This window comes from Lactuca serriola, chromosome 7, assembly GCF_051521515.1.
Source record: "Lactuca serriola cultivar US96UC23 chromosome 7, Lser_US96UC23_V15, whole genome shotgun sequence".
Lineage (NCBI taxonomy): Eukaryota > Viridiplantae > Streptophyta > Magnoliopsida > Asterales > Asteraceae > Lactuca > Lactuca serriola.
Window position 1 is genome coordinate 126,161,313 of NC_136414.1, and position 72,089 is coordinate 126,233,401.

A 72,089-nucleotide genomic window follows, 5' to 3' on the forward strand; every position below is an offset into this window, starting at 1 on the left:
CGAAAATGACCCGTTTATTTATATACAAGTTTTTTGAATTATTTAAATAAACTAGAAAGATATAAAACCAAAACTATAAGTAAAAGAAAACCTTCGAATTGAATTGTTTTGTAATATTGAAATGACTTAGCCGTCTAGATCAAGACTTTATTTCAGTTTTTCTATTTTCTTCCAAACTACCCAGTCTTTTTCACCACTCTCACATCCTCATGACCTTGTCATCCGCCTCCCCAGCTCCCATTCTTTTAATTTTGTAATCTAAACTTGCTCATTTATTCTGCTCCAAACAATTAGTTTTTCATTTCCGCCTATCAAACTCCTACTCTTTCAACATGCTCAATCTTTTAACATCACATGACACAACATATTTCAAGGTATAGCCCTAACCCGAAACCCGACACGAACTCGACACGAAAATAAACGGGTTGACATGACACGACACGTTAATTAAATGGGTCGGGTTAGGGTCAAACACTTTCAACCCGTTTAGTGTTTCGACACGACACGAACCCGACACGATACGACACGATTGCCACCTGTAATTTTACCGAATGAGCAAGTCATTTATGTGGCTTAGTACATTAAGATAATGTCTCTTTATGTACAAATATAACCCGCACAAGGTACAACACCTTGATGCATAATGATGTCCACTTTATTCATATAACTTAATACTTCCACTTATGAGTTATTTTCCACTCTAAATCACCCTAAACGACTTAATCCGTTATGTTGTGGACTTAATTCCATTATCCAAGAACTTACTAAGTTAGGTTTACCAGCAACCCTTTTAATCCACCAACAAAATCATATATACACATAGTAATGGGTTCATTAGAGCTATTACAACACTCAAAATTGTGAATTCATTCTAAATTTTTGGTATTGTACTTAGGGTTTAACCATATCTTCCAGTTTCACAAGACACAACATAACTAAGATGAATAATTAAAGGTAACTTATGTTGATTAAAGGAAATTAAGGGTTAAACCTAGTAATCTCCTTCCTCTAAGCTTCCATTAGATGTTAGTAGATGAAATCGCACATCATCTGTGTTTTTGAGAGCGAAGGATGGAAATGACCAACTTAAGGTAGTTTCTTAATTTTAATCTATTTTTGCGTACGCGTTGCATACCACTCTTCTAAGCATTGCGTTCAATGTTTATTCGCAACACTTTTCACTTTTGTTTCTAATAATCGCACTAATAGTTAGTACCAATCTACTTTCATACGCATAGTGCAAATAAGGTCGACGAGCTACGCTTAACCAAAGTACGTTGTTGCCACTATTTATTCTATGCAACTCAATCCTTGCCTCAAGTACCATAGCGTTCCTATGCTATACTTGCCACGTAATGCGCCAAGACTTGTACTCTTTCATTCCAACTTATTATTTCCATTCCATAATCAAATTGTAACATCAAAATAGCTTTTTAACAAAAGAACTTGCATTTAGAACATATATATATATATATATATATATATATATATATATATATATATATACCAACTTATTATTTCCATTCCATAATCAAATTGTAACATCAAAATAGGTTTTTACTAAAAGAACTTGCATTTAGAACATACTAATACACACACACACACGTATATATATATATATATATATATATATATATATATATATATATATATATATGAGTAAATTACACGAATGGTCCCTATGGTTATTGTATTTTGCGCGTTTGGTCTCTAACTTATTTTTTTAACTCGGAAGGTCCCTACTGTTTGTTTTTGTTACATGCTTGGTCCCTGTCTTAACTAAAAAGACTATTTTACCTTTGATTTTTTAATTTATTTTAATAAACACACCCCAACCCCACCCCCTCACCTTACCTTACCTTACCTACTCCACCAATTTTCCCTATTTAAATAATAGTATTTTTTAGGTAAGACAGGGACCAAACGCGTAATAAAAACAAACTGTAGGGACCTAGCGTGTAACAAAAGAAAATAGTAGGGACCTTCCGAGTTAAAAAAATAAGTTAGGGACCAAACGCGCAAATGACACCAAACCATAGGGACCATTTGTGTAATTTACTCAATCTATAACTATGAACATCAAAAGAAAACCCAAAGAAGACTAGGCTATTTTCGGAAATACCAAATGTAGGGTTAAGGATTAGATACCTTGATTGTTATTGTAGAAAATAACAAAGAAACCTTTTTTTTATCCTTTGGAAGGAAGCACCACAATTGTCGTGCCTCTAATGGAATCACACCCAACACAAGCGAGAGTATGAGAGGAGAGTGGATAAGATTTTCTTCCAAAGATTCTAATGAGGAGGAGTGCCGAATTTGTGAAGGGCTATGACCCTTTATATAACTGAGGTAGTTTGGTGCTAAAGCTAGGGTTTAAGGAGGAAACCCTAAAGCCCTTTGCTTGGTAACCAAGCAGCTCATTTCCCTCATTCAAGGGGCTTGGACGAAAACTCCTTTAGCTTGCCCAAGTGATTTTCGTCCACATCATCCAATGAGGTCCTTGGGCTTCTTTCCTCAACTTTCAATAAATAACCAAATAGTCCATGTACTTTTAATTAATCCAATTATCCCAAAATTAATTCTAATTAATTTCTGATTAATTATTTAATTAAACAATATTATTTCTAATTAATATATTATTTTCATAATATATTAATAAATCAATTATTAAATTTATTACTTAAATAATAAATCAACCTATCTCTCTCTCTCTCTCTCTCCAAAATCATCATATCCAGCTGCTAGGTTTGAGGGCAACCTAAAAAAACTATGCTATTATCAATTCATGTATATACCAATTATAGTTATAGGCTTAGACACATAATCCAATAGTCTCCCACTTGGATAAGTCTAATAACTATAGTTTTTAGTATAACTTCTAAACTGATCAGCAAATTGTAGCTTCCAAAAGCCGTTGTCGAACTCTGACCTAGTCAGTATATACCAATTCGAACATGAGACATGGAACAAAATCAATCTCATTGTCCAATACTTTGTTTCTCGATTTCAAATTTGTAATGAAATGAAACTTCTAATCGAACACATCAATTAAGTCCTAGTCGGGCCTGACACTATATGTCAACACCAAATCACCGGGGTGCCCAAAGATGTCGCTTTTCCTGTTAAGGCAAAAGGAACGAATAAACTTTGACTTATATTCTTGCACCATTTACTCATAAAATCATGCACAATAATATGTTTTATTACATCAAGTTACTGATGCATTTTTGTATCATCAACGTACAACTGATTTGTAAACCACAACTCATATATCTCCGTTTCAGATTATAAGATATTATCATCTCAGAATTACTCGTGATAAATTCCATGAAGTAATTCTATGAGCATGGGTTAATCCAATACTTAAATCTATATTTCAAAGTACACATGAACATTGTAGCAATGTCATTGCTGTGTCTAAAACTCTTTAGACAATCTACAATCTAACTCATGAAAATCTTAATTCACTACTTACTTCCAAAAGTATGAACGACTGTGGAGTTTGAATAATCGAATTATTTGGGAAATAAAACATGCAAAATGAAACATAATAATAAACAATTGACAAAGGTAGTAAACAAACTCATAAATAATTCTCTATTATTTAATCACCAAAAGTCAATTACATTTACTTTGTTACAAGTTCGAAATTAACCATCTAACTACTAAAACTAATATCATCTTTCAGACCAATGCTCGTGGTAGGGATGAGCAACAGAACTGACCCGGTTGGAACCGGGCAAAACTGGACCCGGCCCGAGAACCAGAGTTGGTCGAAATTAAGAACTGAACCGGACCATCGGTTTTATCGGTCCCGGTTTTTGTCGGGTCTTCGATGTTGGAACCGGTTCTCGAGAAATAGCAATGCATATGTGCCTAATTATGAACATGATTAACGCAACTTTTGCTTCTTTTTGTTTGCAAAACAATTTAAATTTATGTTGTTGGATAACATGTTCGATGCGATAATAACTTCAAATAAAGGCACTGTTCAACTTATTGGTATAATCAGCTTTACTAAAGTTGACGAGAAGACGGAATAAGGTCAAAATGGTCTACGCATGTCACTGTTGATGAACTATTTATATCTTCAACTAAGTTTTTTTGAGAAACTATCTTCATAAACTTCTTTAGCTTTTTGGTTTCGAATAGGTAAGAAGCCTAAGTACATAACTAAAGTGAGATACTGCGTCTAATATTTATTTTTCAAATGCAAACTTTGGCTGGTGGTTATTTGGTGCAAACGGAAGGTTTCCATTGAAGTTTAAACGTGAAATAGAGAAGTCCTCAGTTCTCTCAGATATTTCATCGAATACCTGTAGTGTACTACGCATCTCCTTCCTTTTTAACCAATTTATTTGGATCTATCCAAATATGTTCTTGACATTGCTTATTGATGGTTGAGATTTGAGAAGACATGAGTTTTTTAAATCTAGTCCGATTCAGTTCCCAGTTTTGGGCCGGTTCCAATGACCGGTTCCCAGTTCCAAAATCGATAATGATAGATTCTCCATCCCGGCCTAATCAATTTCATCGGTTTCCAGTTCCGGTATTGGTTCTAGCCGGTTCCCCGGTCCATATGCTCATCCCTAGCTCCTGGCATGTTGAATGTGTTTGACCCCAATTAGACCCTTTTGTGAGTGGATCTGCATGATTCTTTTCTAATGATACCTTCTTTACTACGAGGTGACCTTATTCTATTCTATGTCTGATGAAATGGTATTTTCTATCTATATGTCTTGATCTGCCATGATCTCTTGGTTCCTTTGTCAATGAAACCGCTTCTTCGTTATCATATAAAATTTCCATTGGCTCCTTGATGGCTGGAACAAATCCAAAGTCTCCAATGAATTTCTTCAATCAAATTGCCCCCTTTGATGCTTCACTCGCTGCTATGTACTTTGATTCACAGGCAGAATCAGCCACCATCTCTTGTCTGGAACTTTTCTAGGTTACTGCTCCTCCATTTAAGGTAAACACCCAGCCAGATTGAGAACGAAAGTCATCTCCGTCTGTTTGAAAGTTGGCTTCACTATACCCAGTTACTCTCAATATATCACTGCCACCAAGTATTGGGACCCATTCCTTAGTTCTTCGGATATACTTGAGAATATTCTTAACTGCTATCCAATGAGCTCTACGTGGATTTCCCTGATAACGACTGACCATGCTCAAAGAAAAGGCTGCATCAGGGAGAGTACATGTCATAGCATAAATGATAGATCCAATGACGGAAGCACAGGGAACTCTACTCATTTCTGCTATCTCTGCATCGATACTCGAGCTCTGAGTCTTACTCAGTTTGGTACTACTGATGTGTGTAAAACCAACTCGTTTTATTCCTACTCTAAAAATATAAATTAATCACACAAAGGCAGTAAACCTGTCTTTTAGTGGTATAGGTGAATAAGTAGGGTGTCGAACTCGAGGAACGAAAATTAACCTAATAACTAATTTTAACCAACAAGTAATAAAAGTAAAAGGGGTTTCTCTAGTTTTACAAGACTAGAAACTTGGACACGCTAACTAACACGCAATTAACTAATCAACTAAAACCAAGTAAAAACTCACCAAATTTAATAAAAGGTTTCTGCTTAGGTTCAACTCATTCACTCCTATAGTTACTTTTATGGCAAAGCAATAGATTAATTGTTATTGGTTACCAATATTATCAATTAAAGTGATTAGATTCACATTCGCTATTACCAATCATTAGAGTATCAATTAATTTAAACAGTGATCAAGTGTTTAAGCTAATTAATTCCGTAGTTCAATTATTCAGATTAAATAAGACTTGTAATTGGTTAATCAAATTACTAATTCAATTAGCCTCTTGTTGTTGGTTTATCAACAAGCTCACACATTAATTTACCCATTCTCTAATTAATCCTAGTTTCATATTCACTAGTTCTGGGCACATAAAAAAGTGTTCACATAAATCATATGAGGTAAACAATTAAGATATGTTCATGCAACCTAATTGCCTTCCTATTAACAGAGAATAGTTATGGTTAATGCATAAGGATCTTTAACAAGCTTAATTTAACAAAATCACCAATAAACAATTAATCAAACCATAAAATTAATCCATAAGAGTAAAATTGTCTTCCCTAAACAGAAACTAGTAAATTTAGCTCATGATTACATTAGTCAAAAAGCTAAAAAGGAAGGTAATCAACTCAAACATTGTTCAATTCAAAGATAAAGTGGAAAATTAAACCTAAGTCGCCTTGAATCTTCTAAGAATGAGAGATTATGGTTCTTCTCACGTTCTTCAGGTCTCTAAGGGTCCCCTTAGTGACAAAGTATCTTCCAAAAAAGCTAGAAAAGATAGTGGATTCGGAATTTGACCTCTATTTATAAGATCCTCAAAATAGGGGCAACTCGTCGAGTAGGCACCCAACTTGTCGAGTTTCTTTGTAAAATCCGTGTACGGCAAGGACTTTACGTATTGCTTCACAAACATTCGTGGAAACTCATTGAGTATACACTTGGACTCGCAGAGTAGCTTCAGGTTTGTATTTCTTCCTTCATTCTCCAGCTTCTAATTGCTTCTCCTTCCCCCTTTTTGCTCCCGAGCATGACTTCTGGACTGAAAATACAATTTAAACAATATTAAGTACCTTTTGTCCATAATATGCAAATAATTAGCTAATAATTGATAAAAAATCTATACTAAATATATGGCTAAATATGCACATATCAATTATTCTGTATAGGCAGTTCTCCTTTCTTGGAATTTCCCATACTTAAACGCTTTAACACTTTTTCCAAGTATGTTCTTTGACTAAGTCCAATTAGCCTTTTACTCCTGTCTCTCAAAATTCTTATCCCCAGAATATAAGCAGCCTCTCCTAGATCCTTCATAGCGAAACACTTTCCAAGCTAAGACTTAACCTCTTGCAAAGTTGGAATGTCGTTTCCTATAAGAAGTATGTCCTCAAGATACAATATCAGGAAGGTTATTATACCCCCACTAGGTTTGACATATACACAAGACTCATCTTCGCTTCTTGACAATCCAAATTCCTTATCCTTCTCGTCAAAGAAAAAATTCCATCTGTGAGAAGCTTGTTTCAATCCATAGATTGATTTCTCAAGCTTACACATTCTATTGGGAAACTTTACATCAGCAAAACCCTCTGGATGACTCATGTAAACATCCTGAACCAAATTCCCATTAAGGATAGCAGTTTTGACATCCATCTGCCAAATTTCATAGTCATGATTGAAACTATGGCGAGCATTATCCTAATAGATTTTATCATAGCCACTGGTGAAAAGGTATCATCATAGTCAGCCCCTGGGGTTTGAGTAAAGCCCTTCACAACCAGTCTATCCTTGAAAGTGTGTACCTTTCCATCCATTTCATACTTCTTCTTGAAGATCCATTTGCACCCAACTGTCTTACTACCTAGTACATTATCAAGAAATTTCCAAACTTGTTTGTCATACATGGAATTGATTTTGATGTCCATTTCCTCTTTCCATTTGACTGTATCAGGGCCTGCCACTACATCCTTCTAGTTAGTCGGCTCTTCCAAATTTACCAGTGTATTGTCACTGATAAGCGTGTCAGCATTTGCAGTTATATGGAAATCATATAACTCAAGTTCTATTCTAACTCTAGTGAAACACCTAAGAGGTAGTGACTCGTCAACTGGTTCGACTAAAATTTCTTCCTCAGGTTGAACCCTAGCATCTTCAGAGGTTCCTTCATCGTTTGATTCTTGGATTTCTTTTGAATTATACTCCCACCGCCCTCTTTGCATATGAGTTCTCTCTCTTCAAAGACTCATCTTCATGCTACAAACACCACGTTTTCACTTGGTCTGTAGAAAAAATATCCAAAGGACTTCTGTGGATAGCCGATGAAAATACATCTCTCACATCAAGGTTCAAGCTTGTCGTGAGTCTCTCGTCTAATGAAAGCTTCACAACCCCAAACCTTAATATGTGCTAACGAGGGAACCTTCACTATCTACATCTCGTGAGGTGTTTTGGCAACCTTCTTAGTTAGGACGAGATTAAAAATATGGGTGGAAGTCTCTAAGGCATACCCCTAGAAATAAATTGGAACTTAAGCTTGAATCATCATGGAACAAACCATGTCCAACAAGGTTTGATTGCGCCTCTCAGCCATACCATTAAGTTGTGGTATCCTAGGAGGTGTTAGTTGTGAAACTATTCCACATTCCTTAAGGTAGTCGTGGAACCCGCTACTAAGATACTCACCGACTCTATTAGATCTAAGAATTTTTATCTTCCTGCCCAGTTGATTCTCGACTTCATGTTTAAAATCCTTGAAATTTTCAAAGGTTTCTGACTTATGCTTGATTAAGTAGATATAACCATATCTACTATAATCATTAGTAAAAGTCAGATATAATCGATTATTATCCTTTATGGTGGATCTGAAGGGTCCACACACATATGTGTGAATGAGGTCCAACAAACCTTAACCTCTTTCACAAGAACCAGTGAAAGGTGGTTTTGTCATTTTACCCAAAGGACAAGATTTGTATTCGTCATCTAACCTTATGTCAAATGATTCCAACACTCCATCATTTTGGAGTTGGGCGATACGTTTCTTGTTAATGTGTCCAAGACGATAATGCCACAAGCATACTTTGTCTATACCATTAGACGAATCAATTTGAAATACACTATTGCCTAAATTGTCTACACACATCACAGTTTCATACACACCATCACTAGGTAAAGATTAAAAAAATACCATTTTTAAGTGGAAATAGAACCATTCTCATCATTAAAAGAATATCTAAAACCTTGTTTAAACAATGCATGAAAAGAAATAATGTTTTTTGTCATTTCTGACTTGTGGTAGTAATTTATTAAATCTAAACTAACTCCATGACTAAGCACTAGACTATAAAATCCAATATTGGTGACAGGTGAAGATTGCCTATTCCCCATGATCACGTTTATTCTACCATGCTCCATGTCCTCACTTGTCACATCCCCAAACCAGAACGACGGAAACGTTCGGGGGTGGATGACTTCATGTATAGTATCATAACAATGTAAAATAGTAAACAAGCAATAACATCATCCATTGCATTAATAGTATAGTTTAATACATATGTGTTCTTTCATAGTATTATGAACTAAACAGGATAATCAAAATAAAAGACGAGTCTTGACATAAGCTTCGTCTTCTCGAAACCTGGCATCGGTATCTGTCTACTGACGACCTGAGAATACAAGTTATTTTGAAAGCGTAGGTCAGCATTGAAGCTGGTGAGTTCATAAGTATTTAATGTCATTGTTTGCATAAGTGTAAAGAAAATGTTTGAAATTGTTCAATGTAATTTGTTTGTATAAAACCGAATAGAATGGTTTGGATATATTTGAAAGTTCCTAGAAAATCCCATATTTTCTACTAGTATAAAAGTAGCCTTCTACCAAGACCCGAATATTTTAAATGTTTACTTCTAGAAATCCGATGTTTTTCCGTAAGTGGGTGGCAGTTTAAAAGTTCCAAAACTGTAACACAACGATGTTTTTCATACCTAAATAGTAGATTTATGTATGTATAAAATTACTAAAGCATTTGATGACCTCGTAAATCAACGTGTGTTTTTAATACTCTATGTGAGTTTTATAACCATACTAATGACTCAGGCTGCCTGTCACAACATTCTTCAGGAGTTGGAATGTTATGACGTTTGTCACCCCAGAGCTACCGGTCTAGCTGTAGCTAACAACTTAGGTGAGAGATTGTCAATCCCATATAGATCTATACACAAGTATCACGCTCTCACTCCAAGAGATTATGGTATATAATACAAGACTTTAACTGCATACTTAAAAGTACGTGAAGTTGAATGTATCACAAAACTTAGTATCAAATAGATTTACGTATGAAAAGTCCATTTGTTCTTGTATATGAAAGTATTTCCTTGATGTAGTACTTATAGTATGTAAAATCTCACGATCACCTTGTAAACTATACCTATTATAGTTTTTCCAAAAGTGTGTTTAGTTTGAATAGTAAGCCCTAGTGTAGTGTCGGCTTTGTATGTATAGTATAACATTTGAAATAACATTATCGAACATTTATATTCAAAATATAAATAAAGTGTTTGATATTTATATAAAACATGTTTTATTCCCAAAAGGACAAGACGTTATCGTGACATGTTTTACATTCTATTATAGTATTCTCTGTTATAATATTTGTATATGATAGTATTTCTCCTAAACTATACCTATAATAGCTTACTAGTAATATATGTAATTTGAATGAAAGTATACCTTTACTACCCAAAGGTATTGAACTGATTGAATAGTACTTTTATATCTACATATGTACACATAATATATAAGTTTAAAAGGAAGTTTTGTAAAACATTTAAAGAGTTTAATAATAAATATTGATGACTTGATGTCAATGTATAAAATGATTTAAAAAGTAGTTTGTTTGATAAGACAGTGTAAAGTAAAAGAGACCTTTGCTCTAAACACAATTATAAAGTATATGAAATCATTTTCTTGAAACACAGTTATAAATCACATATGATTAATTATATAATAAAAAGTATAACAAAAGATTTATGTCTTTCACACGAGGATAACCGTGTGTTTACTTGTATTCCCCCCCCCTTAAAAGTGTATAAAAAGCATTTATAAAGCATTTGAAAGTGTAGTTTATAGGGGTATGAACTCACTTGATAGACTGAAGAAGGTGAGACGAAAGTCGAGTAGAACTTCGACTGGAAAGAAGTCAATTTCTCGGATATCTTGGGACTTCGGGACTTGCGTCGTGTGTTGGAGGTGTTACCAAGGCTTCGGGGTAGTCTCGGGTTGCTTGACACAGAGTAAAAGTAGCAAGGAAGGTAGAATTGAACACCCAAAACCTAAGACCTTCGGTTTCTATTTATAGGGCTGAATTTCCCCCTCGCCACGTCGTGGCACCTTTTCCCATGTCGTGGTGGCTGGTCGTCACTACATGCGTCATCGCAAGTGGTTCTGACAGGCTCTAGAGCACCTGCCACATCATGGCACTATTACCACGTCGTGGTGTCTGACGCAACTTTGGGGTTCGCGCCCCGAACTTCAGAAATTCGTAACTTTCGCATACAAACTCCGTTTTCGACGTTCTTTATATCGACGCGTAAGTGAGATTATGCTCTACAACTCTTGTTTAGACTCCGTTGGCTAATTATGATTTTTTAATATATTATTAATATATTATTACTAGTAGGCCGGGACACGAAAACTCCGTCGTAAATCCATAACTTCTTCATCCGACGTCCGTTTTCGTCAGACTTTTTACCGTTGCGCTACTATTGTTGAGACCTTCTATTCTCATTTAGGTTGTTTCTGCCAAAAGTCTCTCGATCTCTATTTCGAGTTTTTAGCTGTCTACTGCTATATCCGGATCTTGGAAAAATCATAACTTCCTAATACGAAGTCAGATTTGGACGTTGTTTTTACGCACGTTTACAGTTTAATGATGTTTACAACTTTCATTTAGATACCTAAGGCTAAAAATTATTGTATTGAAACTTTGCGTTTTACGTCTATCAGTGTTGCCGATTTTTGCTGCGAATCTTAGATTGGTCATAACTTCTTCGTTATAACTCGGATTTTAGTGTTCTTTATATGTACGAAAACCGTGATACGATTTCTACCACTTTATTTAACCCAAATAAGATTTTAGGAAATATAAATTTTGACCTAAATTTGACTGGTGTTACATTACATTGTCTCGAAATATCGGGTTGTCACATCACTTTTCTTAGCCCTTGCAAATCAGAATGAATGTGAATACCACATCCGGTATCACAAAACCAAGAACGAGAAGATAAATTTTTTTAGATAAGACATTGTATATACCTCTAGAAGTCGACTTTACCTTGCCGTATTTGATGTCTTGTAGATATTTAGGAGAACTTCGTGTCCAATGCCCTTTGTCAGTGCAGTAGAAGCAAGTGGCCTCTGTGGGATCAAAGACAAGGGACCACCTGAACTGGATTTTCCTTTGGGTCCATTGATTGATGACCCAACTTGAGACTTTCCCTTCTAGTTTTTCTTAGGATAACCTTTCCTCTTTTTCCCCTTCCCTTGACCAATGGCCAGAACGAGAGAACTAGGAGGACTAGATGCAACACTTTTTCCCTTTATCCCTGCTTTAGCTTTTCATTGGAGGTTGTGAAGTTGAGACAAAGTGGTCTCATTTTTGTTCAGATGATAAGTCAAGATGAACTGATCATAACAACTTCGTAAGGAGATCAAGACTATGTCGATAGCCAACTCCTCATCAAAATTCACATTAAGCTTAACAAGATTGTCCACGTATCGTTGCATTCTTTGCACGTGGCTGCTAATAGATTCTCCCTCTTTCATCTTGCTTGCTATGAGGAACTTTACAACCTCATACTTTTCCTGACGAGCTCACTTATGGTACTTCTCTATAAGGTCCTTGTTCATCTCGTATGACCAATAATCCTAATAGTATCTCTACAATTCAGGAGTCATTATGGCCACCATGATGCAAACAACTTTCGTTGCATCATTGTAATGTTTCTTGTAGGCGACCATTTCTTCAGGAGTGGCCTTCTCTTCGTCAATCTCATCTAATGGTTTCTCAAGAACATACTCCTTGTCTCCGAAATGAAGGTCCATATTTATGTTGCGTATCTAGTCATTGTAGTTGGTGCCATCCACTATCACCTTGAAGCAGATGTTCATCATGTCAAAGTTATGGTCGGAGGAGGAGGAGGAACCAGAAGCATCATTTGGAGTAGACAACTGTAAAAGAAAGGTAGTTTTAGTTAGATAAGAACAATCCTTAATATAACAACCCAAAAATGAAATATTAAGGCTAGGATCCAACTATAAAATTCACAACTTAGAAAGGGATGGTGTAATCTAATTGTAAATTTTATAAAGGTAGGTAAACGACGATTTAACAATTCCACCATTAAAAAACAAAATTTGAATGAAATTTAGTTTAGTGAAATTCCTAGATCTTTTGAGACTCATTGAAACTATTCAATGACATGTTTAATCTCAGATTATGCCCAACCATTTGTGATTGGGATTTCGAGGATCACAAAAAAGATGTGAATTATTATGCAAATTAGCTTGTTACTCTTGATGTCATTTATCATCTCATTTTAATGTGTCGGTTAACCACACATGCTCCATTAGTCAACGATAATTTTGATAGGTTTTGTACAAACAATCCTATGTGTGCATGCAATCATAGAATTGGATCTATGTTTTCACTATTAGATACACAGCATTATGAACACATAAAGAAACACTAATATGCCCTAGTATTTTCTAAATACACATAGAAGATTAGATCACATACCTCTTGTTGTTATATTGCAATAACAACTGAAATCTTCAAACCCTAAGTCTTGAAAGCAAGTACCACAAGTGTAGTACCTCTAATGGCTACACCAAGAGCAAATGGAAAGACAAGAGAGAGAGGGAGGAGGTATGAAATCGGCCCTAAGAACCATTTGGAAGGCATGGATGAATTGATGTGCCAAAAAGGTGTTTATATAGGTGTAGAGATTAGGGTTTCAGTCCTTATCCTTATCTAGTTGCTTGCCTACCAAATAACAATAAGATAAGCCTTGAAAACCCTTTATCCTTTATCCTTGGGCCGATTTCAATGATATCTTATCCCTTGAATTCGTCCAACCTATGTAACACCGTGAATTTCAAAATAATTTTTCGCATAATATAAAAACGTTTTCATTTAATTTTCATAAAACATCAAGTTTAAAACTCCAATCCATATCATACAAAATCCCAAGATCACATATCATAAAAATCCCATGCGTGTGTACAGATCAAGCCGGCGCCTTCCCACAGTCATCACTAGTACCTGAAACAAACAACACTAACACTGTAAGCGCAAAGCTTAGTGAGTTCCCCAAAATACCACACATAACACATATTAGCCACTCGAGGCTATAACTCTGTGGGTCCGTAGACCCTACTCTGTGAACCCACTGGTTCTAACTCTGGGAACCTTCCGGTTCCAACTCTGTAAACATGCACAACATAAATCACATAGAAATAATGCAGTACAACACATAACATACATATAGCATACAAATACTCTGTCACATAACTCTGATTGCCTACTCAAGGTAAAGTATAGTGAGAAGACTCACCTCGCGTATCTCGATAACTCGCAAATCCCGGAAATCACTCGCGCTTGATCCTCCGAGCTATAATCCTCCTATAACACAATATACCTCTAATTAACATTTTCTCAACTAAGGTTGACTACCCCCATCAAGTCAACACTGGTCAACTCTGGTCAACGGTCAACGGTCAACTTTGACCGGACTCGGCGCGTGCACTAGAGCGACTCGGCGAGTCTATACGTGTTCACTGACTCCCTAGGATCCTCTTTTGACACGTCGAGTACTCCACTGACTCGACAAGTTCCACCTGGCATGAATCGCGGGGCCACCACGACTCAACTCGCCGAGTCTCAAGAACAACTTGGTGAGTTCCAGCTCGACTCAGTCCACCTGTCAACCCTCTCTAACTCTCCCTGACTCACTGAGTCAACCCTTAACTCAGCAAGACCACTCGCTGAGTGGTTAAGGACAATCTTCATGCTACTCGCCGAGTCTGTTCTTCGGACTCGGCGAGTCTATGCCATGCATCAACTCAATCTCGCTTCTGAGGTCAGATCCGCTCCAACAACTCATAGATCTGGCCCTCCCAAGCACATTCATCACGTAAAGTCACAGTCTTGGCTACCATGCAACGCCTACAAGGCTTCTTTTGAAGAAATGACCTCTAAAATGGCAACCTAAGTCTCCAACTAAAAAGGAAAGGCATAAAGCATGGCATTTGGGACTCTCTGGACCTACTAAGGTCCAGATCTAGGTACCATATCCCCATGGGACCTCTCACACTCCAAATACAAGGCAAACAAGGCATGAAGAAACCCTAGATTTGAGCATATCAAGAAAAACGCGAGAATAAGCTCTGAATGTTACCTCAAATAGCTTCTTCTGCCGAAATGGGAGTAGACCCAAGCTCCCCAACTCTTCTAGTTTGGCCTTCCTCTTCCTTTCTTGCAATTACACACAAAAATGGTGAATAATGGCCTCTTATCTCACTCACAAGAACTCTCAGCTGCTCTGGTGCTCTCAAGGTCGAAGGTAGCCGCAATGGAGGGGGTTTAAGGTCCTTTAAATAGGGCTCAAGGCCGGGAAATTAGGGTTTCATTAAACAGCACGGACTCGCCGAGTCCATTCCTTGGACTCGCCGAGTCCAGGCGCGAACCTGCGTCCAAATCCGCGATCATACTCGGTGAGTCTAGGCTCCAACTTGCCGAGTCTCCTCACAAATTAACAAAATAAATAAATGAATAATACCTGGGAATCCGGGCTGTTACAACCTATATCTAGGATAACCATTACCCTATTTTGTAACTATCACAAAACTACAATTCATCCCCTCTAGTTTAATTAATTACACTTGATCACTAAATTAATTCTTAATTAATTATTGACCAATATTAATTAAACAAATATGATTTATCCTTTAATATATTATTCTTATAACATATTAATAAATCATAATAACCTCTTTCTCTATTATTTCTCCAGTCAAGTTGTTCTGGTGAAGGCAACCCAAAAGGACCATGCACAATCGGGTCAAGTACTTGACAAATATGGTTATGGGCTAAGACACTAATCCAACAGTCTCCCAGTTGGATAAGTCTAGTAACCACAAATGCAAGTACAACTCGATTAGCAATCGTAGCTCTCAAAGACACTGTCGAACTCTGATCTTATTAGTAACCTGTCCTTTAGATAAGGGATCATATATTCCTCCATTCTTGATATCGTATAGACGTGAGACATGAATTGAAATCATTCTCTCAATCTAATTTTTGTTTCTCAATTTCCGATTTACGACGACTGACTAATTGAACAAATCAAATTAGCCTTAGCACGACCGAGCATTTACTTTTTTCATCACTAAATCATCGAGGGGACCACATATATCGCTTTTATCCCACTTTGGGTAAAAGGAACGGATAAACTTTGACTCAATGCTTGCTTGCACTCACTCACCAAATCACACACAATAATAAGTTCTATAACACCAAGTTACTGGTGCGTTTACATATTATCAATGTGTAACCGATTCGCAAGATACAACTCACACATCTGGGTTTCAAGAATACAAGATATTATCACCTCACCAATTGCTTGTGACAAAATTCATGAAGCAATCTAAGTGAGCGTGGGTTTAATCCAATGCTCAAAATCATATTCATAAGCACTCATGAACGTTGCAGCAAACCTTTGCTATGTCTAATACACTTTAGACAATCTACAAACCATATCATGACAGTCTTCAATCATACCTACTTCCAACGTGTGACCGAATGCGAACCGTTTGAATAATTCGATTATTCTTAATAAACTCAATTATTCTGGAAGTCAAAACATGCAAAGAGAAACACAATGATAATACTTAATCTTATATGACCCCAAACTTATGAGTATAAATAAAACACCTTTATTTAATCACCATATTGATTACTCATTATCCATTGTTTAATGTTTCAGATAATCAACTTTATAACTCGAATCATAACCACAATTGTCCCATGCTCCAAGCATGCACACTTTGGTTTCCTATGGTCCATACTTTGTGAAATAGATCAATTGAAAAACTTTTCAAATGAAACTCATTTCACAATCCTCAATCCTTATAATTAGTGTAAGAATACCAAATTCTTGCCATCTTTTAGAATATGTCAAATTCTAATATTTTATGCAATGATCCTCTTGTGAAGTCATGACACAAAAATCACAAAGACTCGGCCAACAAAATCACAAGGTACTCTATCAAAAATTGTTATAGAACAATTCTATAGATGTGATGTCTCTCACTCAAAGTACATTCCTTTCAACATCCTTTTGCATAAAATTTTCTAATCTAGACATAAATTCTTAATTTCCAACTCCCAATTATGGAAACATTTCCATATTTACCATATGACAACTCATTCTTAATAGAATCTTATCTATTCATAATAATAATGTGATGGGATTTAGCCATAAGAACTTTCCTATGTGCGCATGCAAAACCCTAATGCTTGGATCTAGGCTTTCTAATTAGACATGCTTTAAATCCAAGACTTCTAATGACTAATTAGGTATAAGAACAATACAAAATCAGATCTAGAGGTTTAGCTTTGAATCTCTTGTTTTGATCTTGTTGTCTTGGAGCTCTAGAGTCACAACTGTCACTCCTCTAATGGCTTACGAACACCAACTAGCAAAGAGGATGATTTTAGAGAGAGGTTAGGAAGAAATCGACCAGGGGTTCTCTTCTTTTGAAGTGATGCCAATTTCCCTTGCTCAAGGGATCTATTTATACTTGTAGACTCCTTAGGGTTTCACCTTTAAACCCTAGTTGGATAATCTTTCCTTAAAGCAATCTAAACCTTACCTTAGATAATCCTTGGACGATTTTGAGCTATCCTAAGCCCTAGAATCCATCCATCCCTTATCCCTTAAGGATTTACAGTCTAAAGTGTAACTATCAAACAATTGACAGTTTATACCCTCTTATTTAATTAATCTCTTTAAGTCACCAAATTAATACTAATTAATTTATGACTTATATTAATCAAATAACAATATTATTATTCCTTATATTATTCTCATAATATATTAATAATATTTATTCTCTCATAATAAATCATCCTGTCAAGTTGCTATGGTGAAGGCAACCCAAAAGGACTATGCACAATCGGATAAAATACTTGCCTAATATAGTTGCAGCCTTAGACACTATTCCAACAGTCTCCCACTTGGATAAGTCTAGCAATTATATGCACAAGTACAATTCGATTTGCAATCATAGCTCTCAAAGACGCTGTCAAACTCTGATCTAATCAATCTGGTCCTTGCTATAAGGGATCGTACAATCCTCTGTTAGATATCATGCTAAAAATTCTATGGAATGACTAGTCTAGCATTTTGGTTTCTCGATCTCCGATTTATTTGACATAGAACTTAATCGAACACATCAATTCAGTTCTGACCGGGCTCGGCACATAAGTGAAATCAAATCATCGAGCGGCTGAGATGTTGCTTTTTTCCTCTTAGGATAAAAGTTACAGATAAACTTCGACTTATATGCATTTACTTATTCATTAATCAACTATACACAACAATGCGTTTTATAACACCGAGTTACTGATGCGTTTTCACATTATCAATGTACAATCAATTAACAATTAACAAACCATATATCTAGGTTTTAAGACTATATGATATTATCGTCTTGCGATCACCCTTTTATGTATCATATTCCATAAGGTGATTCCAGCAAGCGTGGGTTTGTTCCAATGCTCAAAGCCAGTTCATAAGCACTCATGAACGTCGCAACAATCTTTTGCGATGTCTAAAACCATTTAGACAATCTACGCACCAATTCACGACAATCTTCATTCATATCTACTTCCAACATATGAACGATTGTGGACAATTTGAATAATTCGATTATTCTTAATAAATTCAATTATTCTGGAAGTCAAAACATGCAAAACGAAACAATAGTTAAACAATTAACATAAGACAGTAACATTACTCATAAATAAAACTCCTTTATTTAATCATCAAATGTTAATTACATTTATCTATTACACGTTTCTACTACTATCTAATCTATGATAATATCATCCTTCAGCCCAATACTCCTAGCATGCTGCAAGTGCTTAACCCTACTCAGTCCCTTCGTAAGCGGATCTGCTGGGTTATCTTCTGATGATATCCTCTTCACTACGAGTTGTCCTTCTTCTACACGATGTCTAATAAAGTGATATTTTCTGTCGATATGTCTAGATCTACCATGATCCCTCGGTTCCTTGGTCAAAGCAACCGCTCCTTTATTATCACAGAAAATCTCCATGGGCTCCTTTATGGAAGGTACAACTCCAAGATCACCGATGAAGTTCTTCAACCATATTGCCTCCTTCGACGCTTCGCTCACTAGAATGTATTCTGATTCGCACATTGAATCAACTACGGTTTCTTGCTTGGAACTTTTCCAAGTCACTACTCCTCCATTTAGGGTAAAGACCTAGCTCGACTGCGAACGGTAGTTGTCCCTGTCGGTTTGAAAGCTGGCGTCACTATACCCTCGCACCTTCAAGTCATCACTCCCTCCGAGAACTAAGAACCATTCCTTCGTCCTCCGAAGGTACTTAAGGATATTCTTCACCGCAATCCAATGGGCTCTGCCAGGGTTCCCTTGATATCTACTAACCATGCTCAAAGCAAAGGCTACATCAGGGCGAGTACAAGTCATAGCGTACATGATTGAGCCAATTGCGGAAGCGTATGGTACTTGGCTCATTTATGCTATTTCAGCTTCGGTACTCGGACTTTGAGTCTTACTCAACTTGGCATTACTTTGTATCGGTAATTCTCCCTTCTTCGAGTTTTCCATACTAAAACGTTTTAGTACCTTCTCTAAGTAAGTGTTCTGACTAAGTCCTATTAGTCTCTTACTTCTCTCTCTTACTATCCTTATTCCCAAAATGTAAGAAGCCTCTTCGAGGTCCTTCATAGCGAAGCACTTCCCGAGCCAGGACTTAACTTCCTGCAGAGTCGAGATGTCGTTTCCTATGAGTAATATGTCATCGACATATAGAACGAGGAAGCTTACTATACTCCCACTGGCTTTGACATATACACACGATTCATCTTCGCTTCGTACAAATCCAAACTCTTTGACTTTCTCATCGAAGCAAAGATTCCATCTGCGAGACGCTTGCTTAAGTCCATAAATGGACTTCTCAAGCTTACACACTATATTCGGATGCTTCGGATCCACAAACCCCTCTGGCTGAGCCATGTAAACATCCTCAGTCAACTTTCCGTTAAGGAAAGTGATCTTGACATCCATTTGCCAAATCTCATAATCATGAAATGCGGTAATAGCTAGCATCATTCTAATAGATTTTATCTTCGCAACTGGAGAGAAGGTCTCCTCATAGTCAACTCCGGGAGTTTGAGTAAAGCCCTTCGCAACCAATTGCGCTTTATATGTGTGTACGTTTCCATCCACGTCGGTCTTCTTCTTGAAGATCCATTTGCACCCAACAGTCTTACGTCTGGGCACATAATAAACCAAATTCCAAACATGGTTATCATACATGGATTGGATCTCGCTATCCATTGCCTCTTTCCATTTTACAGACTCCGGGCCTGCCATGGCTTCCTTATAGCTATTAGGTTCATCAAGATTTATTAGTGTACCATCATTAATATACGTATCCCCTTCGGTAGTAATATGAAAACCATAAAACTGGGGTTGAACTCTAACTCTATCGGAACGTCTAAGAGGTAAGGACTCGTTAATCGGTTCAGCCGGAGTTTCCTCCTCGGGTTGAGTGCCAGCGGTAGAGGTTCCTTCATCTATCGACTCTTGAATCTCTTCAAGCTCGATTTGCCTCCCACTGTCTCCTTGGCTTATGAGTTCTCGCTCTCGGAAAACCCCTCTTCTCGCAACAAAGACAACATTGTCCTTCGGTCTATAGAAGAGATATCCAATGGATTTCTGCGGGTAGCCGATGAAAATACATCGCTCACTACGAGGTTCGAGCTTGTCGTGAGTATCTTGTCTTACGAAAGCCTCGCAACCCCAAACCTTGATATGTGGTAACGAGGGAGCTTTCCCTGTCCACATCTCGTGAGGTGTTTTGGCAACCTTCTTAGTAGGGACTCGGTTAAGGATATGGGCGGCAGTCTCTAAGAAATACCCCCAAAAAGAGATAGGTAGTGAAGCACGACTCATCATAGAGCGAACTATATCCAATAAGGTTCGATTATGCCTTTCTGCCACCATTCAATTGTGGTGTCCTAGGTGGCGTCAATTGTGAAACTATTCCACACTCCTTGAGATAATTGTGGAATTCAAGACTTAGGTACTCTCCTCCTCGATCGGATCAAAGCATCTTGATTTTCCTGCCCAATTGATTCTCCACTTCATTCTTGAACTCTTTGAACTTTTCAAAAGTTTTTGACTTTTGCTTGATCAAATAGATATACCCATATCTACTATAGTCATCGGTAAAAGTCACGTAGAAGCGGTTCCCATCCTTCGTGGTTGATCTAAATGGTCCACATACATCGGTATGTATTAGGTCCAATAGACCCTCACCCCTTTCACACGTACTTGTGAAGGGTGACTTAGTCATCTTTCCAAGTAAACAAGACTCGCACGTGTCATCTTCCCTAAGGTCGAATGACTCCAACACTCCATCCTTTTGGAGTTGGGCTATGCGCTTCTTGTTGACATATCCAAGATGACAATGCCACAAGGATGCTCTATCCATACTATTGGAAGAATCTATGTTCAAAACATCATTTCCTAAGTTATCAACAATCATAACAGTTTCATATATTCCATTACATGGTATATCTTCAAAATAAAAGACACCATTTAGATAAGCCAAAATAGAACCATTCTCATTATTAAAAGAAAATCTAAAACCTTGTCTAAACAAACCATGAAATGAAATGATGTTTCTAGCCATTTCTAGCGAATAGTAACAATTGTTCAAATCTAAACTTAAACCATTCCTAAGCACTAAAGAATACACTCCAATCTTGGTCACAGGCGACGATCTTTTGTTCCCCATGATTAGATTTATTCTTCCAGCCTCCACATCCCTATTTCTTCTTAGTCCCTGCACATTAGAACAAATGTGGTAACCACAACCGGTATCAAGAACCCAAGAAATAGCATGAGATGAATCGTTAGATTTGATTGTGTATATACCTACGAAAGACGGCTTGATCTTTCCCTCCTTGATGGCTTGCAGGTACTCTGGGCAGCTTCTCTTCCAATGTCCTATCTTAAGTGGTGGCACTCTGCCTCCTTCGAGTTAGGGCAGGGTTTAGCAGGATCAACTTTGGTCCCACTAGAAGAGGCACCATCTTTTAACCTTATGATAGTTCTTAGACGAAGCCTTTCTCTTCTTTTCCTTTCCTTGTCCAATGGCCAAGACAGGAGCAGCGGGCGGATTGGGAGTTGGTGCAACAAACTTGTCCTTGAAGTTGCTCTTAGCGACCCTCACGAGACCTTGGAGTTTGCTTAGGGTGACCTCTTCTTTGTTCATGTGGTAGGTCATCCTAAATTGATTATAGCTTGGAGGCAAAGAGTGAAGCACCATGTCGATCGCCACGTCTTCCTCAAAGTCAACATTCAACTTGCGAAGACGGTCGACATACCTTTGCATCTTTTGCAGGTGCACGGTAAGAGACTCTCCATGACCCATCTTAGCGGAAATCATGTTAGTGAAAATCTCATAACGCTCTTGTCTCGCGTTTTGGTGGTATCTCTCGAATAAGTCTTGATGCATCTCGTACGGGTACATGTCCTCATAGGACTTTTGGAATTCGGAGTTCATGGTGGCTATCATGATGCAATGTACCTTCGTTGCATCGTGCTCATGAGTTTCAAAAGCGGTCATTTCAGCCGGAGTAGCGATTTCAGGGTTAATTTTCTTGAGCTTCTCATCGAGGACATACTCCTTATCCTCATAGCGAGCAATGGTGCGAATGTATCTTATCCATTCGCTAAAGTTCGTCCGATCGAAAGTGACCTTTTGAAAAAGGCTCATCAATGTGAAAGAACTAGCAGTAGCGTTGTTTGCGTTCGACATCTACAAATAGAAAGGACAAAGATAGATTAGAATATGAATCCCTAATTATCACCCAATAAGAAAAATTAGGGCTAGGATCCAACAACAATATTTACATATTAGAAAAGGGATGCCATAATCTAACATGCAAATAATATGAAGGTAAGTGAATGACGATTCACTAATTCTCCACCATAAAAACATAACTTTAAGTCCTAAATGTATTGAGAATTCCTAGGTTCAGATGAGATTCATTGAAACTATTCAATGGCATGTTTAAACCTCGATATGCCCCTCTTGTTTGTGACTGGGATACCGAGGATCACAAAGCGGGTGTGAATTACCATGCAAATTCACATGGTGCCTTCATTGTAACGATCACCTATTCGATGTGCCGGTAAACCACACACGCTCCATCGAACTATGATAAACAATGAATCACCCTTTGCCACCTTTGCTTAGAACCAATTAGTGTGCCGGTAAACCACACACGCTCCACTAACTTCTTAGCAAGGGTGCAAAGTGTAATTTCATGGGATTGCATCAATTCACTTTTCCTAAAGTAACTAAGATTGGGAAATTTTAAAAACATGTAGTTACTTTGTATTTCATATTATACTTTTAATGAGAGGATGAGGCTTCCCTATCCTACCCATTCGGCTAACGACCCTCCACCGATCAAGCAAGCGGTGGATGTGAGTGTACACCCATTAAGCGCCATTTTATAGGCCGCAACCTTATACCCACCTTATACATCGGCTTCGTGAATGAGGCCTACTAATGGTAAGACTAGCATTTTAGTTATACATACATACATACATATATATATATATATATATATATATATATTAATCTTGTAGTATTATATTAGTATAGGGTTGTATTTTATACTTTTAAAAATCTAGGGTTTGAAATTTAAATTGTCTAAATTAAAACTTTTAATCACAAAACATAAATTTCAAAACTTGAGGACAAGTTTTAAACATTTAAAACATGGAGGATCAAATAACAAATAATCTTTATTAACAATTAATTCCACAATTATCCATATTTGATTTATTTAAAGATTTCTTGCAAGATAATTACCAATTTAATCAAAATAAATAATTAATTATCACATAAGGAAATTAAATATTTTATTAGTTGATAAATATCTTTAATTACATCAAGATTATAGTCATCTATATCAGAAAATCGAATTAAGGTTGATCTAATATGATAAAGGCAAGTTTCCATAAGATAAATATGAAAAAATCCCGAATCTGGCCCTTCCTGACGCTTGAACTCGTCGAGTCAGGCCAACTCGTCGAGTCCACCATGGGACTCGTCGAGTTCATGACACAGAAACACAAAATTCGAATTTTGCAAACAAGATTCAAACAAACAAGCAACAATTTAATAGAAACCAATCTAGGCTCTGATACCGATGATGGGTTTTAGCCATAAGAACTTTCCTATGTGCGCATGCAAAACCCTAATGCTTGGATCTAGGCTTTCTAATTAAACATGCTTTGAATCCAATACTTCTAATGACTAATTAGGTATAAGAACAATACAAAATCAGATCTAGAAGTTTACCTTTAAATATCTTGTTTTGATCTTGTTGTCTTGGAGCTCTAGAGTCACAATTGTCACTCCTCTAATGACTTACAAACACCAACTAGCAAAGAGGATGATTTTAGAGAGAGGTTAGGAAGAAATTGGCCAGGGGTTCTCTTCTTTTGAAGTGATGCCAATTTCCCTTGCTCAAGGGATCTATTTATACTTGTAGACTCCTTAGGGTTTCACCTTTAAACCCTAGTTGGATAATCTTTCCTTAAAGAAATCCAAATCCTTACCTTAGATAAGCCTTGGACGATTTTGAGCTATCCTAAGCCCTAGAATCCGTCCATCGCTTATCCCTTAAGGATTTACAGTCTAAAGTGTAACTATCAAAAAATTGACAGTTTATACCCTCTTATTTAATTAATCTCTTTAAGTCACCAAATTAATACTAATTAATTAATGACTTATATTAATCAAATAACAATATTATTATTCCTTATATTATTCTCATAATATATTAATAATATTTATTCTCTCATAATAAATCATCCTGTCAAGTTGCTATAGTGAAGGCAACCCAAAAGGACCATGCACAATCGGATGAAATACTTGCCTAATATAGTTGCAGCCTTAGACACTATTCCAACATAATGTCGATATGATCCATTCAATACCATACTTCCAACTACTCACAAGTGACCAATCCTCAGCGAACTTTAGATCGTCCTTTGATAGTTGTTTAATTATCTTAATCAAAACCGATTCTTGTCCTTTTTCCTTCTTAATGCGCTAGACATTTGGAAAATTTTAGAATGGTCAAATATTATAGCATATGCAATTATTCCTATACCCGAAGTGTATGGGACATGATGCATAATGTCTTACATAAAGATATGATAGTTTATCAATCTTCTATCATAATATTTTATATGTCACGTTCTCACTATTCGAACTATGAAGAGGAATACCTTAATCATAATCGAAATTTGAGAACACACTATGTATCCTTGACTAAATTTATTAACATTCCACAATCTAAGCCTTTAGATTTGAAATGAAGCATAATATTCTCTCCCTTAATTATAGCAAAACAACTTTTCAACCCTGACGAATTTGCAAAGTATAACTCTTGTTTTCTATAATTAATATTGCTAACTAGCAATACTTACCATAATAATCATGCTCCCACTTACATGATGATTATTTCTTTACTAGCATAACACTTATGCTCCCACTAGCTTCGACATGTATTCAGAAATTAACTGAACTTCTAGAAAACAATTTCTTAAGTTCATATTTCTAATACTAGATGCTTTGATAAGACTTTATCTAAGCTTCTCAAACTCATACACTTTTCCTTGGACAACTCATATGTATATTTCTAAACGATTCTAGGACTCATATTAATAAGTCTAAAATGTTCAGACCCATTTGCCATTTCCCACAATTCGAACTATGAAGAGGTATGCCGTAATCATAGTTGAATTTGAGAAACCCAAATCACATAATGCTACCTTCAAAATCTCTCTTAGTGAAAGCATTTACTCACAACCATTTTCATGAATGAGAGAAACCTTATGACACTTAGATTTTGTGGTGTATACATTCCCATCCATGTGAATTCGTCATAACCATAATCACAAGATAATGTTAGTGACAAATTCAAACTTCTTATGGATAGAACTTGTTCTTCTTAATTTCTTGCCATCTAGGGTCCCACCATTACTTCCAAGTTTTGAACAACCCACCCCTTCATTTCAATGTACTTTCCATTGAAAAAGGTGCCTTGCCCCTATACAACCCATTGAGAACTCATAGAACTCACATGCATAATTAACTCAATTGGAATGGCACAGAAACAATATTAGTGTCAACACAATAGGTTGTAAACCTCAAGTCGTGTGCTAGGGATGATTGATAAGGTTTATTCTTGATTTGTTCTTGAAACCAGTGTTTTGAAAACCGGACCGGACCGGCCGGTTCGACCGGTTCAACCGGGAACCGGTAAGGTCACCGGTTTTTTATCAACCAAAAACCGGCTGCCAATCAAACCGTTAAAAACCACCGGTTTTGATGAGAACCGGAAAAAACCGGTTTGGTTCAACCGGAAAAAAACCGGTTTATTGCAAAGCATTGGCTCTCATATCTAGCTCAAAAGAGCGAGCGAGCTCAAAGGAGCCAGCCAATTGAAACGAGGCTATATGGGATTAAACTGGCACGGATAATACTCCCTTTTATAGATGGAGTTTACCTTCTGTTTTTGTTTCACCCATCGCTGTGGGATGCTCAATACTTCCATTTTCTTTTACAATTTGGGATGCCTCAATATTTCAACGTTCTTTTACAATTTACACATATTAAATATGTTTACACTATTTGTTTTTACACAACACATGAATATTATATTTGTTTTTTTACACAACTACGTATGCACTTCATATATTTAAAAAACACACATATTACATATATTTAATATAATATGTACATATAACACACACACACACACACACACACACACACACATATATATATATATATATATATATATATATATATATCCGGTTTTTCCGGTTTTTGGGACCGGTCCAACCGGTCGAACCAATTGAACCATCGAACCACTAAGACGTCTGGTTCGATGTCCGGTCCGGTTTTCAAAACCTTGCTTGAAACCTTTCAAGACCATTAAGACTCCCACTAACTCCTTGACATATAAGATTCTCTTGTCAAGTAACATTTCTTGACAAACAAATATTCAAGAGTTAGTGTAGCTTTTATCTAGACAAACACTTCACATAATTGGTCCTAGTTGCTTTTCGTCTTATCCAAGACATCACAACTTACCAATTTCAAATGTGCAAGAATAAGAAAATCCTTTTTCCAAATTCCACATTTGATGAATGTTATAAACCTTCGTAAGACTTGTCAGTCAATTCACAATCTTGGAGTATAACTCTAAGACTTGATGTTGGAACGAAGTATGATTGACTTCCTGATTTAACCATTTCCACAATTCTCGATTCCTCTTTTTAGACATACAAATTGTACTAAGACTCACTTAGAGGATCAATTGAGATAAGGTTCTTAATCATTAAGACTTATCATAAAATATAATAAAATGTACTCTCCCTTCTTCTTAGAATAGAGAAACTTTTATCTTTCTGTCTACTTGATTCTTCTTATTTGTTTTGCTATTGATTGAAACTCTTTTAATCAACTTAGAATTATACTCAATCTTATAGGTATAACCATGTTCACTAAACTTTAGTAAATCATGAAGAATATCTTTGTTACACTTGTGGTAGACTTGATCAACGTACGACCTAATGTATTTGATCTCCTAGTCCTTCAATTGACACTTTGTCAAGGAATTAGTCCAAATTTCCCAAATGTGAAAGTTTCCATTCATCATATAATACTTTTTATACGATTCCAAGTTCCTATCCACTTGAAACTTGGGCGATGAGAAACTCTCCCTATTTGGTAAACTCTTGACACTTCCACAAATAACCTAATCAAGAATCAAATCCATTTTACTAATAATAGAAGTACACAAACATCAATTTTTCATATACACCATTGTAAGGATAACAACAAAAATTAATTTTATCCATAAAAGCAGTAGAAAACGTGTCCTTACAATGCAAAATTCGAATGAAAAACTATGTAATCAAATACTCCTAACAAATCTATCATAACTTCCTAAGCTCAAAGTCTGATCTTCGAATCCATGCGATCGTAATCCATTTCTTCATGATCAGACTCATCTTGCTCTTCCATCAAACTTCCTCTCTTTTCTCTAATCCTGCAAAACATGCAAATGTAATCTTATCACATTATGTATAAAGAATAGGAATTGAAATGGAGTTAGATAGTGGATTTTATACCTGAAGTAGAGCCATACTATTTGACTCTCCCATCTCTTAGACTCTTCAGGTCCTTTGGGTAGCTTCATATCCATTGCCCCTTCTCTTGGCAGCAGAAACAGGTGGGTTCTTCTAGAGTGTCCACGGAAGCATGGTTGGTTGAATTATCAGACAAATATGCTCCATTACTTCGCCAAATCATTTCTGATTCAGCAACAATAAGCATGTAAGTTAAGTCAATGAGGGCCGCGTCAAGATCCATCATATAATAATCTCTTATGAACTTATCATATGATTTAGGGATTGACTGAAGAACCCAGTCCACAGCCAACCTATTGGGGAAAGACGCACCTAACATAATCAACCTATCAATGTGTAATTTCATCCTTAGGATGTGAGCACACACGGGTTTACCATCTTCATGTTCCATTGCCAATTGGGTTTCGCTGATCTTGAACCTTTCAAATCCTCGTTCTTGTGGGTCAGGGAGAACAACGGGAGGAGGAGGAGGAAGTGAAATCAAGCTAGTCCACATTGATCCTTCACTTTGGAACAAGCTTTCACTTTCAACAGGAATAACTTTTCCTTGGGATTCGGGAAGACCACGGTTAGAATCAGAAATCTACAAAACGGGAGAAATTTAAAGTTAGTTGATTGAATCCTTAATGAAACACCCAAATGAGACATTAAGGATAGGATCCAACAACATTATTTACACATTAGAAGAGGGATGCCGTAATCCAACATGCAAATAATTTGGAGGTAAGTGAATGACGATTCACTAATTCTTCACCATGAAAAACATAAAGGCTTAAGTTTAAATGTATTAAGAATTCCTAGATTTCCTTTGAGATTCATTGAACTTTTCAATTGCATGTTTAAATCTTGATATACCCCTCTCTTTTATGACTGGGATGCCGAGGATCACAAAGTGGGTGTGAATAACCATGCAATTCTACATGGTGCCCTTATTGTTACAGTCACCTATTCAATGTGCCGGTAAACCACACACACTCCATCAAACTATGACAAACATTGAGTCACCCTTTGCTACCTTTGCTTAGAACCCAATTAGTGTGCCGGTTAACCACACGCGCTCCACTAATGTCTTAGCAAGGGTACACAGTGTAATTTCATGGGATTGCATCAATTTCACTTTTGCCTAAAGTAACTAGGATTGGGAATTTGTAAAAGCGTTTAGTTACTTTACATAGATTCATTATACTTATTAATGAAGAAAGGATTTCCCTATCCTACCCGTTCGGCTAACGACCCTCCACCAATCAAGGAAGCGGTGGGTAAGAGTGCATATCCATTAAACGGCCATTTTATAGGCCATAACCTTATACCCCCCTTATAGATCAACTTTGTAAATAAGGCCTACTAACGGTAAGACTAGCATTTTAGTTATACATATATAATATTAGACTTTTAATGTTATACATAGTATAAGGGTGTATTTTACACTTTTAAAATACTAGGTGGTTTAAAATTTTATAAATTACACTTTTAATAAAATATAAACCTCATCATTATGGATTTATTAACTCTCTTTTAATTATACACTTAATTAATTTAATAAAACCATAAGGGTGTAATTTGAACTTTTTCAAAATTAGGGTTTTAGAATTTCACATTTTTCAAAATTAAACTTTTAATCAAACAATTTAAATTCCAAATCTTGAGGGCAAGTTTTGAAACTTTTCAAAACAATTAGGTTTTAATCTCACTTTAAAATTTTCGAAATTTAAGACTATTTAAAATAAAATTTTAAATATTAAAACTCTTGATTTAATAATTATCTTGAATTAAACTATTAATTTAAATTATTATATCATAAGGGATTAATTAAATCTTGAAGGATAATTACCAATTAAACAATTAATTTATCCTAATCCTTTTAATTCCTCTAAATTTCGAAAATCATGGGATAGGATAATTCAAAGTCTTTAATTACCATATATAACCATTAAAGGATAGTTACAAGATATAGGATAATCCAAATCCCTAAAATTTAGGATCTTATCTTGGGGAAGAAGGCTAATCTCGAAAATCCTAAGGTTTGCAAACCCTAGATTTCGAAATCTTGAACCAAAGGAAAGGATTTAAAAAACCCTTTCATAATTTTCGCAAATTTAGGGTTTAGAAACCCTAATCTTGAAATTCTTGCCTCCTAGGGTTTATTGGCTATAAACCCTAATATGTCAAGTTCATATAATTGTACAATACTAATTGAAAACAAGTTAACCAAAGGCTCTGATACCACTGATGAGTTTTGTACAAACAATCCTATGTGTGCATGCAACCCTAGAATTGGATCTATGTTTTCACTATTAGATACACAACATTATGAACACATAAAGAAACACTAATATGCCCTAGTATTTTCGAAATACACATAGAAGATTAGATCACATACCTCTTGTTGTTATATTGTAATAACAACTCAAATCTTCAAACCCTAAGTCTTGAAAGCAAGTACCATAAGTGTAGTACCTCTAATGGCTCACAAACACCATGAGCAAATGGAGAGAAAAGAGAGAGTGGGAGGAGGTATGAAATCGGCCCTAAGAACCCTTTGGAAGGCATGGACGAATTCATGTGCCAAAAAGGTGTTTATATAGGTGTAGAGATTAGGGTTTCAGTCCTTATCCTTATCTAGTTGCTTGCCCACCAAGTAACAATAATATAAGCCTTGAGTTAGTCCAACCTATATCTAGGATAACCATTACCCTATTTTGTAACTATCACATAATTACAATTCAGCCCCTCTTGTTTAATTAATTAGACTTGATCACTAAATTAATTCTTAATTAATTATTGACCAATATTAATTAAACAAATATGATTTCTCGTTTATTGTATTATTCTTATAACATATTAATAAATCATAATAACCTCTTTCTCTATTATTTCTCCAGTCAAGTTGCTCTGATGAAGGCAACCCAAAAGGACCATGCACAACCGGGTCAAGTACTTGACAAATATGGTTACGAGCTTAGACACTAATCCAACAAATTTTCAAGATGCACATTGTTACTCTATATAGTCACTATTAGTGTGCCGGTTAACCACACACACTCCACTAACTACTATAAGGTATAATGTGCAATTTCATGGGTTAGCATACAAATTCGCATTTTTCCTAAAGCAACTAATATTTGGTTTCAACTAAAATAGTTTAGTTACTTTTTAATCACATTATACTTATTCATGAGAACTAATTGTCCTATCAAACTCGTTCGGCTAACAACCATCCACCATACAAGAGAGCGGTGGATAAGAATGGATACCTAATCGAGGGCATTTTATAGGCCGCTTCCTTAAACTCCCCTTATTGTATGACTTCGTGAATGAGGCATACTAGCGGTTCGACTAACTTATTCTTATACATATAATAATAACCAATTTTTTAATTTTACATGTAATATAAGGTGTATTTTAAACTTATCAAAATACTAAGGTTTATATTTTAAATATTAAAATTAATATTCAATTAATTAAATTTAAAATAAATGATTAATTATTAACAATTAAATAAATTAAATCAATTAAGGATTCGAAATTTGTAATTATTGATTTTAATCAAATAAAATAACAATTATCAAATAAGGAAACTCTCAAAACCCTTACCTACTTCGAAATCTTGGGGAGGAAGGCAAGGGTTTCCAAACCCTAGCCCTTATTTTAAAAAACAAGAGGGTGGAGGCTAGGGTTCTTAAAACCCTAGTCCCTTGTCCAAATTTGAGGCAAGAAACCCTTACCCAAAATCGATTACTTAGGAGGAAAGGTAAGGGTTTCATCCCTTACCAATTTATTTTGAAACTTCGGGTCTAAGACACCTATTTTCGAAATTCTTGGCCAAGAGGGATTAATTTACATAAACCTTAATTTGATCATTTCAACCATTATAGAAAATTCAATAGAAAATAAGCCAACCTCTGATATCACTGATGGGTTTTATGCAAAAAAAAAAAAAAAAAAAACAAACTTAAACTCTTAAGTGTACATGCAACCCTAATAAAGATCTATGTTTTCTCTATTGAATCTATAACTATGAACATCAAAAGAAAACGCTAATAACACTAGGCTATTTTTGAAAATACCAAATTAGGGTTAAGGATTATATACCTTGATTGTTATCGTAGTAAATAAGAAAGAAGCATTCATGTTGATCCTTTTGATGCGAGCACCATAATTGTTGTGCCTCTATCGGAATCATACCCAACACAAGCAAGAGGATGAGAGAGAAGAGGGGAGAAAGATTTTCATCCAAAGCTTCTAATGAGGAGGAGGCCGAATTTGTGAAGGGCTATGGCCCTATATATAGTCGAGATAGCTTGGTGCCAAAGCTAGTATTTAAGGAGGAAACCCTAAATCCCTTTGCTTGGTGACCAAGCAACCTATTCCCCTCATTCAAGGGGCTTGGAAAAAAATTCCTTGGGCTTGACCAAGTGATTTTCGTCCAGCTCATCCAATGAGGTCCCTGGGTGATATTGCCATATTTATACATATTTTTAGGCAATATTTATTCACATTTTTATTAATATTTTGGTTATTAGCATTGAATAATGGTACTTATAAGCTTAATTTATATTCTACAACAAAATAGAAGCATTTTTGAAGAAAGGGACTAAAATTGTCAAAACATAGAACTTTGGAGGCTTGGAGAATGAATAAAGAAGAAACCCACGAAATCTGCTATATTCACGTCGTGAGGTATCTAGATTCGCGACGTGAGTTGGAGTATTCTAGAAGATAGGCGACGGAAGGAAGAGTCCTTCTCAAACACGTACTCGTATTCACGACGTGAGACATTATTTCTCACGACGTGAACGTGGCAAAATCAGAAACTATATATATCCTTTTCCATTACAACTTGGAGGAGTTTTGGCTGGCTTAGAGAGGTTCCAGAAGTGAAAAATCAGAGGAAAATAAGGCTTGGAAGTCGGTTTTAACACCAAGGAAGAAGAAGTTCATAATTTGATTCATATTTTGGTACTTTTAAACATGTCTTTGAATATAACTTGAGCTTGTTTATTTGCTAATATGTCCAGCTAAATCCAACTGCTTCTGCTAGCTAGATGAAGCTGGAACTCATGGTTTTAATGCATTAGATTTGACTTTACTTGTTGGTAATGTGCTTGTGTTGATTGATTTTACCTAAAATTCTTAATTTAAAATTTAATTGCTTTAAATTCTTGTTCTGTGTAGTTAGTGAATACAAATATGCATGAATTTGAATACCTACTAATTCAGTGAACACTAGTTTATTAAAGCTAAGATCAAACCAATCTTAGATATGTAATTGGATCAGTGAATTAAGCTGTGCTAGAGAACTCATATTATGACCATAAGTGTGTTTTCCGAATCAATCTTACATGGCTCCAATCTTATTCAATAATTGATTCTGTGTTAACTATTTTGTGACCATACATAGACTACATGAATTAATTAATGTTAGTAGATTTAGAACTAAATTGCTAATACTATCTTAATTGGTACCAACAGTAATTGTCATAGGTAATTTATAAACCATTGAGGGAAAGTGGATTCGAACTAACAGAAGTGTTTTGTTTCTGATTGAATTTGTGTTAAAGAATTAAGTTCATCTAAACTTGCAAAATTAGATAAATCTCTTTTCTTTTTTAATAATTAGGTTAATTAAGTAGTAAATAGATTAATTAGTTAACACCGTTCCCTGTGATCGACACCCGATTTACTCAAACTATTCTATAATTTAACTGGGTACACTTCCTAGGTGCAATTTAGTTAGTTAAGTTAGTTAGACTATACATATAAAATTAGGTGTAGCTATTTGCAGGCATTAAGTTTTTGGCGCCGTTGCCGGGGAACGGCTTATTTAATTGTTGATTTATTTGCTTTAAAGTAATCGATCCTTTTTTTTTGGGTGTAAAACCCGCAAAAAGTTATTTTTCAGTTTCTCTTATTTTAGTACTGAACTCACGACATGAGCTTTATTGTCTTACGACGTGAATACAGTGATTTCTAGTTTTCTTTTTTTAGTTTGTTTTTCTATTTTAGTTCAGTTTTACGTTTTTATATTTGTTTATTTTGTAGGAGTTATTGACCAGAGGTTCTAATACACCTTTGGTGCCACCACTTGAAGATCCAGAGTCGGCCCTTCACAAAAAGAAGGATAAGAACGTGAAAGAAGATCAAACACCAAAGAAGACACCCTTACAAGAATTCAAATATGTCTTTACAAAGAAATCTGAAAAGAAAGTGGCAAAGTCGAGTACATCATCAAAGGAAAAAAGCAAGATAGAAATCTTTGAGCAAGATCCAAACCTAAATGATACCGAATACGATACCGAGCCTGAATTCGCATTACATAGAAGTGAATCCGAAGACGAGTCTGATAATGAAATGGCAGATATTGCGGATATGTCCATGGGAGCTTACAAGAAGCGTATTTGAGATGATGCTGCTCTTGGTCTTATACAACCTGCAATTCCTGCAACTGCCCCATTTGAACTGAAAGGACACATCCTTGCTGCACTTAGGGAAGTGCTATCTTTTGGAAAGGATGAAGAGGATGCTTACAAGCATTTGGATGAAGTAAATGACATAGAATATTATTTCAATATTCCAAATGTTCCAAGAGAGACAGTCTTGCTAAGGATGCTACCAGTCAATTTTAAAGGAGTTGCTAAAGATTGGCTAAAGGCACTACCACCTGGTGCAATCACTAATTGGGCCCAAATACGCGAACAATTTTTAGATCATTTTTGTTCACCTTCCAAGATAGCTAAACTCAAAAAGGCAATAGCAAATTTTGAGCAAAATCCGATTGAGTCACTTTATGAGGCATGGGAGTGCTATAATGGATTGTTGAGAAATTGTCCTCAAAATGACCTCAATATACAACATGAAGTGTCGATCTTCTATGATGGTGTTAATGTCATGACGAGACAACTCCTTGATTCTCAAGGACTACTTACCAAGAAAAATCTAGGGGAAGTTAAGGAGTTAGTGGAAGAATTTGCAAAGCATTCTCGTGAGTATCACAATCCGAGAAGTGAGGGAGTAAAAAGAAAAAGGGGTTGAAAGTTTTGTAGACTTGGCTGCTGTGATGGCCATGCTTCATATAATGGATAGGAGGATGACAAAAATGGACCAATCGATACATGCTATAAGATTTGGATGCAAAAGATGTAATGGTCCACACTTGACTAAGGATTGCAGCTTAGATGATAACGGGTATAAAAAAGCTCAAGTTTGCTACTCGAGTGGGGACAAGTATGACGAGGATTGCAGAAAACCAAAGAAGGAGTGGCTGCCATACGATGAGTACAAGAGGCAAAAGGAAGAGAAATATAAGCAGACAGGCCGAAGGTTTTACCAAAAAGAGCAACCACCAGCCGAGAAGAAAGTAGATTTGGAAAACATTTTGACCCGGTTTATGGAAGCTTCCTAGAAAAGGCATGATGATACTGATGTAATGTTAAAGGAACACATGAAAATGATGAAAGAACAACACACAATGATGATTGACCAGCAAGCCTCATTAAGAAATCATCAAGCATTGATCAATAATCTAGAAGGCCAAGTTGGTCAACTAACTACTTTGGTGAACAAAAAATTATCCTTACAATTTCCCAAAAATAATGCTCAATCCCATGTTATGATGATTAAGACCGAAGAAGAAGCTATCTCTGAGTTCTTAGAAGCACTAGAGGAGGAGCTAGAGACATCCAGACCAAAGCCAAAGAAGTCGAAGCTTGGGATCGAAGATGTTGCTGAAGCACCAGATTCACGACGTGAGCCCGTTATGCTCACGTCGTGGGCTCAGTCTGAACATAAAATTTCTATAACTGTTTCGGATTATAATCCACCTTTACCATTCCCGTCTCGAGCTAATCTCAGTCCACTGGAAAAGGAACATTTGTAGTTTATCAAGCAAGTGAAGGGTATTCCTATTAATACTCCTTTTATTGAGTCATTATCCAAAATTCTAGAGTATGCAAAGTTCCTTTAAGATCTTATAGACACTCATCAGCAGTTGAAGAAAAATTCCAAGGTTATTCTTATTAAGCAAAGTTCAAGAGTTGTATTGGAGATATACCTAAGAAGATGGGAGATCCTGGACGCCTCACTCTTCCATGTGAGTTTGGAAACAATTTGAAGACTTATGCTTTAGCTGATTCTGGGGCTAGCATAAATTTGATGCCATATTCATGTTGGGTTTTGAGCATTCTAACACTCCTATGGTGTACATGCAACCCTATAAACCTTGGATCTATGTTTTCTCTATTATACATGCAAATAAGAACTTTCCAAGGCTTTAATCCTAACTAGCATACTATGAGGTAACTATACTACAAAGACTAGTTAGATGACATACCTTTTGGTGTAGCTTGATGTCTTCAAGCTTTAAGAGCTTAGCCCCAATAGTGTGGAAGCCTCAAATGGAATCACAAATCACCAAAACACCTTGGAAGACTTTAGAGAATATGGATACTTGGTTCTCTCTAGTGAAATTGGCTAGCCTTCTTAGTGTACCCACACTAGTGCCCATTTCACCAACCAAGGACATCTTTATATAGTGTGGAGGATTAGGGTTAAACCCTAATACCCATGACCTTTCATTTCCTAGGATCCATGGGTTAAAGCTCCATGGACTATCCATGAAGACTTAGCCCAACCTAAATGAACTTGGCCCACTACACATATATATCTAAGAGTCCATATTTAATTAGTTCATTTTGATCACTTAATTAATTATAAATTAATTCTTGATCAATACTAATTAAATAATATGATTATATTAATATATTAGAACTTATAATATATTAATATAAATCATAAATATACTATTCTCAAAATACTATCCATATAAATTGTGCCGGTGAAGTGCAACCCAAATGGACCATGCCGGGTCGGGTCAAGTACATACCAAATATAGTTATGGACTTAGACATTAATCCAAAAGTCTCCCACTTGGATAAGTCTAAAACTATTATTGAGTATGACTTCAAAACCTAACTGGCAATCGTAGCTCTTAAAGCCGCTGTCGAACTCTGATCTTGTCAACGAACTTGTCCATTAGATAAGGGATCATATATTCCTCCATTCTAGATATCATATGGACTGAGACATGGATTATAATCATTCTCTCTGTCCATTTGTTGTTTCCCGATTTCCGATTCATGATGAATGACTGATTGAACAAATCAAATCAGTCCTGGCTTGGCCAAGCACTCACATGTATCATCATTAAATCATCGAGGGGCCCACAGATATCGCTTTTATCCCCGAAGGTAAAAGGAATGGATAAACTTCGACTCATATGGCTTGTTCTACTACTTGTTGAATCATACACAAAGGCACGTTTTATAACATCGAGTTACCGAATGCGTTTTCGTGCAATCAATGTACAACCAACTCATAGTAACAACTCATATATCTAGGTTTGAAGAATATAAGATATTATCATCTCATGATCACTCGTGATAAAATCCATGAAGTGATTCCAATGAGCGCGGGTTGAATCCAATACTCAGAACTTATGAGCACTCATGAGTGTTGTAGCCCTTTGTCCAACATCTTAGACCTCTACAAGCCAACCAATGACAGTCTTAATTCATATCTACTTCCAGCATATGACCGACTGTGGATGGTTTGAATAACTTAGTCATTCCAGAAGAATAACCTAGTTTATTCTTGAAGTCAAAACATGCAAAGTGAAACACAAGAATAAATGAATCAAATATGGTATCAAACCCTATGAATATAAATAAACACTTTTATTTATCACCATACTGATTACTCATTATTCATTGTTTCGGTTTTATCAACTTTATACTTGAATTTAAAACAATAGTTGTCCCATGCTCCAAGCATGTACAATATATTTTCTAAACACTAGTCATGCCATACACAAAGTATGCATACCATGTTTGTCTATGATATTTACTTTGTGAAATAGATCAATTGAGCATAACTCCAATGATCATCTTTTCACAGTCCCAAACCCTTACTGCAAATGCAAGAATTCCAAATTCATGCCATTTATTGAAATCTGTTAGATTCTAAACTTATATGCATTGATCCTCTTGTAATGATTATGAACAAATTCAACCAGACTTGGCAACAATCATTACAGAGTATTCCAACGGAGATCAACTCCTTGGAAACATCCTTCTTGCATTAAGTTTCATAATCTTACAGATTGAATACTTTCTAACTTTGAACCATTTCCATATTCCATTTTGACTATCACTTCCGAACAAGAGTTGCCTCTTTTCAGACTATGTTAATATGGTCCTTCCAAAGTCAATACTATACTTCCAACTGTCCTTGAGCAACCAATCCTTGGTAAACCTTAGATTGTCCTCAACAATTGCTGAATCATTTTAGTCATATCCAATTCTAGACCTTTTCCCTTCTTAATGCCCCAGGCATTTGGAAAATTTTAGAAAGGATGAATATAGAACATGTAATCGATCCTATATCCGAAGCATATGGGACACGATTCATGATGTCTCACATAAAGACTAAACTAATCTTTTGCTATAATATTTCCATTTCTATTTGCCAAGTTCTCGTAATTCAGATTATGAAAAGGGATGCCGTAATCATAATCGAATTTTAGAACGCAAATAATGAACCCATACATAGAATTTCCTTATGTTGAGCCATTCCAACATGAAATTCATATATATATATATATATATATATATATATATATATATATATATATATATATATATATTCTTGACTAAATACGATTAAGACCTCAATCTAAGCTTTTATATTTGAGATGAAGTATAATTTCCTCTCCCTTAATTATAGCAAAACAAATTTTCCCAATTGAGACCTTTTGTTTTCTATAATTAACATTGCTAACTTGCAACCTTTATCATGCTCCCACTAACATGATGATTAATAGCATAAGACTTATGCTCCCACTAGCTTCGACATGTACCCAAAAATCAACTGGACTTATGGAAATCAATACTTTATTGACTTTCTTACCAAAGTTCAGATTTCTGATACTAGATTGCCTTGATAAGACTTTATCAATATCATACACCTCTCTTAGATAGCTCACATGTGTGTCTAAACAATTTCAGAACTATGAAAAGGGATGTCATAATCATAGTCTAAATTGTTTAGACCTTTTTCCATTTCTCATAAGTCAATGTTAGTGTGCCGGTTAACCACACACGCTCCACTAACGACTTTGAGAACTGCAAATATCACAACTGCTATCTACTTAAAATCTACTTAGTGAAAGAGTTTCCTTACCATCATTTTCATGAATCGAAACCTTATGACACTTAGATTTTATGGTGTAAGCGTTCCTATCTATGTGAATTTGTCAAAACCATAACCACATGACTAGGTTAGTGACAAATCCAAACTCATATGGATTGAACTTGTGCAATCTTAACTTCTTGCCACCTGGCAGCTCAAGGGCCTGCCATTGCTTCCAAGTAGTTATCCAAACAATTGAGAACATGTAGAACTCAAATGTATAGCCAATTTAACTGGAATGGGCCCAGAAATGTCAACACGGTAGGTTATAAACCTCTAGTTGTGTGCTAGTGATGAAATACAGGTTTTTGTTCTTGATTACTTCTTGAAACCCTTTCAGGATCTTTTAGACTCCCACTGTCTCCTTGACCTATAAGACTTTCTTTCCAAATATTCAAGAGATAGTGTGTGGATTCTAATCAAGACAGACACTTAACACAATTAGCCTTAGTTGATCTTTGTTTTATCCAAAACATCACAACTTACCAATTTCAAGTGTACAAGACTAGAAAACTTTTACTCCTACATTTGACATGTGTTTTAAACCTTCTTTAAGACATGTCACTCAAGTTACAATCTTAGAGTATAACTCTATGAACTGTTTTCGAATGAAGTATGAATCATCTTCTTGATTTAACCACTTCAACAATTCATAACTCCTCTTTTTAACTCTCAGAATGTACTTAGAGGATGAATTGTGATAAGGTCTCAAAATCATTAAGATGATCTTAAAACATGATACTAAAGGACTCTCCCATCTTTTCAGATTTGAGAAACTTTTATCCTTCTGCCTAATTTGATTCTTCTTATTCGTTCTGTCACACATTGAAATTTTTTTCAATCCTTTAGAATTATACTTAAGCTTGTAAGTATAATCATATTTACTAAACCTTAGTAAATCATGACGAATAGTGTTATCCATCTTTTGTGGTGGACTTTGACAAGTGCACAAAAAAGTGTACTTGATCCCTTAGTCCTTCTCTTGACTCACACATCCATGTGAACAAGCAGTTAGTCTTAATTTTCCAATGCTCGAAAGTTCTCATTCATCATACTATAGAACTTGCAAGATTCCAAGTTTCTATCCAACTGAAACTTGGGTGATGAGAATCTTTCCTTATTTGGTAAATTTAGACACTACCACAAATGAAAGACTCAAATTCATATTTCCAATATTGCTATCAATGGAATCATATACACAACATCTTTTTCTCCAAATGCCATTGTAAGGATATTTTTTTAAAATAAATAAAATTAAAAACATTTCTTTTTAAAACTTTGCGGAAAAACTAATCCTTACAATGCAGATGTATATGAAAACTTGTTGTCATCTATTCCTAAGCAATCTATCATAACTCTTAAGCACGTGCTCAAAATTCTGATCATCGAACCATGCGATCGAAATCCATCTTCGCGATCAGAATCAACATATACTTCCTTTAAGTTTCTTTACTTTTCTTTGATTCTTAAAACATCAACATGTGACCCAGCCACATCGTGTAATAAGAGTCTCCAAGTAGGAACTTAATAGAGTTAGACCATGGACTTTACCTGAAATAAAGTCAAACTTATTGACTTTATCATCCTTAGGTAAGTTTGGCAGCTTCATAACCAAATCCCCTTCCTTTGGCAATAGAAATATATGGATCCTTAGGTAATAGTACATGGGACTATCTCAGACTTAGCCTTTCTCTTTACCATTTGTTCAACCAAGTTGACTATGGCCAATCCCTTTCCATTGGGAAGAGAATGCATTTCTGGATTTCCTGTGTCACTATTGTCCCTGTCTATAAAGTTTTGGGAAGTTGATATCCTAATCAAATTTGCTTTACTAGTACACTAAATCATTTCTGATTTAGCAGAATCAAGCAAATAGATAGGATCATTAAGGGTCTTGTCATAGTCTATCTCATAGGAATCCCAAAGGAACTCACTATGTGTCTTAGAAAGTGATTGAACCACTAACTTTCTCAAGACTTTGACACCCAACTCACCCGGCTTGTCAATATGTGACTTCATCTCCAAGATGTGATCACACCTAGACCTTGCCTTGCCAATACGGCTTGAGTGACCTTGAACTTGTGCGTTAGGGAGAATAATTGGAGGAGGTGGAGGAAGTGAAGTTCCAAGATATTTGGGAAGATCATATATGTCTGAACTAGACATCTTTTTTGAAGATATTCAAGATAGTTGATTTAAAGTCCTTAATATAACACCCAATATGAAATATTAAGGCTAGGACCCAACAAACTATTTTATAACTTGGAAGAGGGATGCCGTAATCCAAGCTATAGAATATTTGAAGGTAGGTGAATGACGATTCACCAATTTCCACCATGAAAAACGAAATAATTAATTAGGTTTTAATTGGATTTGAAATTCCTAGACCTTTGAGATTCATTGAACTTTCAATGGCATGTTTCAATCTCGAGTGTGCCCTTCATGTTTTGTAACTGGGATGCCGAGGATCATAAAACAAGGTGTGAAGTAACCATGCAATTTACTTGGTACCCTTAAGTGTTTACCCTTCAATCGATGTGCCGGTTAATCACACACGCTCCATTGATACTATGATAAGCATTAAGTTACCCTTTGCCTACCTTGTTAAATACGAGTTAGTGTGCCGGTTAACCACACACGCTCCACTAACCGACTTAAACAAAGTGCAAAGTGTAATTTCATGGATTAGCACCTTATTCACATTTTCCTAAGTAACTAAGATTGGGTATTATTAAGAGTTTAGTTACTTAGTATTTATTATTAATACTTTTAATGAAGGGAGAATTATAGTCCTGTCAAACCCGTTCGGCTAACGACCCTCCACCAGTCAAGGAAGCGGTGGGTGAGAGTGGACACCCATTAAACTGCCATTTTATAGGCAGTAACCTTATACCCCCCTTATAGACCGGCTTCGTGAATGAGGCCTACTAACGGTAGGACTGACTTTACTCTTATACACATATATAAATATTATTAACTTATAATATTATAAAGTATAAGGGTTGAATTTTAACTCTTTAAAATTCTAAGGGCTTAACTTGGAATTAAAGTATTCATAAAAGAAAACTTTTCAAATTCCAAAACTTGAGGGCAAGTTTTGAAACTATTCAAAACTCTTGGATTTTCATAACTTATGAGTTTTAATTAAAGTATTAAAACTTTTAATGAAGAAACTCTTGGACGTCCATAACTTGAGGACAAGTTATGGAGCCATAAAAACTATTTATAAGAAAAAACTCTTCATTTTTTTATAACCTAAGGCATTTTTATGAGTTTTTAAGATTCATAAATGTGGCTTTTCATATAACTTGAGGACAAGTTACAAAAACACATTTTATGAACAACTTTTAGATTAATTTGGATTGAAAACATCTAACACATATTTTTCATTAATCTAAAAAATAACTCATAAAACAAGGAAACATAAAACTTTTGGTAATCCATAACTTATGGAGTTAAATGTTTGTTTTATGATGAAACTTTTCATGTTCCATAACTTAAGAATAAGTTATGGAATTCTTTAAAACATTAACACCAAATTTTGTAACTCCATAAAAACTTTGAATCAATTTTTTTAAACCTTTTCATATCCATAACTTATGGAGGTTTCAAAAAACTCTTTGGATCAAACTTTTAAAACTAATAAAATAATCATATCATTTTATCCTTTACTAAATTTGACCTAATTCAACTCATATATCGAATGATTCAAATTTAACAAATAATTAGTTTTTCACAAAAAAAAAAGTAATTATCTTAAAATTTGACAAACGTCATATTTTTTTTTCCTTTTTTTTGAACTTTGAAAATAAAACAGTTGCATCAATATAACATAAAACAACCCATGGCTCTGATACCACTGTTGGGTTTTGAGCATTCTAACACTCCTATGGGGTACATGCAACCCTATAAACCTTGGATCTATGTTGTCTCTATTATACATGCAAATAAGAACTTTCCAAGGCTTTAATCCTAACTAGCATACTATGAGGTAACTATACTACAAAGACTAGTTAGATGACATACCTTTTGGTGTAGCTTGATGTCTTCAAGCTTTAAGAGCTTAGCCCCAATAGTGTGGAAGCCTCAAATGGAATCACAAATCACCAAAACACCTTGGAAGACTTTAGAGAATATGGATACTTGGTTCTCTCTAGTGAAATTGGCTAGCCCTCTTAGTGTACCCACACTAGTGCCCATTTCACCAACCAAGGACATATTTATATAGTGTGGAGGATTAGGGTTAAACCCTAATACCCATGACCTTTCATTTCCTAGGATCCATGGGTTAAAGATCCATGGACTATCCATGAAGACTTAGCCCAACCTAAATGAACTTGGCCCACTACACATATATATCTAAGAGTCCATATTTGATTAGTTCATTTTGGTCACTTAATTAATTATAAATTAAATCTTGATCAATACTAATTAAATAATATGATTATATTAATATATTAGAACTTATAATATATTAATATAAATCAAAAATATACTATTCTTAAAATACTATCCATATAAATTGTGCCGGTGAAGTGCAACCCAAATGGACCATGCCGGGTCGGGTCAAGTACATACCAAATATAGTTATGGACTTAGACGTTAATCCAACAATTCATTCTATCAAAAGTTAAATATTCATAAGATGAAGGCTACAAAGATGACCATTCACATGGCCAATCATTCAGTAACTCATCCTAGGGGGATTGTAGAAGACATCCTGGTTAAAATTGGGAAATTTGTTTTCCCAGTTGACTTTGTGGTTATGAATATGAAAGAGGATGTTAATGTCCCAATCATTCTTGGTCTCCCCTTACTAAATACTGCTAGAGCTTTAGTTGATGTTCGTGAATCCAAACTTACATTGAGGGTTGGCGATGATGAGGAAGATTTTGGAGTACAAGATGGATTTCAAGGAGATGATGTCAAAGGTGAGGTGTTCAATATTGATGAAGATAATGAACTTGAAGAATTAGAGAAGCTCATGGAGGAAGAAATCAAGAAAATTCATCAAGTCAAACGCACCAAACCAAGAGCATCCATTCCACTTGTTTTTGAGGTGATTGCCTATAAGACTCCAATAAATTTGGTGAGTGAGGAAAGCGAAGATTTATCGAGTGATGAAGACAAGGCTACTTCCAAGGAGACGAGTCCAGTGGTGAAGGAAGAAAAGATTCCTATGGAGATGAAGAGTGAAGAAAAATTGGAGACTAAAGGGATCAAACGCAAGCTTGATGTAGATGAAATGAAAGCTAAAAGGACAATATGAAAAAGGCGTACATTCGACGAGTCAAAGCTTACAAGAGGCGATGGAAAGAAGAAAAAATTCAAGTGGTGATGGACTCCTCTGACAGCTCAACGTAGGAGGCACGAAGTCTGGCTCAGGAATCCATTAAAAAAGAAGCGCTTTCGGGAGGCAACCCGAGCTCGGTTTGAATTTTCTTTTCTTTTCGTTTTCGTTTTTGGAATTTTTACTTTTTAGGAATATCAATCGTCTCATCCTCTAATAATTTTGAATAGTAAAACATTAAATTTGGGGTCCCTGTATTAAGTGGTAATTAATTATGGTTTTAAGTAAACATGAAGATTGATTTCATAGAAAATTATCTGACCAGACCACACTCACGACGTGAGCACTTATGGCTCACGATGTGAGTCCATACAGACATGGGATACATAATATTTTAGTATGATAATTATATTTGCTCAACATTTGTTCTTAGCACATTTATAAGCTATTTTTTTATGTTAGACCAATAACCAATTGAGTCCACTTGATGATTAATGAGATGGCCCAACTACATAACCCAGCACGAACTCACGACGTGAAGCTTTAGGGATTCACGACTTGAATTTTGAAAAACACGGGTCCACAATTAAGGGACATAAAAACTTTGACCTAATTCATTTCTTAATCCCCACGAAGTGAGAACGGTTCCTGGTCCCCCCTTGTTCCGATTGCGGCCTATCACTACCCCTTACTCCATTTTTGCTTACATAAACTCCATCTTAAGGTATTACTTTCTTGTTTTTAGTAACTAATTTTGCTTTATTAGTTGAATTTAGGGCTAGGGTTTGCTATTTAGTAAATTCTTCATATGTTCCCTAAGATTCATGTTATAGACCCTGCATGTTGGATGAATGAACTCAGTATTGTTCTAGCATAAAACCGCAACTATTATTTTGGCCCGATTCACACACTGCATTGATTGATTCTGACATCTATGGATGAACTCACGACGTGAATTCCTAGGAATTCACGACGTGAATTCTGGGCGTGACTAAATCGACTTGTGGTTAATTCTAATATGTTGGATCTTTCTTGATTGGTTTTTGTTGTCTCTTGTTTTGCAAAAATGGCTCCTAAACGCGAGGGTCCAACCGAGGTGGCTAGCTTGCATCCATTCTACGTATTCCCGAAAACTGGGTCACGAGATGTTTTTACGCATTGGAACAACCGGTTAGGATGGTTGTACAACCGGGAAATTGCTGTTGCCCCTACCATTAATTGGGCAAGAATGAGGGAGGTCAGGCTTGTTGATCAGATTTCCCAGTATCTCAGAAAGTTATTTTTGGGGAACGAATTTCTTTTACATGCAAGGGGTGGCATAATTTGTTTTCTATCCAGGAGAGGGTGTACAAGGAGCTTTGTGTGGAATTCTTTTTGAATGTGGCATTCCATGAGAATCTCAAGGATCCTACTTTCCAGCAAGCCTTGGTTTTTCGTCTCGGGGGAGAATATCGAGAATGTAGTTTGGTCGATTTTCCTTGGAGGATGGGGTTATATGAGACCTATGAGACTATGACTCATGAGTTTGTTATGTTTTTGAGGGAGGATGCCCGTAGATACGAGAATGGTGCATCGAGACTCAAATTTTGGAGCAACATTGCATCCGGAGTGTTCAATTCCGGTGTGTCGCCGGAAAGCAATATTAAATCGCCAATTCACCGCCTTATCCATCGCCTTATCACATTTTCTATTCACCACAAACGCCATGGGGATAAGGTCACCATGATAAACTTGTTCTTTTTATAGTCGATTTTACAGCCGGGAGTGTGCTGCAACGTTCCATACTTCTTGGCCCGCTATTTGGCGGAATATCCTACGAGTTCCCGCCTCGGGAGCCCTATTTGTGGAGGCCACTTTATCAGACATTTGGCCCGGTCTTATGGTTTGATCTTTCCTGACATCACCCGCTCTTTGACTTGTATGGAGGGGAACGAGTTTACTATGGGATATTTGGAGATGATGAAGGTAGTGAGGAATTATGGAACACATTAGGGGATTGTGAATGATAATGATGATGATGATGAGCAACCGAGAGACCAACCCGAGCAACCGCCGCAACTGAGGCCAAGAGGAAGGCGAAATGTGAGATCCTGAGGAGACATGGAGAGAGATCGTAGAGCGGAGCAACAATATGCGGGTGGAGTACCCACCGACCCATTTCAAAGTCAAGTTGATTCTTATTTAGATAATCTTCGCGGTGGGATGACTTACAACATTAAAATGCTTGAAACCATGTTCTATCATATGAATGTGGTGTGACCACCCACCATGCCACCTCAGTGCCCATATATCCCGTCGTGGGAAGAGCATTGGATACCAAGAGGCGATGGAGCAGGAACAAGTGGAACTCATAACGATAAAGAAGATGATTGATCGTTTTTATTTTGATTATTTAGTATATAGTTTAATTTGGTTTGTGTGGTTTTTGAACTTGTTTGGATTGTTAAACTCTTGTTATGTTATTATGTTACTTCTATTTTTCCTTTGGTTGTTAAATTTCAGATTTGCTAAGGGAGTCTCGGGAAGGAAATTCGAGATAAGAGTGTATATGTCTAGGCAAGTGTCGTTTAGAGGCTAGTGTCAAGAAATCGAGACCCATAATTGGAAATAAGTGTGGGGTTAGTCAAGAATAGAGTCATCAAATACTGCATTTAGAAGAGTCTTAATTCATTAAGACATTGGTTGGAGTGCATAATTTTAGAAGAGGAGCTGGACTATGTCAGTTCACCCAGTTCTCACGTCGTGGAGATTTATGCCTCACGTCGTGAGCTCCTTTACGAAGGGGTTCAGAATTCATGATTTAACGACTTCACGTCATGAACTATATGTCTCACGTCGTGAGTATTGTATTCTAACAAAAATGAAGCCTTTTTATTCGCCTTTTCTACATGCGTCACCACCATTATTTTTGGAGTTATCATCACGACATTTATTGCTCGTGTCCTCCACTATATAATGTGGCGTATGATTTCCCACATTATTCTTCTTGCTTGGAGATTTACGCCACCTTTGTTAAAGATTGAAGTTTAGATTCCATATTTTATTGGCGCTTTATATATCTCGCAATGATCAAGATCCAAGTTCCTATTTAGAAGAAGACCATATTCGAAATGCACATTTTATCCGCACGATTAGAGTTCAATCTCGCCACTAATATCACAGGGGAGTCTGTTCATTTTTCTCCATTTTATTGCTTTTAATTTATTTTATGCATACAATGAGGCCATTGTATGTAATAAGTGTGGGGTAAAGGGGGTCGAAGAAGTCAAAAGTAAATTGCTAGAAAATTTAATTTTTTAGAGTATTTAGGTTTGAAAGAATAATCTAATAATTTATCTAGTAATAATGATAGTTTAAACTTAAGTTGCTAGTGTTGCATGGGGTGATCTGATGAGAGCTCAAATGTTTAGTTGAGCCAATATACGTTATAATGCATTTGTGCCCCCCTTTATTCTAGTGAAATCATGGGACAAAAACACAACCTCGCTTAGTTTGAGGGATGCAATATGTTTAGTAGCATGTACTTGAAATGTATCCAGGAAAACTTATATAGTCATTGCACATAGACTAATATCTTAACCAATAGGGGTTGAAGTTAAGCGCCCCTGCTTAAGCATGTAGGTTCTGAGTGAAAAAAGTGAGTACATGTAAAAAAAAGAGAGAGAAAATTACAAGAAAAGTTGAAGAGTTTTGGAGCAATCAAAGTATAAAGTTTGAAGATTGAAGATCAAAAATTCTGAAAAATAAAAAGTTGAAGATACAAAACAAAAAAATCTCACAAAAAGGTGGTGAATTCAAAGAATTGAAGATCAAATTTGAAAGAGAGTAAAGAATTCAAGAGCTCCATATTGTGGTATCTTAAAGTTGTAATTCTCTAGTTTATGTATGCTTGGGTAGCTTTACAAAAATACCTTGAGGTTAGAAAGTTTTCTGCGGATGGATTCAGAGGGATTCATAAAATGAGCATTCTTCAAAAAAAGTGGGTCCGTGTTTATGAGGATTGTAAGTATTTAGACTTGAGGGGGGTCTTTAGGAAAATTTTAGACACAAATGCATGCGTTGAGGTCTTGGCATAATGGTTGAGTTTGAGTTGGACCGTTTTATGTGATGTTGGTGATGAAGTTTTGAATGAAAAATAGTTAAATTTGCTTGACGGCAAGCAAAATATAAGTGCGGGGTATGTTGATATTGCCATATTTATAGATGTTTTTAGGCAATATTTATTTAAAGTTTTATTAATACTTTGGTTATTAGCATAGAATAATGGTACTTATAAGCTTAATTTATACTCTGCAGCAAAATAGAAGCATTTTCGAAGAAAGGGACTAAAATTGTCAAAACATAGAACTTTGGAGGCTTGGAGAATGAATAAACAAGAAACCCACGAAATCTGCTATATTCACATCGTGAGGTATCTAGATTCACGACGTGAGTTGGAGCATTCTAGAAGATAGGCACCTGAAGGAAGAGTCCTTGTTGAACACTTATATCTTGTATTCACGACGTGAGACATTATTTCTCACAACGTGAACGTGGAAAAATTAGAAAATACATATATCCTTGTCCATTACGAATTGGAAGAGTTTTGGCTGGCTTAGAGAGGTTCCAGAAGTAAAAAATAAGAGGAAAAGAAGGCTTGGAAGTCGGTTTTAACACCAAGGAAGAAGAAGTTCATAATTTGATTCATAGTTTGGTACTTTTAAACATGTCTTTGAATATAACTTGTGCTTGTTTATTTGCTAATATGTCCAACTAAATCCAGCTGCTTCTACTAACTAGATGGAGCTGGAACTCATGGTTTTAATGCATTAGATTTGACTTTACTTGTTGGTAATGTGCTTGTGTTGATTGATTTTACCTAGAATGTTTAATTTAATATTTAATTGCTTTAAATTCTTGTTCTGTGTAGTTAGTGAATACAAATATGCGTGAATTTGAATACCTAATAATTCAGTGAACACTAGTTTATTAGAGCTAAGATCAAACCAATCTTAGATATGTAATTGGATCAGTGAATTAAGCTGTGCTAGAGAACTCATATTATGACCATAAGTGTGTTTTCCGAATCAATCTTACATGGCTCCAATCTTATTCAATAACTGATTCTGTGTTAACTATTGTGTGACCATACATAGACTACATGAATTAATTAATGTTAGTAGATTTAGAACTCAATTGCTATTACGATCTTAATTGGTACCAACAGTATTTGTCATAGCTAATTTATAAACCATTGAGGGAAATTGGATTCAAACTAACAGACGTGTTTTGTTTCTGATTGAATCTGTGTTAAAGAATTAAGTTCATCTAAAGTTGCAAAATTAGATAAATCTCTTTTCTTTGTTAATAATTAGGTTAATTTAGTACTAAATAGATTAATTAGTAACACCGTTCCCTGTGATCGACACCTGACTTACTCAAACTATTCTATAATTTGACTGGGTACACTTCCTAGGTGCAATTTAGTTAGTTAAGTTAGTTAGGTTATAAATATAAAATTAGGTGTAGCTATTTGCACGCATTACTGGGCTTCTTTCATCTACTTTCAATAAATAACCAAATAGTCCCTACACTTTTAATTAATCCAATTAATCTAAAAATTAATTCCAGTTAATTTCTGATTAATTATTAATTAAACAATATGATTTCTAATAAATATATTATTTTCATAATATAGTAATAAATCAATTATTTAAATTTATTACTCATATAATAAATCAACCTCTCTCTCCAAAATCTTCATGTACAGTTGCTAGGTTTCAGGGCAACCCGAAAGGACTATGTTACTATCAATTGAAGTATATATCAATTATAGTATGGGCTTAAACACCTAATCCAACAATAGGTGCATCAATACGGTCCAAAGGCCAGGAACAATAGACTTCTTGAACTCTTTTGCCTTGAATTCCCTATTATACCCAATTTGAGTCAGAAAGGACTGAAAGTCTTCAGTCGTGGGTTCTTGAACACGAAAACCTTTTGGGTTTTCTACAATTCTGATTACCTTGAGGAAAATGTTCTTATGGAGAGGAACGTTTTTGTCATCAGTGATGTTCACTTCCAATACATCGTTTTTAATCATGATACGTTCAAAGGCTTTATGAAGAATGTGAAGAGGAAGTTTAGGGTTAGGAATTTTGGTGAGAGGAACTGCTATAGGATGGTGGGAAATGAACTCGATAACGATGCGGATGGATTCATCATAATCCATGGGATCAAGTGAGAACAATTGAGTGGTTTCTCTGAGGATGATCTTAGTGAATGAAGATGAGGCGGAACCCTTTGAAGATTTTTTCTTTGATGCAGCTTTGGAAACTTGAGGAACAGTTTGAGAAGACACTATTGATGAATGTTTGAGAGCTCGAAGAATAGAGTACAAATAGAAAGGCTCTAAGAAGATGATAGCAAAAGTGAAAAGTGGGAACAATTAGGATTCAAAATCCTTTTATAGCTTTGATATTTCGGGTCAGGTCAAAGAAAGTAATGATGACACTCGAACACGAAATGGGATGTATTAAATGCATTGCCGAAAACGAAGTCTTAAGCAACTATAGCACATGGAAGATGGGACGTTTGTTTGTTCCAAAAGAGAAAATTGTCGTTTTAGTTCTGATACTGTAATGCACTTTACTGGAATGTGTTACAAAGTAGTTTTATTGAGAATTAAAAAAATAATCCTGAAGAAAAATTACCATTAATATATAAATGAAAAACCTTTCGGAATAAAAACTTAACTGATAACCTTAAAATTCTTTGATTGCGAGGATCTCAAAATAATCGGATTCCGAGATGAGATGTCATAAGATACTTCGGAAAGAACATAAACTCAACATTAGTATGTAATATAAAGCTTGAGATGGCACATACTAAAAATGAATGTCAGAGGTTAAAAGGCATGAAGATCTTAGAGGACCAGTTTCAAAAGATTTGAGATTATGAGAAATAAAGCAACAAAGCTCGGAAGAAGATTAGAGATGAATTCACATTGCCATTTCGGATTCGAATTCTAAGATGAACTTCATAACACATGTTGTTTTAACATAAACTCTGAGGTGGAAGGATTGCAAGTACTTCAATGTAACAATATCGGTCAGAAATTTAAGAGATGAGAAAGGCTGAACAACTTAAAAACAAGAAGAAGAGGTTAGACAAAAAGATACATATGATGATCCTATATTTTCCTAGAGGAAACGATTCCGAGGAGAAAAAAATTTGACTTTAGAATTATTTACTTTCTAATGTTTCCATTAGAGAGTACAAGCCTCTTGGAAGAATTGTGGATCATGCATCATCATTCACATTTTGTTCAAGAATCCATTAAATTTGGTTTTGTCTAATGCCTTAGTAAAGACATCAGCAATTTCATCATCAGATGGAACCAAAATGATTTTGTTGTTTCCTTTTAAAACATGATCTTTAATGAAATGATATCGAATATCAATGTGTTTAGTCATGGAGTGCTGGATTGGATTATGAGATATCACAACTGCACTTGGAGAGTCACAATAGATTGGAATCTATTAAAATCGATAACCATAGTCCAGAAGCTGAGATTTCATTCAAGGAACTTGCGAAGTGCAGCTTGTAGCAGTGATGTGTTTTGCTTTGGTTGTTAAGAGAGAAATACAATTTTGTTCCTTCAATGACCAGCTAACTAATCTTCCACCTAAAAATTGACAACCTCCTAAATTACTCTCTCGGTCTAGTTGAAGACCTCCATAGTTTGAGTCGGAATATGGACGAAGAAAGAAAATTTCATTTGTCGGGTACCATATTCCGAGGTTCTTTGTCCCTTTGAGATATCAGAAAATTTGCTTGACGGCTAGTATATGAGACATCTTTGTATTAACCTAGAATCTAGCACACATGCATGTAGTGAACATGATGTCCAGATGACCTGTAGTGAGGTAGAGTAGCAATCCAATCATTTCCCTATACTTGTTTTTGTTGGACTAGTGTATAATTCCATAACTATATCTGGTATGTACTTGACCCGATTGTGCATGCTCCTTTTGGGTTGCCCTCACTAAAGTAACTTGTCTGGATGAATAATAGAGAAAGAGGTTATTATGGTTTATTGATGGAGCATGGAAATGTTGTACAAATAATGAGTGATAGTTAGGTTGTATTTTTCCCTTTATTGTATTGTTGGTGTATTTTATCTTTCCCTCCTATATAAAGGGAGAGGTGGTCATTTTCTTACTATGCATCTTTTCTTACAATGTAATCTCTAGAGAGAGAAAGTGGTGGGATCTCTCCCGCCTAGGGAGAGTTTTCTCTCCCACCATTGTTCTTCATGAATATTATTATTATCTCTCTTTTCTTTCTCATCTTCTAAGAATTCTCATCATGTTCTTCATATTTTTATATTTTGATACACGATAAATCTCAAGATTATTCTTCCGCATCCACCGTTCGTATAAAAATGGGTTCCTACAATTGGTATCAGAGCCGTACCTTGAAGATCTCACGATTATTTCAAGGGAACGACCCCCGTTCGATGATTATCTTGAAGTTTTTCGTGTTTTTGAAAGAATTTTCAGGTTCAAACCTAAAATTTCTGATGAGTTTTCTATTTGTCTGGGGTGATTCTTTCTTTGTAGAATAATTATGTTGTTTCTGCTCACTCAAATTCACTACTAAAATTTATGTTCTTGAAATTCTTATTATCTTGCTGTTGAAGAAATGAAGAAAAAATGGGAGAAGAAATTATTTTTGTGTTCTCAAATTGTTGAAGAAATTGTTCCAGGGAGTTCTTTTAATCTTGGAAGAAAAGACACAAAATAATGGGCTTATTTTCTTGAAGAAAGTGGAGAAAAACATCTCTTTATTGAAGTTATTTTTACCCGACAACTATTATTCTCAAAGGTATGAAGTTCTTGTTCTTCATAATTTTAGTGCTGTGAATCTTTGATTTGAAGATGTTTTGGACGTAATATGTGTTTGCATAAAACACTTTGTCCTTTTTTCTCTTTTGGGTAAAGAGTACTCAACACACTTTTGCCTTCCCAAGTAAAAACCATGTGACTATGACAAATCCCATCACCTTTTGTCCCCTAAAAATCTTTGTACACTCCTCTTTTTGCCTTCCCAAGACCACTTTTTGACCCAAAATGCTTAAAAAATATTCCCCTCAATAAAATATGAATAAATGGCCTTTGCGGTACAATTTTTCATGAAAACATAGCATTTTTCGTCATATATTCAGCCCTTCTCGGAGCCCCGAACTGCAACCAAAAATTGCCTACCGGAGCCTCCTAAGAAGCCTCCCCATAGCCCTTCTTAGCCCTTGATCTAATGTGCTTCTTAAGCTTTGTCCGCAACCTTCCTTTTACCTGCAGCTCGAAGCCCTCTTACCCGCAATGTACCCTTCTCAGCTTTGGACCGAAGCCACCCTTCTTAGCCCTCTGACCGCAGTCTTGGATCAGCAGCCTCGGATCCCCAGGCTCTCACCCACAGTTCGGACCGCAGGCTTCCTTCTCGGTTCGGACCGCCCCTGCAGTATCAGTCCGCTTTGGTACTACTGCAGTCCGACCCGTAGCTATCATTCTTCACCCACAGACTTCGGTACTCATCTCTCGTCCGCACCCACCTACCATCGCACCCACTTCCATCCGCATCTTCTTACCATCCGAAGTCACCTCCCAGACCCACCTTCTCCTTCACTTTGGATCCTTTTCAGCCCTCCCCTCCTCCCTTCTCTTCTTCCTCCTCCCTCCTCCCCTCTCTTCTTCCTTCTTCCCCTCCTTCCTCCTCCCCTCTCTTCTTCCTTCTTTCCTCCTCCCCTCTCATCAGCCCTCCCCTTTTTTAACCCCCCCTTTATTTTATTTCAAGTTCATTTTTTTATTTATTCATCCATTTTTTGTATTATTTTTAATTTTTTTTTCTCAGCCACTTTTTTTTAACGACAATTTTTTTTATTATTCAACCAATTTTTTTAACAACAATTTCTTATTTAGCCAATTTTTTTTAAAACCAATTTTTTTTAAACCAATTATTTTTGTTAACACCAATTTTTGACACAACCGAACCATGGATTGTTACAATGGTTCATTTCATGCCGGTTATTTGGAAGAATACTCCTACCGAAGTCGAACTTCATATCATTCTTTGTGATGTTTGCACCGCAACAACGATTGATCAACAAAGTTGTTTCACATTCTTCACTTTATAGGCTTTTATGATTTGTCGCTCTTGAATTTTGGTTGATGAATCATGTATCTTGAGCTTGTGGACTTTATTCTCTATTGAAGACCACTACGAGAGTTCCGGTACTGCAGTTTGGGTATATTGATATAGTTTCGGCACAACAAAAATATTTTTCATGCAGTGATTCTTCGTTCTATGGTATTTGCTCATGCAACTTCAGCAACCATATCACCCATCTTTTCATGACCGCAGAGTATCTATTTTACTCTATGTCTCGTGTCTTATCGAGACCCTTCATACATCTAGGGAGAGCTCTCTTAGCTCTTGGTATCCGACACTCTCCATCCGATGATGTGTTGATTTTTGATATCTGGTCATTGGTTATCAAAAATAGGGAGACAATATCATCCGGATTTGGTTCTTATGATTGTTTGAGTTTGGATTTTTGAAGACTTCTGAAGATGATTATTTATTTAGTGATGCGATGTGGCACTTATTTTTGGTCTTCACGGATCAAAATTTTGGCATTACTCGATGTTTTCCGATTCAGATTAATTATTATTCGGACTCTACCACAGGATGATTTTATGTTTGCATCTGGTTCAGATCTTATGATTTTTTGAGTTTGGATTTGTGATATGCTAAAGATGAAGATTATTTTGGCGATGTGACGTGACACTTATTTTTTATCCTTGGATCAAAATTTTGGCATTGCTGGACCATGTCTTTGGACTCACATTATTTTTATCCGGACTTCATTTTATGGATGCTTCACATTTTTAGCAGGTTATTCTTTGAAGAATTTTGGTGTATTATGATTCAAGAACTCGAGATGTCCATCAAACATTTTGAAGCCGAAGTGTTTCTTTTATTGGATCTTCTACTTGCTCATGGTGACCTTCTTATTCTGGTGATTATGAATGGTTTGAAGATTTGAATCTTATTTTTTCTGCTTCATTGGTTGTGCTTTGAAGCCGAAGACCTTCATTGTTTAGAGATACATGGCCAGTTCCAGACTTCACATACACTTCAGAGTTTCAGAGACATTTTAACATTTGGTTCTCACTATGTTTCATTTTATTACCATACTTGCTAGTCGTATTACTGTATTATAGCCATGTATCACTTATTGTATATCTCATCATTTGTAAGCATTTAGGGAGAGAATGTTAGAGCATGAAAATGCTCTACAAATAATGAGTGATAGTAGGTTGTATTTTTCCCTTTATTGTATTGTTGGTGTATTTTATCTCTCCCTCCTATATAAAGGGAGAGGTGGTCATTTTCTTACTATGCATCTTTTCTTACAATGTAATCTCTAGAGAGAGAAAGTTGTGGGATCTCTCCCGCCTAGGGAGAGTTTTCTCTCCCACCATTGTTCTTCATGAATATTATTATTATCTCTCTTTTCTTTCTCATCTTCTAAGAATTCTCATCATGTTCTTCATATTTTTATATTTTGATACACGATAAATCTCAAGATTATTCTTCCACATCCACCGTTCGTATAAAAATGGGTTCCTATATTTATTAATATATTATAAGAATAATATATTAAAAGAGAAATCATATTTATTTAATTAACATTGGTCAAGAATTAATTAAGAATTAATTTTGTGATCAACAGAAGGAAATTGAACTAAGGGGACTGAATTGTAATTATGTGATAGTTACAAGGTTGGGCAAGGAAACCCTAAATGATAGGGTGGACGAATTCTAAGGATAAGGCCTTAAGAATTCGTCCATAATGGGGATTATAGAGTTATCTTATGGGCTGCTTGGTGGCTAAGTAACCAGATAACGATAATGACTGAAACCCTAATTCCCACACCTATATAAGGACCCCTTGGGCATGAGAATTCGGCTACACCTAACCCTAGAAGTCTTGGAGTCGGATTTTCCCTCTCCCCTCTCTCTCTTGCTTCATTCAATTGCTTTTGGTGTTTATGAATCATTAGAGGCACAACATTTGAGGTGATAAGGTTCTTAAAGCTTCAAGATCTACAATCAACAATCAAGGTATTCATCTAATTTGTTTATTTGATATTCAACTAGATTTTCTTGTATGCTAGAATAGGGTTTTTTCAAGTCTTAGACAATATGCATGAATCATTAGAAAAACTAGATCCAAGCATTAGGGTTTGCATGAACACCATAGGAATGTTGTTTTGCTCATAACCCAATAGTGGTATCAGAGCTTATATTGTTCATTCTAATGTATTTGATGCAAGTTTACTGTTCAAATCTTAAAAATTTATTTTTCTGTTTTGACTGAACTCATGACGTGACCATAGAGGGTCACGACGTGAGTACAACTGTTTGCTGTATAACGAATTTCCTGCCTTGATTTGCTTTGGATAATTACCATAAATTATTTTTTCAAATTAAAAATCAGATTTCTATTTTGGTGATTGATATCCAAATCAAATTAATGGATAGTTGTCAATTTAAGATAATTACTAGCTTTATAAGATAAAGATTAATCATTTGTAAATTCAATTGAATTATCTTGTATGGAAAAGATTAACTTATGTGATAAATATTACTAATGTGATTATCTAATAATTTTCAAATTTAATCTAATAATGTTTTGAAAAGTTTCAAAACTTGCCCTCAAATTTCGAAATTTAATTTTTAGATTAAAAGTTTAAGTTTGAAATTATTAAATTCCAAACCCTAGAGTTTTACTAGTTTAAAATTCATCCTATACTCTTATAATATTATAAGAATAATATTATATATGTATAACTTAAATGCTAGTCTTACCGTTAGTAGACCTCATTCACGAAACCGATCTATAAAGGGGGTATAAGGTTATGGCCTATAAAATGACCATTTAATAGGTGTCCACTCTCACCCACCGCTTCCTTGATTGGTGGAGGGTCGTTAGCCGAACGGGTAGGATATGGCAACCCTTTCCTCATTAAAAGTATATTGATTTTATAAAGTAACTAAATGTTTTTTTTACAAAATTCCCAATCTTAGTTACTTTAGGCAAAAGTGAATTGATGCAATTCCATGAAATTACACTTTATACCCTTGCTAAGACGTTAGTGGAGCGTGTGTGGTTAATCGGCACACTAATTGGGCTCTAAGAAAAGGTGGAGAAGGGTGACTCGATGTTTGTCATAGTTCGATGGAGTGTGTGTGGTTAACCAGCACATCAAATAGGTGACTGTAACATTGAGGGCACCATGTACATTTGCATGGTTATTCATACCCGCTTTGTGATCCTCGGCATCCCAATCACAAACTTGAGGGGCATATAGAGATTTAAACATGCCATTGAAAAGTTCAATGAGTCTCAAAAGATTTAGGAGTTTTCAATACATTTAAAACATAGCTTTAATTTGTTTTTTGTGGTGGAAATTAGTGAATCGTCATTCACTTACCTTCAAATTATTTTCTGTTTAGATTACGACATCCTTCTTCTATATTGCAAATAATGTTGTAGGATCCTAGCCCTAATTTCTCATTTGGGTGTTTAATTGGGGATTCTTATCTAATCAAACTTTGTTTTCTTTTCCTTTTCAGATGTCGAACGTCAACAACAATGCTTTCAGCTCAAATTCCTCTGGCTCGTTCTCACTCATGAACTTGTGTGGGAGAGTGATGTTTGACGGGTCCAATTTCAATGATTGGATCCGTAACATCTTAATGGCCACTCGTTACGAAGACAAGGAGTATGTCCTCGATGGGAAGCTGAAGGAAATCAACATCAACACTGCCTCTGCTGAAGAAATTGCTGCCTTTGAGGCCCATGAGCATGATGCTACGAAAGTCCATTGCATCATGCTGGCGACTATGACTGCAGAACTCCTATGAAGACATGTATTCATATGAGATGCATCAAGATCTACTAGACCGATACCACCAAACTTCTAGGCAAGAAAGGTACGAGATCATCACTTCGATGATCACTGCCAAAATGGGCAATGGAGTGTCCCTTAATGCTCATCTGCAAAAGATGTAAAGATATGTTGATCGCTTGCTAAAGTTAAATGTTAACTTTAATGAAGAGCTAGCAATTGACATCATCCTTCACTCCTTGCCTCCCTGTTATAACCAGTTTCGCATAACCTACAATGTGACAACCCGGAATTTTCTATCCCATACAGTCAAATACTTCATTGAAAGTCAAACTCATTCCTGCTATCATTTAGCACAATTTGTTGTCTATTTGAGAGTTCTAAGCCTTGTACACTTAAGGAATAAGTGTTGGAAAGTAACTGCTAAAGCCTCAGCACTGAAATTTATGCCCTAAACTCCATGAGATGGAGTTTACGGCCGTAAAATCAAGAGGGCCGTGAAATCCCCCCTCCCCCCCCACACACACATATATATATATATATATATATATATATATATATATATATATATATATATGAATTTTGATCATTTCTAGCCATTTTCTCACTTCTCAAACCCAAGAACTTCAGTTTTCCCTCAAGTATCATCGGGATCTTTGTCCCCGATCTTCAAAACTCATAAGTTTATTGTCCTAACTAGTTGATATCTTACGTGAACTATTGATCTTACATGATTTCATCCCTGAAATCATTCCATTTTGTTGATCTTCAAGTTTCACCAAGAACACACACTAGGGTTATTGGCCAAAACCGACCATTCCAACTCCTAGATCGTAAGTACTCTTGTTCTAACTCGTTGTACATTAGGTTTAACATGTTTAGAGCTTAGAATCATGAAGAATAGAGGGTTGAATGAGATTTTACGGCCAAGGATCTCCCAAGACCGTAAACTCCCTATAAGGGTGCAATGATGCCCTTTCCTTCTTCCAATTAACTAGAGCTTAGCATAGAACCAATCACCATTGAACTAGGGACTTCAAGAAACGAAATGGTACTTCCCATCATGAGTTTACGGCCGTAAACGCGTGGGGAAGTGGTCCCCAGGCCGTAAACACAAGTTAGGGTCATTCTTGGACCTTAAACTCACCTAGCCTCTTGTTTAAGCCTTGGATCACTTAACCACTTAAGACTTCTAACCTTTAAGCCACAAATGGTGACCCATTAGAGAGTTTACGGCCAGGAGTAAAATCCCCTAGGCCGTAAAATCCAATAAGTATGGTCCATGGACCATGAACTCAAATACGACGCCTTGCAATCTTTTGTTGCAACCCAATGGACTCGTAACACTTTGACTAAAGTGTTTTCCACGCCTTAGAATGTTTATACTTGTCTAATTAGTGTTGTAATCACTAATTGTATATATATATATATATACATATGTCTTTATATGTTATTAGGATCATTGTGTGTGTTTAAGTCTTCACTTGACACCAAGCACTTGTCTGACACTTCCATACAATCCACTCACATCAGGTGAGTTCATACCCCTTAATTAACCTTTAAATGTTTCTAAATGTTTATAAATGCTTTTATGGGGGGAATACAAGTTGAATCATGCTAGGTAGTACATCAATCACATGTGATTAATAACTAGCATGCAAATGGATTTACTACACTTTTAGCTGTTTTACCAAACAGATTACTTCAAATGGCTTTCTCAAACGTTTTTACATGTTTAAAACTCTTTATCAAATTGTCTTACATACTGTATGTTTCCTTTCAAACTCTGTTACAATTGTGTTTCAAACAAAGGTTTCCTTATACTTAAAACTGTTCTTATCAAACAAACTCCTTTCATATCGTTTTACAAACTGACATAAAGTCATCATTTCTTAGTTATTAAACTTTTTAAAGGTTTTACAAAACATCTTTTATACTTTTATATTGTCAAATGCATGCCTATATATGTATAGTTATAGAAGTAATGTTTAAAGGACATAGGACGGCTAGCTCACTTTATTTCCTTTTCCTCGTTGGGATGTGGCCTTAGGGTATCGGTTATTCGTCCGCATGTCGTCTAAATATTAGTTATATATTATGTATACATATATAGACATAAAAGTTCCATCAGTTAGTTCAGTACCTTTGGGTAGCATAGGCATACTTTCGATTATACACGTACATTACTAGTAACTATAATAGGTATAGTTAGGATATGCTACTTACTATTCCAAGTACAAAGAATCACACAAGAGTCAGTTCATTCATGAGTCTATACTAATACATTACATACTATATGAAGAGATACAATTACAAAAGTACAATTACAGACATACTAATACATTACATACTATATTAAGAGATTATATTACATACTATTACATAGATACTATTACATAGATACTATTACATAGATACTATTTCATAGATACAATACACGATAACATAAGAGAACACACAATAAAGAGAAACAGGGAGGAAGATACAATACACGATAAGGTGCTATAACATGGAACAATTACAAGATCTAACTATACCAATGAATCACTAACGCATTGTTCTAAACAAAAGGTGATAGTTATATTGGGTATACATGATCATAATAATGTGGATGTTCATGACTTGCAACATTGCAGGGGTCGCGTTTGGTTCGCAAAATCTTTTGACAGGGAGAGCATTTAGTATTGGATCTAGCCATCACATTATATCTTAATACTCATTTTAAGGCAATCAGTACAATAGTAGTCACTTATTACAAATACTACAGTACATACACTTTACATACGACAAATACAAAAGGATTCAATTCCAGTTATTATATTATTTTCCTTATTACCTTTACTTTGTGTCACATTCACATAATCGATGAGGTAGATTAGACTTGAATAATAATAGCTGTAGAAGGATACTTTCCAAAGAGTCTGGTCTTGGTAGAAGGCTACTTTCAAAACAGTCGGGTCTTGGTAGAAGACTACTTTTTATACTAGTAGGAAATATGGGATTTTCTAGGGTTTTCAAACGTTTACAATTACTTTCAAACATTTTCATACTTATACAAACTTTTCTTCAAACATTTAAAAGTCTTTCTTTTACAGTTTTACAAGTCAAAGACACATAAATACTTATGAATTCACCAACTTTATTGCTGATACATGCTTTCAAAATAACTTGTATTCTCAGGTCACAAATAGACAGGTACGACGACCAGCTTTTGCGAAGACGGAGCATTCAAGACCTGACTTTTATTTTGATTATTCATTATGTTGTTTTATACTATGAAAGAACACACTTGTAATTAAAATTATACTATTAATTTAATGGATGATGTTGTTGCTTGTTTACTACTTTGCATTGTTCTGATACTTTACATGATGTCGTCCGCCCCAGAACGTTTCCGCCGTTCTTGGTTTTGGGGTGTGACAGATTGGTATCAGAGCATTGTTTATAGTGAATTAAGTATATCAACCCATAAAAGATATACTAACTATAAATACAATGGGATTAAAATACTCTAACCAAGAGTATATACTTTTAAATAATAAAATATTTAACAAAGTATATATACTTGCATTCATACTAAAATCAGTGTCACAATGACAAGACCAAAAGTGTTACGATTTTTGAATATCTCAAGTAGGATCGGGGATGCATGGTCAGTCTTGGGAGTGGCATAGCCTGATCAACTATGCTGGTCCGAGGAGTGATTAGCGTATGCCCAAGAATGTTTGTGACGTGGCAACAAGTCTAAAACTTACCAACACTACCACAATGAGAACATTAGAACATAACATAAGTCTAAGATACTATAGGAGTATTTTGTGTTACTATAATTACTTACTTTAGAACTAAAAAGATCTTCATTATGAGGTCAATAGTTGCTAAGTGGATACACTAAGGTTATATGTAACTAGGATGTTATAGACTTAGAATCCGTGAATTTTTGTTTTACCCCTGTTCCTTCTGAATTTGGAGTTAAGGTCACTTATTCGAAGACATATCCTGTTTTGATTACATATAACTGGTATGCAATTTACAAGTAGGGAGGTAACTAATGAAGATTATCTAATAATTATCTAGTTAGTTTGACTAATAATTATTTCCTCACCCCAATTCTCGCGTAGATAACATGGGTGGACTCCATCCCTACAACGACCCGTACCTCCGAAAGAAGGCAATGCTGGATGGTTTGGAGAAGAACCAGAGGATGATCATCCAATCCCTTTGAATGATCACCATGCTGAAGACCTTTCAAATGATGCTAACTTCGAACCCAAACTTGAGAACCTACCCCCGAAAGCTCCCATTCCAAATCCTAACCCTCGTCCGACTTTTCTTGGTCCGACGCCTCCTTGGGTAGAATGTTTGGAGACATGGAGCGAAGAGCAAGATCAAACTATGTCGTTTAATGGAGACCGAAGCTTCTACAACATAAGCGAAGGAAGCTCAGCAGACAAAATTATACCAGTTCTGGTCCGTAGAGTATCCCGAAACGAGATTCAGGGCAGGATAGCTCTCCATCGTATCACAGAGGTTGATAGCAATGAAAGAATGCATACCATCTGCACCAATCGCCTTGAACACACTCATGAAAGATCTGATAGAGACCATTAGACCCTACTACAAGCACTAGATGAAGCACGAGCCGGAGTCATAGAGCTCCGAGTACGCCAGAGGGTGTACGAAAGACACCTGCTTGATATGGAATGTCAACTAGTTGAACTAAGGGTTCACCATAGGGGTGACCGTCACCAGTAGGAGATGCTTTACTTTCTTCCTTTGTTTCAAAGGATCGTTTTCCTGACTATGTCCTATGTGGCATATTTCTATGTAACTATCTTGTATTGTAGGTACTTTTAGTTAGGCCTTTATGCGGCCAAAACTTTTCTACTCTGGATATGATGTAAGACCTACTCCAAGGTCATTTTTTTCCACACTTACTACGTCATGAGTATCAATGATATTGATAGTCAGCTGACTTCTGTGGCATTCTTTGTTCATATACATTCATCATATTATCGTTGGAGTCTATCTGAAACCCACTCTAGTCAAGTTATTGGACTAGGGTAATATAGCTCAGGGATCATTCCCAATCTGCTTTCAAAGGTTGGATCATGTTATTCACCAACCAATGGTACCCCCGGTTTGGACGAAAAACGTTTTGAGATCATTCTACGAACATACTTCTACTCTTTAATAGGATTGCATTATAGGGATGTAGGTCGAACCCTCGAGAACATACTTCTATTCTTTACATGAACGACCGAGATACATCTAGGTTCAACCACATCCACTCACGAAATCCTTATCTTTCGTATTACAAAATCCCTCGTTGGTACACATCAAGGTTTGGGGTTGCAAGGCTTTTGTAAGATGAGAGACTCACCACAAGCTCGAACCTCGTAGTGAGGGATGTATTTCCATCGGCTACCCGCAGAAGTCCTTTGGATATCTCTTCTATAGATCGAATTAAAATGTTGTCATTGTTGCGAGGAAAGGGGTTTTCCGAGAGCGAGAACTCAGAAGCCAAGGGGAAAGTGGGAGGCGAATTGATCTTGAAGAGATTCAAGAGTCGAGCGATGAAGGAACCTCTAACACTGGTTTTCATATAATGAGTGAGGGTGATACATTTATTAGTGATAGTACACTAATAAATTTGGATGAACCTAATAGCTACAAGGAAGCCATAGCTGTCCTGGAGTCTACGAAATGGAAAGAGGCTATGGACAACGAGATTCAGTCCATGTATGACAACCAAGTTTGGAATTTGGTTGACAATGTGCTAGGTCGTATGACGATCAGGTGCAAATGAATATTTAAGAAGAAGACCGACATGGATGGGAAGGTACACACCTATAAGGCACGATTGGTTGCGAAGGGCTTTACTTAAACTCCCGGAGTTGACTATGATGAGACCTTCTCATCGGTTGTGAAGATAAAGTCTATTAGGGTGATGCTAGCCATCGCTGCATTTCCTGATTATGAGATATGGCAGATGGATGTCAAAACCACTTTCCTTAATGGGAAGTTGGCTGAGGATGTTTACATGAGTCATCCAGAGGGTTTTGTCGATGCAAAGCATCCTAATAGAGTGTGTAAGCTTGAGAAGTCCATTTATGGATTGAAACAAGCATCTCGCAGATGGAATCTTTATTTCGATGAGAAAGTTAAAGAGTTTGGTTTTCTACGAAGCAAGGATGAATCATGTGTATATGTCAAAGCCAGTGGGAGTACTGTTAGCTTCCTCGTATTATATGTCGATGACATACTAGTCATAGGAAACGACATCCCAACGCTGCAAGAAGTCAAGTCCTGGCTTGGGAAGTGTTTCACTATGAAGGACCTCGGAGAGGCTGCCTATATTTTGGGAATATGGATAGTGAGAAACATAAGTAAAAGACTAATAGGACTTCGTCAGAATACTTACTTGGACAAGGTACTAAAGCGTTTTAGTATGGATAATTCTAAGAAGGGGGGTTACCAATCCAAAGTAATGCCAAGTTGAGTAAGATTCAAAGTCCGAGTACCGAAGTAGAGATAGTAGAGATGAGTCGAGTACCTTATGCTTCTGCAGTTGGCTCGATCATGTATGCTATGACTTGTAATAGCCCTGATGTTGCCTTTGCTTTGAGCATGGTCAACAGATATCAAGGGAACCCTGGCAAAGCAAAATGGATCTTAGTCAAGAATATTCTTACGTACCTTTAAAGGACCAAGGAATGGTTTCTTGTCCTCGGTGGGAGTGATGAATTAAGGGTGCGAGGGTATAGTGACGACAATTTTCAGACCGACAGGGACAACTACCGTTCACAGTCGGGCTAGGTCTTTACCCTAAATGGAGGAGAAGTGACTTGGAAAAGTTCCAAGCAGGAAACTGTAGCTTATTCAACATGCGAATCATAGTATATAGCGGGGAGCGAAGCATTAAAGGTGGCGATATGGTTGAAGAACTTCATCGGAGACCTTGGAGTTGTGCCAGCTATAAAGGAGCCTATGGAAATTTTCTATGATAATGAAGGAGCGGTTACCTTGACCAAGGAACCGAGGGATCATGGCAGATCTCAATATATCGACAGGATATATCATTTTATTCGACATCAGGTGGAAGAAGAACTCCTTGTAGTGAAGAGGGTATCATCGGAGGATAACCCAACAGATCCCCTTACGAAAGGATTGATTAGGGTTAAGCACTTGCAGCACGCTAGGAGCATCGGGCTGAAGGACAATATTAGTTTAGATTAGATAGCTTCGAAACGTGTAATAGATAAATGTAATTGACATTTGATGACTAAATAAAGGAGTATTATTTATAAGTAAAGTTACTGTCTTATGTTAATTGTTTACCTGTTGTTTCAATTTGCATGTTTTGACTTCCTGAATAATAAGATTATTCGAACGTTCCATAGTCACTCATACTTTGGGAGTAGGTATGAAAGAATATTGTCATGAATTGGTTTGTAGATAGTCTAAAGTGTATTAGACATAGCAAAGGTTTGTTGCAACGTTCGTGAGTGCTTATGAATACGATTTGAGCATTGGATTAGACCTGCACTTGTAGGTATCACTTCATTGAATTTATCACGAGTGATCGCAAGACGATAATATCATATAGTCTTAAAACCTAGATATATGGTTTGTTATTTGCAAGTTGGTTGTGCATTGATAATGCATAAACGCATCAGTAACTTGATGTTATAAAATACATTGTTGTGTATGATTTGATGAGTGAATGGTAATGCATATAAGTCAAAGTTTATTTGTTCCTTTTATCCTAAGAGGTTAAAAGCGATATCTGGGGCCCTCGATGATTTAGTTTGACTTATATGTCGGGCCCGGTCAGGACTGAATTGATGTGTTCAATTAAGTTCTATGTAAGACGAATCAGAGATCGAGAAACAAATTGCTGGACAATAAGTATGACTATGTTCCATGTAATTGTCCACACAATATCTAGAACGGAGGACCATACGATCCATTATCTAAAGGACATGTTATTGATAAGATCAAGAGTTTTGAGAACTGCGATTGCTAATCGGATCCAGAAGTTACATTCACATTTGTAGTTATTAGACTTATCCAAGTGGGAGACTGTTGGATTAGTGTCTAAGTCCATAACTATATATGGTATGTACTTGACCCGATTGTGCATGGTCCTTTTAAGTTGCCTTCACCAAAGCCACTTGACTTGATGAATAATAGAGAAAGAGGTTATTATGGTTTATTAATATTTTATAAGAATAATATATTAAAAGAGAAATCATATTTATTTAGCTAACATTGGTCAAGAATTAATTAAGAATTAATTTTGTGATCAAAAGAACGTAATTGAACTAGGGGGAGTGAATTGTAATTATGTGATAGTTACAAGGTTAAGCAAGGAAACCCTAAATGATAGAGTGGACAAATTCTAAGGATAAGGCCTTAAGAATTCGTCCATAATGGGGATTATAGAGTTATCATATGGGCTGCTTGGTGGCTAAGTAACCAGTTAACGATAATGACTGAAACCCTAATTCCCACACTTATATAAGGACCCCTTGGGCATGAGAATTCAAAACCCGACTTTTATTTTGATTATTCATTATGTTGTTTTATACTATGAAATAACACTCTTGTAATTAAAATTATACTATTAATGAAATGGATGATGTTGTTGCTTGTTTACTACTTTGCATTGTTGTGATACTTTACATGATGTCGTCCGCCCAGAACGTTTCCGCCGTTCTTGGTTTTGGGGTGTGACAGATTGGTATCAGAGCATTGTTTATAGTGAATTAAGTATATCAACCCATAAAAGATATACTAACTATAAATACAATGGGATTAAAATACTCTGACCAAGAGTATATAGTTTTAAATAATAAAATATTTAACTAAGTATACATACTTGCAATCATACTAAAATCAGTGTCACAATGACAAGACCAAAAGTATTACGATTTTTGAATATCACAAGTAAGCTCGGGGATGTATGGTCAGTCTTGGGAGTGGCATAGCCTGATCAACTATGCTGGTCCGAGGAGTGATTAGCGTATGCCCAAGAATGGTTGTGATGTGGCAACAAGTCTAAAACTTACCAACACTACCACAATGAGAACATTAGAACATAACATAAGTCTAAGATACTATAGGAGTATTTTGTGTTACTATAATTACTTACTTGAGAACTAAAAAGATCTTCATTATGAGGTCAATAGTTGCTAAGTGGATACACTAAGGTTATATGTAACTAGGATGTCATATAATTAGAATCTATGAATTTTTATTTTAACCCTGTTCCTTGTGAATTTGGAGTTAAGGTCAGTTATTCGAAGACCTATCCTGTTTTGATTACATATAACTGGTATGCAATTTACAAGTAGGGAGGTAGCTAATGAAGATTATCTAATAATTATCTGGTTAGTTTGACTAATAATTATTTCCTCACCCCAATTCTCGCGTAGATAACATGGGTGGACTCCATCCCTACAACGTCCCGTACCTCCGAACGAAGGCAATGCTGGATGGTTTGGAGAAGAACCAGATGATGATCATCCAATCCCTTTGAATGATCACCATGCTGAAGACCTTTCAGATGATGCTAACTTCAAACCCAAAGTTGAGAACCTACCCCCGGAAGCTCCCATTCCAAATCCTAACCCTCGTCCGACTTTTCTTGGTCCGACACCTCCTTGGGTAGAATGTTTGGAGACATAAAGCGAAGAGCAAGATCAACCTATGTCGTTTAATGGAGACTGAAGCTTCTACAACATAAGCGAAGGAAGCTCAGCAGACAAAATTCTACCAGTTCTGGTCCGTAGAGTATCCCGAAACGAGATTCAGGGCAGGATAGCTCTCCATCGTATCGCAGAGGTTGATGGCAATGAAAGAATGCATACCATCCGCACCAATCGCCTTGAACACACTCATGAAAGATCTGATAGAGACCATGAGACCCTACTACAAGCACTAGATGAAGCACGAGCCGAAGTCATAGAGCTCCGAGTACGCCAGAGGGTGTACGAAAGACACCTGCTAGATATGGAATGTCAACTAGTTGAACTAAGGGTTCACCATAGGGGTGACCGTCACCAGTAGGAGATGCTTTACATTCTTCCTTTGTTTCAAAGGATCGTTTTCCTGACTATGTCCTATGTGGCATATTTCTATGTAACTATCTTGTACTATATGTACTTTTAGTTAGGCCTTTATGCGGCCAAAACTTTTCTACTCTGGATATGATGTAAGACCTACTCCAAGGTCATTTTTTTCCAAACTTACTACGTCATGAGTATCAATGATATTGACAGTTGGCTAACTTCTGTGGCATTCTTTGTTCATATACATTCATCATATTATCGTTGGAGTCTATCTGAAACCCACTCTAGTCAAGTTATTGGACTAGGGTAATATAGCTCAGGGATCATTCCCAATCTGCTTTCAAAGGTTGGATCATGTTATTCACCAACCAATGGTACCCCCGGTTTGGACGACAAACGTTTTGAGATCATTCTACGAACATACTTCTACTTTTTAATAGGATTGCATGATAGGGATGTAGGTCGAACCCTCGAGAACATACTTCTATTCTTTACATGAACAACCGAGATACATCTAGGTTCAACCACATCCACTCACGAAATCCTTATCTTTCGTATTACAAAATCCCTCGTTGGTACACATCAAGGTTTGGGGTTGCAAGGCTTTTGTAAGATGAGAGACTCACCACAAGCTCGAACCTCGTAGTGAGGGATGTATTTCCATCGGCTACCCACAGAAGTCCTTTGGATACCTCTTCTATAGATCGAATTACAATGTTGTCATTGTTGCGAGGAAAGGGGTTTTCCGAGAGCGAGAACTCAGAAGCCAAGGGGAAAGTGGGAGGCGAATTGATCTTGAAGAGATTCAAGAGTCGAGCGATGAAGGAACCTCTAACACTGGCGCTCAACCTAAGGAGGAAACTCTGCTTGAACCGATTGACAAATCCTTACCTCTTAGACGTTACAGTAGAGTTAGTGTTCCGCCCGTATTTTATGGTTTTCATATAATGAGTGAGGGTGATACATTTATTAGTGATAGTACACTAATAAATTTGGATGAACCTAATAGCTACAAGGAAGCCATAGCTGTCCTGGAGTCTACGAAATGGAAAGAGGCTATGGACAACGAGATTCAGTCCATGTATGACAACCAAGTTTGGAATTTGGTTGACAATGTGCTAGGTCGTAAGACGATCAGGTGCAAATGGATATTTAAGAAGAAGACCGACATGGATGGGAAGGTACACACCTATAAGGCACGATTGGTTGCGAAGGGCTTTACTTAAACTCCCGGAGTTGACTATGATGAGACCTTCTCATCGGTTGTGAAGATAAGTCTATTAGGGTGATGCTAGCCATCGCTGCATTTCCTGATTATGAGATATGGCAGATGGATGTCAAAACCACTTTCCTTAATGGGAAGTTGGCTGAGGATGTTTACATGAGTCATCCAGAGGGTTTTGTCGATGCAAAGCATCCTAATAGAGTGTGTAAGCTTGAGAAGTCCATTTATGGATTGAAACAAGCATCTCGCAGATGGAATCTTTATTTCGATGAGAAAGTTAAAGAGTTTGGTTTTCTACGAAGCAAGGATGAATCATGTGTATATGTCAAAGCCAGTGGGAGTACTGTTAGCTTCCTCGTATTATATGTCGATGACATACTAGTCATAGGAAACGACATCCCAACGCTGCAAGAAGTCAAGTCCTGGCTTGGGAAGTGTTTCACTATGAAGGACCTCGGAGAGGCTGCCTATATTTTAGGAATATGGATAGTGAGAAACATAAGTAAAAGACTAATAGGACTTCGTCAGAATACTTACTTGGACAAGGTACTAAAGCGTTTTAGTATGGATAATTCTAAGAAGGGGGGTTACCAATCCAAAGTAATGCCAAGTTGAGTAAGATTCAAAGTCCGAGTACCGAAGTAGAGATAGTAGAGATGAGTCGAGTACCTTATGCTTCTGCAGTTGGCTCGATCATGCATGCTATGACTTGTAATAGCCCTGATGTTGCCTTTGCTTTGAGCATGGTCAACAGATATCAAGGGAACCCTGGCAAAGCAAAATGGATCTTAGTCAAGAATATTCTTACGTACCTTTAAAGGACCAAGGAATGGTTTCTTGTCCTCGGTGGGAGTGATGAATTAAGGGTGCGAGGGTATAGTGACGACAATTTTCAGACCGACAGGGACAACTACCGTTCACAGTCGGGCTAGGTCTTTACCCTAAATGGAGGAGAAGTGACTTGGAAAAGTTCCAAGCAGGAAACTGTAGCTTATTCAACATGCGAATCATAGTATATAGCGGGGAGCGAAGCATTAAAGGTGGCGATATGGTTGAAGAACTTCATCGGAGACCTTGGAGTTGTGCCAGCTATAAAGGAGCCTATGGAAATTTTCTATGATAATGAAGGAGCGGTTACCTTGACCAAGGAACCGAGGGATCATGGCAGATCTCGATATATCGACAGGATATATCATTTTATTCGACATCAGGTGGAAGAAGAACTCCTTGTAGTGAAGAGGTTATCATCGGAGGATAACCCAACAGATCCCCTTACGAAAGGATTGATTAGGGTTAAGCACTTGCAGCACGCTAGGAGCATCGGGCTGAAGGACAATATTAGTTTAGATTAGATAGCTTCGAAACGTGTAATAGATAAATGTAATTGACATTTGATGACTAAATAAAGGAGTATTATTTATAAGTAAAGTTACTGTCTTATGTTAATTGTTTACCTGTTGTTTCAATTTGCATGTTTTGACTTCCTGAATAATAAGATTATTCGAACGTTCCATAGTCACTCATACTTTGGGAGTAGGTATGAAAGAATATTGTCATGAATTGGTTTGTAGATTGTCTAAAGTGTATTAGACATAGCAAAGGTTTGTTGCAACGTTCGTGAGTGCTTATGAATACGATTTGAGCATTGGATTAGACCTGCACTTGTAGGTATCACTTCATTGAATTTATCACGAGTGATCGCAAGACGATAATATCATATAGTCTTAAAACCTAGATATATGGTTTGTTATTTGCAAGTTGGTTGTGCATTGATAATGCATAAACGCATCAGTAACTTGATGTTATAAAATACATTGTTGTGTATGATTTGATGAGTGAATGGTAATGCATATAAGTCAAAGTTTATCTGTTCCTTTTATCCTAAGAGGTTAAAAGCGATATATGGGGCCCTCGATGATTTAGTTTGACTTATATGTCGGGCCCGGTCAGGACTGAATTGATGTGTTCAATTAAGTTCTATGTAAGACGAATCAGAGATCGAGAAACAAATTGCTGGACAATAAGTATGACTATGTTCCATGTAATTGTCCACACAATATCTAGAACGGAGGACCATACGATCCATTATCTAAAGGACATGTTATTGATAAGATCAAGAGTTTTGAGAACTGCGATTGCTAATCGGATCCAGAAGTTAC

General features: G+C 36.2%; 1 non-coding gene across 1 annotated transcript; it reads right to left on the bottom strand.

The window, feature by feature from the left end:
* Window positions 1-34,872: 34,872 nt before the first annotated feature.
* LOC145065131 (small nucleolar RNA R71) lies at window positions 34,873-34,979 on the bottom strand. The gene has a single exon (XR_013688281.1). It is a non-coding gene; the product is annotated as a small nucleolar RNA R71 (small nucleolar RNA).
* Window positions 34,980-72,089: the final 37,110 nt, after the last annotated feature.